This window comes from Cydia amplana, chromosome 19, assembly GCF_948474715.1.
Source record: "Cydia amplana chromosome 19, ilCydAmpl1.1, whole genome shotgun sequence".
NCBI lineage: Eukaryota > Metazoa > Arthropoda > Insecta > Lepidoptera > Tortricidae > Cydia > Cydia amplana.
The window spans coordinates 3,732,607-3,796,584 of record NC_086087.1 but is presented as its reverse complement, the minus strand read 5'-3'; the positions used below and the strand labels follow the sequence as shown (position 1 = coordinate 3,796,584).

General features: G+C 40.6%; 2 protein-coding genes across 2 annotated transcripts in view; one reads left to right on the top strand and one right to left on the bottom strand.

The window, feature by feature from the left end:
• LOC134657111 (protein suppressor of white apricot) overlaps positions 1 to 7,049 on the bottom strand; it is a 22,496-nt gene extending 15,447 nt beyond the window's left edge. The window contains exons 1-6 of the mRNA XM_063512664.1: positions 6,807 to 7,049; positions 6,094 to 6,263; positions 4,446 to 4,609; positions 3,416 to 3,632; positions 1,864 to 1,925; positions 874 to 1,084 (exon numbers count right to left, since the gene is read on the bottom strand). Of these exons, the coding sequence (XP_063368734.1) occupies positions 874 to 1,084; positions 1,864 to 1,925; positions 3,416 to 3,632; positions 4,446 to 4,609; positions 6,094 to 6,263; positions 6,807 to 7,000 (1,018 nt within the window). The 5' untranslated portion in view covers positions 7,001 to 7,049. The remainder of the gene's footprint in view (positions 1 to 873; positions 1,085 to 1,863; positions 1,926 to 3,415; positions 3,633 to 4,445; positions 4,610 to 6,093; positions 6,264 to 6,806) is intronic.
• Positions 7,050 to 16,287: 9,238 nt separating this feature from the next.
• On the top strand, positions 16,288 to 55,764 carry LOC134657281 (eukaryotic translation initiation factor 4E transporter-like). Its single transcript, XM_063512863.1, has 24 exons — positions 16,288 to 16,799; positions 22,835 to 23,006; positions 24,135 to 24,213; positions 24,614 to 24,842; positions 26,476 to 26,599; positions 27,836 to 27,928; positions 28,780 to 28,848; positions 30,697 to 30,796; positions 31,786 to 31,953; positions 32,597 to 32,704; positions 33,679 to 33,790; positions 35,548 to 35,676; positions 38,899 to 39,011; positions 39,631 to 39,714; positions 41,310 to 41,438; positions 43,486 to 43,594; positions 45,800 to 45,921; positions 47,888 to 47,990; positions 49,566 to 49,726; positions 50,810 to 50,914; positions 52,242 to 52,319; positions 52,534 to 52,596; positions 53,467 to 53,581; positions 55,584 to 55,764. The coding sequence occupies exons 1-24, from the start codon at positions 16,520 to 16,522 to the stop codon at positions 55,760 to 55,762; spliced, it is 3,024 nt and encodes a 1,007-aa protein (XP_063368933.1). The 5' UTR covers positions 16,288 to 16,519; the 3' UTR covers positions 55,763 to 55,764.
• Positions 55,765 to 63,978: the final 8,214 nt, after the last annotated feature.

The window sequence follows — 63,978 nt, the reverse complement described above, 5'->3', positions numbered from 1 at the left end:
AAAATTAATGCCAAGAAAGATAAAATTACCCAGTATGTTCACAACTTCAAGGGCATACTGGGTAATTTTATCTTTCTTGGCATTAATTTTTTTTTAATTCCATTCAAAGATCTAACGATAGTAAATGTTACCATACTGAATTGGCCTATCTATCAGCTTAGCACACAAAAAAAATCAAGCAACTACCGCAATAATTCACGTCACCATAAATAAAAATCTCATCGTACTCGGCGATAGGTGAAAAATTAAAAAAAATCATAACTCCGAAAATACGAAAAATCGCGGAACATACATGGGGGTGATTCAGATAGCCCTCTAGGTCCTCTACCTCCCAGCTTCAGTATATCACTACTTCTTGGGACACCTTGTATATTATTTTTAGATACACTCTGGCACATCGATTTTGTCAGTAGAAAAAGATGGCAAATTTAAAAAATGTAGCCGCGAAGGGTTGTGCTCCCGTAGAAAATTAGAATTTCGCGCCTTTTTCTGCTGACAAGTTGGGTGTGTTTGAGTCTAGTTTTAGTACATTGGTAAATACCCTGGAAAGTTGACAATGGATGGACAGTTTCAGGGCTGATCCGTTGGACGTATTTTCGCTTAGCTTTTTGAACGACATCCATGTATATTATTCAAATATAAACTTAAACGCTGTGTACACGACTATTCGCAGCGCCTTTTGGCAAAATTAGCGTCCAAAGAATTACTTGTCAATATAAAATGTATGTTTCAGGTATACAAATGTAGTGCATAATTGCTACTTCAATCAACTTTAATACTTTTTGTACCGATGCTGACTGAAATAGCAAGACACGTTCGTTCGTTTCCGTGAAAATACGAAGGAAAATAATTATGCACTACATCTGTAGTTACCGTGTTCCCTGGTGTACATGACTGGGGCCCTGGATATGACAGGCCTGGCTCTCGGGGGCAGCGGTTCAGTGCCCGGGGGAGCCACCTCCCCGGGGGCCAGCTCCGGAGTGTAGTTGTCATCCAGGGTCGCCTCTCCTCGCATCTTGGAGACCAGCATCGTGTAGTCACAGTCTGCGGACGGGCGGTAGTGGATGCTTGGTATGGATGGTGCCTGAGAGAGTTAATGTTGAACCACAGAATAAATCTAATACCTTTAAACGAGCAATTCTTGTTTATTTATATATTTATTTATTTATATATATATATATATTTCAGGGATCTCGGAAACGGCTCTAACGATTTCGATGAAATTTGCTATATGGGGGTTTTTGGGGGCGAAAAATCGATCTAGCTAGGTCTTATCTCTGGGAAAACGCGCATTTTCGAGTTTTTTTTATGTTTTCCGAGCGAAGCTCGGTCACCCAGATATTAATAGTAATATAGTTAGTTTTTTTTAGCTTTAGAAATAAGGTAAACAATTTTGACGTGTCTTTTTATTGAAAAACACGTTTTAAAAATAAATAATGGCAAATAACAATTATGAATCTAATACGATCATATATTCTTTTGCTTTCATAAGTATAAGTTACTGATTTTTAAAAAGCGTTTTTCAATTAAAAGACATGTCAAGATCGCTTACCTTCTTTCTAATGCTAAAAAACGAACTATAGGTACAGAAGATTCACTCTCTAACAAAACGCGTCTATTACGACAGATATGACCGCTAGGTGGCGCAAGCGCGAGCAGGCGTCCGTTCCGTAGCGGTGCGCGGCAACTACTATGGCTAGACACCAAAATTGGTGTGGGCCGCATGTACTTGTAGCGACGCGACGAAATCGCGGAGTGAGCCACGCCTGGTTGAACTAATAAATTAAATCCTACAAGAAGAATGTTTGAAAACTATAACATAACAGTAGGTTAAAGACGTTAAAGTCGATATTGTATACTTACAGATTCAATGACAGTTGACGCCAAGCTGGGATGCAGGTATTCATCAGTTTCAGGATGTTTTTCTGTAAAATGACAACTTGTTTCATTATTCATTAACATCACACTAAAGTTCACTTTCACGTTCAAACATTACATATTTATACAAAATATAATTAAATACATTAACTTGATTGATGTACAGTTTATTATTAAAATAAAAGTATGAGGGGACCCATGTTATGGAGGTACCTTGGTATGAACCGAGAATATCTCTGGAAAACTTTATAAATATCAAATACCTGCTTAACCCTTTAACCGCCAGAGTATGATATATAAGACATTACATATCCAGCTTATTTCGCCACAGTCTGATAAATAAGACAAAGATCTGAGCTCCCGTAACTATGGCAACCTTACTGTCGGTGGCGACACGAGCACGCTCGATCAAAAATTGCTGGCGGTTAAAAGGTTAATTAAAAGTCTTAAAACACTGTGAAACAATGCAAACATTTTATTGTAATTAAAGTTTTAATAGTTACGTGGCTTTTTTTTAAACCACTAGCGTAAGCAGTCACCGCAGCCAATGGACGCCTGCAACTCCAAAGGTGTTGGAAGTCGGTGGAGGAGGTGATGTCTTGATTCCTGTCTCACTAAGGGCCACTTGCACCATCCCCCTAACCCGGGGTTAGCCGGTTAAACCGCTAAGCGGTTAAGCGGCAAAACCGTTAATCTAGTATCAAATTGTACTGGTAACCATGGCACAGATTATATAATAGTTCTTACGAACAGATACTCATCTCTCAAAGAAAACGCAAATACCTACCGTTTTGATACCTACACAAAAATACAATGGAGTGACCTTCAACGCGCTGCTTCCCGCACCGCGCGCACCGGCACAACGCTAGGGCTGCCGACGCTTAGAATTTATTTTACAAATAAGTAGGTACCTACTTAAACTATATTATTATATTTTAAAGAAGAACTTATATTTTAGGTAGGTAACCTAAAATATAAGTTTTAATTGTCCAACTTGCATTAGAACTTGCCATATAAAATGACAAGTGACTGCGAAACATTTTAAAAGGTCATATCTCCCTGCAGTAACCGCAGTGTTTACGCCGTTTTATAAACTACTTATATTGAGAATGTCTATCTATACTATATTTTTCCTATCTATCGGAAGAGAAAAAACGGGTTTTTTTATTAATTTTGTTGTTTCTGCATTCATCGACACTACAAGCTGTGTTATTTGTTCGTGAAGAAGACATTTCTTTCGCATACAATTTGGCATATTCGAGCGCGCGGCGACGCGACGTGTGTGCGCGAGCGCGTGTGGCAACCAACTGGCTTGCTTTTCTAAATTTCTACCGTGAACGGGAACAGATTCGTAGGTATAAAACCGAGCTCGCGCGGCGAGTTCCATAGACCTGACCATGGTAACTCCAGGTTTAACCGGTAAACCCCGGGTTAGTGGAATGGTTCAAGTGGCTCTAAAGTCTCCATATTGCGCGGCAAGCTATCGAACATTGGCTCGCGAGGCAGCCGCGCGCAATCGATACCGAGCCGGCCTTACCTTCAACAACTTCCGGTGCCTTCTCCGGCCACTTCCCGGCCTTCACAAGCGCCACCAGGGCGAGGTAGTAAGGCCGCAGCGGCGCCCCCATGTCCAGGAACCGGAACTGCGGGTTGTCACCCTGCTTCGCCTTGATCAGGATCTCCATCTGGGCGCCCTGGGACGCGATGAAGTTCGCCGTCTTCTCAATTATTGTGTTCTGCTTGAGGGAGTCAGGCTAGGAAAAAGAATATGAAGGAAATGAAAAGAGAATTAAATATTAAAAACATTAGTATTTCAAATTTAACCGGGACTTAATAAATAAATACCTAACTAAAAATAAAAAAGCCTTTATTTCCAAATTTCCCATTTTTACATTAGAAGTTTCTGCGTATTGGTTAGTAAGTTTCATATAGCTAGTAGTTAGTGTTAAGTTTATGTATGTTATTTACTATTTGTTTATTTAATTTGGACCCCTCTTTGAGTGTAGGCCTCCACCAACTCTCTCCATTTTTGCCTGTCTTCCGCTTCGTTTAGCCAGTCTTTCCCTGCAGTTTCTTTTATATCATCTAGCCATCGTTTATATGGCTTTCCCACTTTCCTTTTGCCAATAGGGTCCATCTATTGTCTTTATACCGTGCGAAACCGGGACTTAATCGCGTATAATTAAGTTATAAAATTAGTAAATAGTAGAGTCTCTGCGTATCCCAAAGGAGTACTCATTTTAAAAAATTTGAACATATTCTATGTTGTACTGTATGCGGCGGTTCTATGCCAGGTCGGCTCTTTTTTTTTGCCCTGCCGTCTTTTTAATGTCGTCCGACCATCTGGGTCGTGGTTTTAATCATTTCAGCTTCCCAGTCGAAGTCTCCAGAACAGATATATTCTTTTTTTTTTTATAAAGTAACAATAAAGTACCTAACCTAAATAAAACTACCTACAAAACTAAAACTACTACTTAAAAAAAGGAAAACTAAAAACATATGTTGTTGTTCATTGGTTAATTATATAATTATGATTTTTCTTTTTATTTAATATTGAATATGCTTACCAATAGTATATCAGGAGCAAACAGAGCCCTGTATGACGGGGTCGGTATGAAAGGCTCATCAACTTCTATAGGCGTAGTTGGGGCCGGGGCTGCTGCTGGAGTGGTGTCATAGTTGAACCCGACTTGTCCATAACCAGCAGCGTGGAGACGCTTCAGTTCTTCCTCTGTTGAAAATAGAGAATTGGTCATTAAGGCTTGTCAATAAATGAGGAGTGTCTTTTCAAAAGGGTTTATTTTTTCTGGGAATCTATTTCTAAATTGGACCTTAAGTTTTCTTGAGCAAGGTTCTCTCTAGAAGTACCGCTAAGAAAAAAATAAACCCTTTTGAAAAGACACTCCTCAAATCACGTCATATTAAATAAGAGTGAGGAGTAGCACCTTAAGTTTGGTTATTCGATTCAATTTCAATTTATTAATTTAATAAAGATAACAGTGATGTTATTTTTGTTAGTACATTATTCAAAATTATTATTATACTGACCATATAATTATTCTACCACTTTTTCCTAATCAGATCACAATATAAATATACCCTCAAAATGATCTCCTTTATTTTTGTTACACCTGTATATCAAGACACATAAAGATACACTAGTAGCATACACATTACACAACGTGGTCACAAATTTGACAGCTTAAATATATGGCAAGGTACTATGATTTTTAAACATGTTACAATTAGGTTGCTGATAACTTTTTCGTTACTGATCAATAGGAAATATTATTATTATTATTATATAATTATAGGCGAGCAGCTATTGAGCTGATGAGCCTATGTCACACAGTGTCCAGTGTTATATAGTTCAAAGTTTGTATAGTTATATCACTTCACTAGTAATCATCAGTCTAACTTATTGCTTAAAAGCCAATTGTCCAATCTGTTTTTAAACACATTGACCGAGGGGGCAGTCACAACACTATCCGGTAAACGGTTCCAAGCCGCCACGACACGGTTGGACAAGGAATGATATGCAGCTTTAGTAGTAGTGGGAGTGCGAACAATTTGTAGGCTGTGACCTCGGGTCTCGCGGCTGACAGTTCTCTTATTGATTATTTTGTGGATGTCAGGGAGGTTGTAACAGTGGGTGATAATCTTAAAACACTCGATGAGGTCTCCTCTCACTCTCCTAGCTTTGAGTGTGGGCAGCTTCAGTACCTTTAGCCTTTCTTCATAAGGCAAGCGTTTCAGCTTAAAAGGAATCTTGGTGGCTCTTCGCTGCGCACTTTCTAGAAGGTCAATGTCTTTGACGAAATAAGGATTCCATACTTACGCGAAATATTACGCGAAAGTCTGCGTAGGGGGCGCCACATCAACAACAAGTAAACAATCTAAGGGTCTACCGCAAACGAGAGAGTCGACATTTTGTTATCTAACCTCTCTATCACTCTTGCATATTCGAGCAATAAAGAGGCAGATAGCTGATTTTCGATTTCGCGTTCCCCGGTAGGCACTTGTAAGCAAACCACCTTGATGTATCAATGTCATATTTGATTGTCTGTCAAAACTTGTCAAAGGTACAGTATGTATAAGTTACTCTATGGTATACTTAAGTCACTAGTGCTGCACTCTGGCGGCAAAACATTGCAGTAATACTCCCTATGACAACAAGTTTTTTGTCAATAACAGCACACACAATCTAATAATCACCTTTATACATTTCCTCCTCATCCTCATCAGTATGCAGCGCTCGGTAGCGTTCCTCATCGCACAGCTGCTCCACATCCTGCTCGTTCCGAGTGAGCTCGACGCGCCAGTCGAAGCCGCCCGGCGGCGCCTCCAGCGAGGCCACGTCATGCAGCGCGCCTCGGGCGTCATACCTGTCCACATTGAGATACAAGTTATGAGGGGTTTAAATTGATATGCGGTTCTTTTATTACTAGGGATAGTAGGGGTGTTCTTGTTTTTTTTTTTTTTTTATACTAAAAATATATTTTAACAAGGCTTACCTACCTAAGGTAGCAGGCAGCTTTTAATAATCAGCAAGTAAATTATGATATTTATTTACAGAGCCCATAGAGCACCGTTTCAGACACAATTATCGGTACCGGCTGTATGTACTACCAAAACCTATCAAGGATTCAGGATAACAACAAAAACAATGTCATAACCTCAAAACTTTTTCATAACTGTCCGTTGGGTAATATACGTACGCAATTATACCTGTGCAAGTAATACATACCGCTGAAGAATGTCACCATAACATTATGCGACGCGGCAGCCGCCCGCTGCGAGTTCTTCAACCAGCCAGCTTCAAAATCCTCTGCGAAAATCTTAAAGATCTTCCAATATTAAGTATTTTCCAACACATTGCAATCGCTTTATAGTTTTTAGCCACAGTTATAGTAAAAAACAGATCGAACCTGTCGATTTTCAACGTTTCATCCCCCATCCACGGTATGAGGTGTTTGCCTTGATCAATGTGCAGGGCTTTTTCATCGTCCCTGAACAATTTGCACGAGTAGCCGAACACGAAAAGCTCTTCTTTCTTCTCCTTGAACTCACTTTTCCGTAATATACCGGAATCACTGACACTACCAGTCCACTTTATCGACATTTTGTAAATTTATTTCACATTTAGATTTTAGAAAACGCTTGAACTCAAGTCGACATTTGGCAGGCACTAGGGCGTTTTTTAGCAATAACCTACATAACGAACAAAACAGCAAAAAAACTAATAAATAGCACTTGAAACGGTCATGTGTGAGCTACAGTAAGTGAATATTAATTTAACGATAAACGAAATTAAAAGAAAAACAAATTATGGAAATTAATTTTAAAATGCTTTTATCAAAGCTTTTATTAAAAGCTTATTAAAAGCCATCTTTCAAAACGTCTCAATTATGTCACATTTTCAATGTTGCCAAGTCTAATGTCTAATATACTGAGTCAACCAAATCTTGTCAGTAAATAGGAATAAAAAAAACTATACTCATCCTTTTCTTTTGGGTGCTAGTACTAGTGTTAGACAAAGATAGTATGATCCTTTCTGTCTATGTTTGAAATCAAACAGACCTTTGACACACTATAATTAGCACTCGCTCCATACTCGCTCGGAACTCGGAAATATAATTGTAAAAAGAGAATTTACAAAAAAAAGACATGAATTGAATTTCATGCTCAAGGCAGCTATTTAATACAAAATAAATAATTTAAAAGAGCATTGAAAGCTTCAGCGTAATAATATTAAGCATAATTAAGATTTTTGAGATTATCAACATGCTGCATTTAATTATATTTTACAAATAATTTGTGTTGTTAGATTGTATTTTTAGTACTTAAGTTATTTACTTGATTTATTTAATTCATAAAAAAGATCTTTCCATTGATTTCAATTTTATACTTCAAAGAAAGGAATAGGCCGTTTTCAATCAAAAAAACTAAACAATGGCAACTGGATATACACCAACCAATTTAAGAATACCACGCATCAGCATGGTAGCAAAGCTCAATCGTAGTTATACAATTTCGTTGCGCAATAAAGGTCTCAAAAGGCATATGGCGGACGTTTTATATATTTTTGCATCTAAAACTGATAAATTCTTTTAGTTATGAGTATCTTGTGACCGCTAGAGCGTATTTGTTAAATTTAGCTGATAAACGTTAGTTTTTAATGTGTAAATAAGTTTATTGTACCTAAGGTCTTGTAAATATTGATAGTATTTTCGTGCGTGGACGTGTTGTTCCGTATTGTTTAGTGAAAAACGAAAAGTCTGTGATATAAACATTATATTAGGTGATAGATTAATTTCCGGAACACTTTGTAAATATTGTACAGTTATTTTAGAATTTTAGTAGTTTAACTGAGAGAAGACTGAGAAGCAAGTGAGATTACCGAGCGATGTCAGCTGTGGGCCTGTTGTCTTTGAAAGAGAATCCTACCGACGAAAGCCCCAAGGATGGCTCCAACGAGGAAGGTAAATATTTTGCAACTCATTCCATCATTTCCCGTCACAAAATCACCTTAATCCTGCTTTATTTTAGTTATTTTTGCATCACACCCCAGATTTGTTTTTATTCCATATTTTTTGCAATACACATCAAAAATGAATAAGAATACAGTTTAGGAATTCCAGTAAACCAAGTTGTCTGTTTGATGTGTATCATATATTGTTTCTATTATCTTATTAGCATATAGGAAGTCATCTGCAAGTAGGTCAATCTGCAAAAAGTGGCACCACATAACTGTTGTTTTATTCTTATTATAATTTTAGATTTGAGGCTTCTAGAGCTTACTATCGTCTAGTTCTTGGACACTGAATAGTTATTAGTTACCTGCTATGCCTTTTCATTTATAGTTTGTTGTGTTGGCAATGTAACTGCATTGCATCAATATGGTGGGTTTGCCATAATTAAACTAGAGTTTAATTTGCAATCACTTTAATTTAAAAAATAGTGTTAAGAATTGCAAATCTGAAGTTTACAGCATATTCGAAACAAAATCTGATCTGATATAAAAATAACAGTTATCTGATATAAAAATAATAGGAATATCAATAAATCTCACTTTGTTTAAAATTAACCGAATTGCTTGAGGCTTTTCTGTAACATTTAAACAAAGTCACGATATTTTATCGCTAACCCTAAATTAACAAATTAAAATATAAATCAATGAATTCTGCCCGTATAATCTACAACTATATAAGTTACAAGCCCATATTCAAAGAGTTGGTATCGGGTAGAGATGCAGGCAAAAAACTATAGAATAATTATAGAAGTCTGACTTGTGCTTGTGTGCAGGAATTGTGCCATGATCAACTTAACAGCAGAAATTGCTTAGCAGGCCAGGTGTTAAAAATAATCTTGACGCGACTTTATTGTTAAGAGTATAAGAGTGTGTTAAGGTAATTTTCAACAACTCGCCTGCTTAGCAACTTCTCCTGACTGTACAGCGCGCATGTTGACAACGTCTAGTGCTGCAATGGCACACAAGAGGTTTTGCATATAGAATTTTATTTTACAATATCAAAACTTTTACGACCGGTCTGGCCTAGTGGGTAGGGACCCTGCCTGTGAAGCCGCGGTCCTGAGTTCGAATCCCAGTAAGGGCATTTATTTGTGTGATGAGCACTGATATTTGTTCCTGAGTCATGGTTGTGTTCTATGTATTTAAATATTTGTATATTATATATATCGTTGTATGAGTACCCACAACACAAGCTTTCTTGAGCTTACCGTGGGGCTTAGTCAATTTGTGTAATAATGTCCTATAATATTTATTTATTTACTTATTTATTTTGATAACCAATAACAACTTTGTTTTCAACAGCGCAAAATTGGCGTTTAAAGATGTGGGGGAGATATATGTACACTGACTTAATATAAAAGAAATAGACACACAAAGCAGAACAAAAACGTCAAGAAATGTGGATCCCAATGACGTTTCGCACCATTTGCATTGATGATAAAAACGCTTACGTAAATTTTGAGTCAAGATAAATGTTTCGTACAGAAAAGAGCTTAATGTCGTAAGCATTAAGTGTCAAATTTGCAAACATAAGTACCAACACTGTTAAAAAATTTAGTCCGATGGCACTAAACGTAACGTATTTACGTCAAACAACGTCAAACGAGAATAATGAACGAATGGAGTCACTTTGGTACATTTTAATATGTATTACTGTACAGGAAAATATTAAAATTTAAGTAATAAATAAAACAAATTTAATTTAATCGGGAGCTCAAATAAAATTAATTCGTGGTTCAAATTCAAACAAATTAAATTTTTAATTCGTAAGTATACGTCTTTAAATACTAATTTCCTTGAAATAAATTCTACTTATTAAATAACTGTGTATTTAAGATCTACATTTACTCATAGCACGGGTGCACGGGGACATTTAGATACTGATTGGATTTTTTTTATAAAGTCTACCTATACTTTATAAAAAAAAAAATCCTGTGGTTGTCACTGTGTTCCAACAGGTTTAGCATTTACAGTTAGTCGATATAAGCCCTTATTGGTGGTGTATATGTCGGAAACAGGGAAATGGGCCAAACACACAAATGCCGTTTTTAAATAGCAGTCCACTTTGCACGTCGCATAGGTTTTCTTGGAAATCTTCAATTTAAACATAATATTATTTCTTATGAATTCCATATAAAAATATAAAAAAATATTGACCTCACATCGACTCAATAGAATTTTGTTCCTTGACATCCCTTCTTTGGTACTAACAAATTAATTTATTCAAAACCATAAAATTACCACCAGATTACATAAATTATGTAATGCTATCCAAAGAACTAACCGAAAGAAATACATTCCATCCTTTTTCCTTGTTTTATCATTGTTATATTTACATATTTTAACGGCACATTTCGTAATTGTTGACAACTTCACATTTGAGCGTTTCAAACAAGACTAAACGAAAAAGTAATGCATGATCTGTTTTGACATCACTTTTGTGGGGCCATTTTTGGCGGCTGATTGGGTATCCAGTTCTTTATACTATATCAATGTATATGTATAAAGAAGGGATAACTTTCAGTGAAATGTGTCAAATAAGTGTCAGTCATATGGACTGTTTTACGAAGTCAAAATTGTACCGATAGCTTTTTGCTACGATATATATTTTGTCACTGAATGCAGCAGATTATACTTGACCTCTTGTCACTTGTCCAGCAATCTACGATCAAGCATTTCTATACATGTGTTTTAAACCTTATTTGAAGAGAGTATTTTAAATTTAGCTGTTTGTTTTACTTTTGTATTGTAGCTTGTGACTTGGGGTGGGGGGGATGTGTAGTAGGTTAGTCCTGCCAGCCCAGCTCCTTTCTCGGAGATCTGAGATCCAAGATTTATTTCCCTGTATGGAGCCGCTGTCTCTTCTGTCTCCATGCACCATAGGGAACTGTGTTTGTTTTACTACTTGTTGATGTTCTTTATCCTTGTCGAGTTGCAAAAATCCTAAACCGTTTATCTAAATTGTGTTAAAATTAATATTTTCAAAACAAACCCGATAACACACTTCAGGTGACTACACAAGTGCAAACAAACCCTTTGAAAACTTTCTTGAAAATTTGCATTCGGTAAAAAGATATACCAGCAGCGGTATCATGGTCGAGTTTTTGTCACTTGTCATATCATGCGTCACTTTCACACTTACATACTTGTTAGAGTGTGACAGGTATGGTGGCAAATGATAGACAGCATTCCATAGTAGCCCTGCAGATCATGTATGGCCAGATTTTATCGTATAGTCTTTAAGACAATAAGGAATCAAAAATAAGTTATAATCGATTTGCAGTTTTTATTACAGTGTTAGTTACGTATACAAGTAATAATACTACACTAGTTCGAAGGTTAAACCTGCATACTCTACTCTTACTAAGGATAAGGACATTAAGAATAGCATTGATGTAAGCTGAACACATGTATATATACATATAGCTCATCAAAGGGGAGCCCGTGACCTTCAATCTCCATTGCACCCCAATAGAGGGGATCGAGTTACGTAACGTCGATATGAAATGTACCCACTCGAGTTCTATGCCTCGTAATATACCAATATCTGGGTGACCGAAAAACATAAAAACTCGAAAATGCGCGATATCCCAGAGATAAGAGATTTTTCGCCCCCAAAAACCCCCATATACCAAATTTCATCGAAATCGTTAGAGCCGTTTCCGGTATCCCAGAAATATATAAATATAAATACATACATACATATATACATATATTATGCTCGTTTAAAGCTATAAGATTGTCGATACTGTTATAGTTAGACCAAGCTAAGTCGGCAGCGATTTTGATATCCCAGTCTGTGAAAGTATTATTTAAACGTCATCATGTGAAAGAAGTTTGACGTTTAAAATGACCCTTCTCAGTCTGGGCTATCAAAATCGCTGCCAACTTAGCTTGGTCTAACTCTGACTATTATTATATCTTATTAAAACCAAAACCAGATAAGGTATAGAATCAATACGTTCTTTAGTGCAAACGCAACTTGACTTGACTTTGTTTTTAGAGCGATATCTATTTTTAGGGTTCCGTAGCCAAATGGCAAAAAACGGAACCCTTATAGATTCGTCATGTCTGTCTGTCTGTCTGTCCGTCTGTCCGTGTATGTCACAGTCACTTTTCTCCGAAACTATAAGAACTATACTGTTGAAACTTGGTAAGTAGATGTATTCTGTGAACCGCATTAAGATTTTCACACAAAAATAGAAAAAAAAAAACAATAAATTTTTGGGGTTCCCTATACTTAGAACTGAAACTCAAAAATTTTTTTTTCATCAAACCTATACGTGTGGGGTATCTATTGGATAGGTCTTCAAAAATGATATTGAGGTTTCTAATATCATTTTTTTTTCTAAACTGAATAGTTTGCGCGAGAGACACTTCCAAAGTGGTAAAATGTGTGGCCCCCCCCCCCCCCCTGTAACTTCTAAAATAACAGAATGATAAAACTAAAAAAAATATATGATGTACATTACCGTACCACCGAAAATTGGTTTGAACGAGATCTAGTAAGTAGTTTTTTTTTAATACGTCATAAATCGCCTAAATACGGAACCCTTCATGGGCGAGTCCGACTCGCACTTGGCCGCTTTTTTTACAATTTATTTTTATCTTAGCACTTCTTTTTTTATTTAGAATCTACCAATTTCGATACCAACAGTATAACTTATCTCAAATTGTCCTATGACCTTCTACAACCTTTAACCTTCTTCTCTTTTAGTATGATTTTCATCAAAATCGGATAAGCAATTATCATACTGCCAATAAGTAAGTGACACTTAGGTACAGGCACCTGCAATAATATATTACTCTTCGAAGGCTGCAGAAATATGTGACGCGCTCTTATGGGTCTACAAATAAGATCGTGTCAGATATTTTTACGACCTTCGTTGTGTAACATATCATTGCAGGTGTGTACTACACAAACATACCCTCTTCGCGAATTCCTTTTGACTTTGCCGCAATCGGTTTAAAAACAAGTGTGGCATTCATAACGCGTTGTTATCGTGGGTGTAGTAATTTGCAACATAGTTTCTTATCCGTGCCAGACCTACATCAACACGTAAATAATCGTAGCAGCCACGTAACATACTGACGACTGCCGGGCTATGACATAAAGTTATATCTACATATGAGTTTAATAACGACATAATACCTTTTTGACTTTCGGATGCAGTATTAGGGCACTTTTAAGCCATGTTAAATCGAAAAGTTATAATTATGTATCTACATAAGAATTCCATAATGACATAATACCTTTTTGAGTTGCGGCCAGTGGTATAGGCGTAATAAGAAATCGAAGTCAGTGGAAAATGAATCTTATGTCAATACTTGTAAAGTTTTTTTTACTTTGTGCACGTATTATAATATCGCGTAGTTTTATTCCTACTTGCATGTAATAAAATAAATTGGTAGGTACCTACCTAGGCAATAAAATAATATAGTAATGCGTGTTAGATTTTAACTACTAACAGCCTGTGATGGTAAACTGTTACAGAAGCCAATGGATGATTGTGAAGTTGTAATTGTAAATTTACTAAAAAAAAACACGCGAGTTTAACCGTAAAACTAGCTTAAAGCGTGTGGAGTGTACTATGGGTACTAGATGACAATACAGGTATGTACTATAATATACAATACAAACAAATGTCATTTATGTATAAAAATTTAGACGCAAAAACTCAACCCAACTAAAAACACGGCAGTTTGTCACTGTCATTGCGAATTTAAAATTAAAATAGCAGCGTGCTAGCGAAGTATTCGCTGTTTCTGTTTCGCTTGCATTCTGCATTCTGGCCAGGCGGCCTAGCTAAGGTGACAATCGCTATCGCTTCGACAACGAAACGCTTTGTGTCTCTCTATCACTCCCATATTAGTGCGACAGTGACAGTTGAGTTTCGATCGCTACGGAGCGTAAGCGATTGGCATGTTGGTTCTGCGTCACGTAAAAACTACGTTGTTTACGCTTGTCTGTTCACGGCAGATCGATAATTCACCAAAAGAGCGTCCACTTAAGAGGAAAGGGAACAGCCGCTTCTCCATACAAACGTAGTCCTCATTTTCCTCCCTGGGTATTGATGTTGTAGAAAATAGTTTTACACATTTTAATGTATATTGACCTTCGTTTGGTTTTTGAAGATTTTTATTATTATAAGAGATGGGGATGGGGAGCTTTAAAAAAATTATGGAATTTGTTTTTCGCACCTAATTCTTATAATAACCATAAAATAGAAACATTCAAACGAAGGGGCATACCTATAGTTGGTAAACATCTAATTATCCGTAATGTCAATATTCAGAGAGGTAAACGGGGTAAACGTTTGTATGGAGAACCGGTCGTCTCCTTTCTCTTAATAAGTATATATCCGATTTATTTCTTTTTTGGAGTCGAGTGGAAGTAGGTACATAATCTTAAGTCTTACGACATGTATTCAAGGTAGACGTAGTTTCACTTGCCTATAGGTATAATCTGTCATTATACACATTATATTGAACAATCTTATATATTCCATAACAAAAACTGCTTAATAAGTGACTCATCACAATTATCACCTTTAATATTTCATCAAATATCTCAAATTCAAGATTCAAGGCCTTTGCGTGCCTATCGCGCATATTCGGTGATAGCCGATATGCTTGTTTTGATCTGGTGCAATCATTGACGTATAATATCTAAGGACGGGCTAATGGGGCACTAAACATCGTACTAGTTCAGCGGTGCTACCCACGAATTCCAGCCAATCGTGCAGTCTAACGCGACTAGTTGCGACCAATAGCGCGCGTAATGCGAACTCGTCAACCAATCGCGCGCGTGATGCGAACTCGTCAACCAATCGCGTTGTAGCGATTTCACACCGCTGTACTGTCCCCTGTCATGCCTCATTATTATTGCCCGTAAAGCCAGTCCCTAGATATCTATGTCAATGGGTGCAATCAGTGCAATGGAGTGTTGATTTCGTGCGTGTTATCGAGAACGTCACGCATGATTAAACAAATATCACTAGGTACACCTTATAAAACAAAGTCCCCCGCCGCGTCTGTCTGTTTATGTGTATGTATGTATGTTCGCGATAAATTCGAAAACACCTGAACGGATTTTCATGCGGTTTTCACCTATCAATAGGCCCGAGATATTTGTTAGAATGATATATCGATATTCATCTCTCATTCTCTAGTATAGCTGTGTCCCTACTTACGTATGTAAAACTTACAAGACTTGTAACTCTTGTAAGTACACTTAGTGTGTGTGTGGTGTGTGTGTGTGTACACATAGAGTGATTCTCGAGGAAGGTTTAGGTGTATAATTTGATAAGGTTTTATGTAACCCGTGCGAAGCCGGGGCGAGTCACTATTATCATATAAAACACATAAATACACACACGATATCGCGTCATGCTACGCAAATATGGGAGAAATGACGCTTTGGAGTTGACTTTTCGTAATGATTTGTGATTTTATTAATATGGCATATAAGATAAGAAACTAAAACACCTAACTACTCTTAAATTGAATTTTACGACTTTCTCAGCTATCGTTGTATATCCCAATGTATACTAAAGAAGCAATTATTTCAGTCAAAGTCATAAAATTACCACCGCTCGAACGTGGTCAAATACACAGGAACACTAACCAATAACATACTTTATTTTCTTTGCAATAAGGTTTACGAATGATCAATTTATTGCGCTAACTATGCTGCCCTTAGCAACTAGACATGAAGGCAAGATTGTAACAAACAACTACGAAACCAGTTTATTTTTCCTAAATACGGGTACGTCTATACTTTTATTACAAAATGGCGGGTAGTTTCAGCTATTCCTCTATTCGTCGTCCGCTCGGCTTCAGTCTCTGAGACGAATTCGTGCGCTTCGCGACTCCCGCCTCCGAATTTTTGACTATTTTCCATCTTCCCGGGACACCTACGTAGTGACGTTAAACGTGCTTATACGTAACGCGTACATTCTGTCTCTTAGACACCGTAGTCTAAGCGTTTTTAATTTTTAATCGTATTGTTTTTATTTCAATTTTATTCTAAGTTAAGTTAGTTTTAAGTTTAGTCCGCCATCTTGTGACGCTTTCAAAATAACGATCAAAACGCGCGTCGGTCGTAAGATGGTCAGTAAGGAGCCGCCATTGCAGCCAGTGGAAATTAAGAGTAAGAGGAGAAGGCGTAGAGCGCGCAACCGAGCTGGGAAGAGGCGTTCTAGGAAGACTACAGTTGCCGTCGCGGCCGTGGCGACGTTGCCTTCGGAGAAATACTCTAGCCCCGTGAAGTGTGCTGTTCACGCGTTCCTTATGAGATACCAGAGTGCGCTGAGGAAGGTGCCGGCACATCTGCCGCCGCGGGTCCACGCCGGGCCGCCTTCGAAGAGGGTTAAACGCGTTTCTTGGAGTAAGTTACCTTCGTTTGTCTCAGCGTCATATCGGATGTGACGGCAACACTTCTATAAAGCGACGCTGTACGTAGCGTACAACGTCAACCGGACACCAAAGCTTAACTTTATAACTTTTAACCGATTGATGAAGAGTGAGAATAATGTTTTTATGTATTTGGTAGTTTTGGCACGTTTTATGATATCTTTATGTCCGAGTTAAATTTTTAGTGTTCTGTCATATCCTCACAAAAAATATAGCTAAGGCTAGCAAGGCACTCTTCCTTGAGTTATGTAATTATGTAAAATAACGTTCTTTAGCTATGATCTATGCTATGTTATATTACCCTTTTGTGTACCTATGCCGCACTAATATTGTTTATTTAATATGGAATTGCATTACTGAGCTATAGACAGACAGACAGACAAAAGGTGTAGGATGGAATTTGAGTGACGTGGCGCAGTATTTAACAAGTACTTATAACCTTTGCATTTCTAAGAGAAAATGTCTGTCTTCGATACCGCGAGCAAAATTCGTCTTCGAAATGTCGGAAGTAATTTATAGTAAAGGTAAATAACATTTTGGGTATAAATCGTGAAAGTTTGTATTTGTGTTAAGTAAAAGTGTAGTGACCTGGCGATCTTTGCAATCGCTTCATAAAGCTTAGCGAAGTTTACTCTGACCCATCATAACCAACGTTAGCCAAACTTCCAAGCGATCAAGGTGACTCAAGTTAGATACAATTTCCTATCCGCCAGCGATTGTCTAACTTTTTATAACCTTCGTTTCTGGCCGCTTATTCTCATTGCCACGGCTATCGGAGACGAGTCGAGTTTTTAGCTAAACCAGAGTACCTACATTTCCACAAATGGTCTCGCCGGAAGACCAGCGCTGACTTTCGGGTTAGCATTATGCTGAGGCGAGACCATTTCGTGGTAAACTATAATTTCTGTTTAAAATATACTTTTTGTAATAAGTTTGTATTAAATGTAGTTTAGTTTGCCATGAATAAACGAATTCTTATTCTTATTCTAAAATAAAATAAGGCAAATCATTATGTATGCCACACTTCGTCAAAATGCGTGCATTAGTTTAGTTGCGATAAGGTAACAGACGAATAGATACTAAAAATACCGGACAAGTGCGAGTCGGACTCGCCCACCGAGGGTTCCGTACTTTATAGTATTTGTTGTTATAGCGGCAACAGAAATACATCATCTGTGAAAATTTGAACTGTCTAGCTATCACGGTTCATGAGATACAGCCTGGTAACAGACGGACAGTGGAGTTAGTAATAGGGTCCCGTTTTTACCCTTTGGGTACGGAACCCTAAAAAGCTGTCTAAGTCGTGTATTCTACGCCTTCAAAAAAAAAAGTATAGCCTTTTTCAAAATTACACTATTATTGGATTGGACATGGAAAAGTACACAACTTCTATACTTGGCAAATAAACATTTTTTTTGCTTGTACACTTTTGGCCTGAGATGTCTATACCTGCTATATTGTTTGTACTGCTACTGGTTCGTTTAGAGTCCTCGCCTCGCTCGAATGTTCGTGAGCATTAAGAATGTAAAATTGGAACGGTAGTTTTGTTTTGTCTGGCGTCTAGTGGCGGAATTGCATAAAGTGCATTTTGAACTGTGATTCATTCCGGTTTGAAATTGGTGTTCTTAACGAATCACGTTTTGCTGAGGTTAAGGTTTGTTATGTTTGTTATCATGACAAAGATTTTTGTTTTTCGGAGCAAATCTACTTAGGTATGTCTATGTTACTACAGTTGCCGTCAGATATATCGGAGCGGCCAAGGTGTTCACAATATCTGAACAAGCACTCTAACGCCTTGACAATAGAGGCGTGCTCAGATATTTGTGAACACCTTACATTAGTTATATAATTAATGATTCCCATATTTTACTGTTCAATTACTTTTATACCATTGTAAAAAGTATGTTTTTAAAGCTAAAGACTGGAACTATTTTAACTAAGATCATAGAGAAATATAGTAAGACAAGAGTGCTCACTCCATACATCAGTTAGACTATTAATTTCAGTGGCTACATCTAGCATCGAGTAGCGGAACTATAAGTACTGCTACTTGACAATAAATGTAGCACCGACCGGAAAGTCTTATCTCAACAGCGTAAGACTTTCCGGTCGTTGCTACATCTATTGTCAAGTAGCAGTACTGATAGTTCCGCTACTCGATGCTAGATGCTAATAGTCTTTTTGGTACTAAAACTGATGTATGGAGTGAGCAATCAATGTATTTTTTTCTCTATGCTAAGAGGCATGTTTTGTTATTGAAATACAAAATACAAATACAATACAAGAAATACAAAACACCGCTAAACTTGTTTCTGGTATCGATAACAATTCGAGCTCTCTGTGGCCAACTAGCACGGGAAACGGTGCAAGATAACAATACGAAGACAATCATTTCACTATGATTGTGTGTGCGCGTTTCCGTGATATTTGTGCGTCGCTAATTATTGGCTGGGTACAGTCAGACTAGTCAAGAGTCACTAATTAAATGTCACAATTTAACACCCAATGAAAAATCGCTTGCCACTAGTATTCATTTTACTTATCGGGGCTTGAAACCGTCACGGCGCCCAATATTCGTCTTTTTATTTCGATATTATTCTATTTACAAAGTATGTTATTCTATTTATACATAAAAATGCATAAAAGTTCATGTCAATCACCTTTCACCTTACCTTTTTACATAAATCAATATATTATGTATAAACAATTATTGAATTACAGTAGGGTCAATGAATATAATTTCTTTTTTTACCATATTTAATTAATTATGTAAATTAATAAATAATTGCTTTCTTCATGTGAAAAGGTCGACAAGAAAACAATAGTGATAAAAGTAAACTAATAAATTCACCTTTGTGTAAGGTAATCATAAATGATAGAAGATGAAAATAATAACTAAATGCCGCAGAGTCCTTTCAATGTTTTTTAAACTTATACAAACCTATTCAATGTTTGGTTAACACTCACTATAGCCCCTTTGATACTGCACGCAGTTGTATGGGAACCTTGCACTTTGTGACTATGCGCTGAAACTTGGCACAGTTGATCCTTAGGTGGTCTTGAGTTGATAGAAACCGGGAGACAACGAGAGCTAACTCACATTTAGTGGGGGGGGGGGGGAAGGGGGTGAATTTCGACGCTGCCGCGCTTCAATTGAAGCCACATTTCTCTAAAGCTATATCACATGCCCTAATACCTAATTAGGGCATGTGATATATCATTTTCAAATAAATTGAGGATGAGGAATCTATTTTTAGAACAAAAACAATGCACTTTCTAACTAAAAAAAATGAATAAAGTAGAAAAGACTAAAAAAAGTATATATGTTTTTTTATAATTACCAATTTTTTTTTAAAGTATAATCGAAATCCCAAAAAAAAATATAGTCGTAAAGCTACACTTATCTAGTTTACAAAAATATATAGTTTATTATATAAATCTGTTGAAACATGGGAGATAAAAAATAATATTCAGCGTGGGTTAGGGTGATCTCAAATATCTCAATGCATGATCGTCCGTGAAGTAGGGCTTAGGTACTGTTTTAAACACACGAATGGTGAATATAATTATTATTGTTTTAGATCTGTTAGTGTGATCTGCCACTTGCATCATCCCACTAACCCGGAATTAACCGGTTAAACCTGGAGTTACCATGGTTACCAGTACAATTCGATACTGTGTTAACGGTTTACCCGCTTAACCCCGGGGTCAGTGGGATAGTGCAAGTGGCGCGTAGTATTTTAAATTAAACAACGCAATGTACATTTGGCAAAATGCCGGGACAACGCGAGGAAGATGATGATGACGATCCACTGCACATACAGAGGTCTGAACATTTAAGCTGCCTGTTTTTCCAATTGAACCAGCCGCGGCACTGTTTTATGCATTTGCAGTACATATTTGCACCTGACAATTTCTAAACCTGCTTCTGCAGCAACAGGCAAGTACATCCATATAGGCTCCCGGTTGTTGTTGACCTTCGTGCAACCCCAAGTAGACGGACAGGGTACCTGGATTTTGAGCTTATGCCAACTGACCCCATGCACCCCTTGATATAATATGGCTTTTAAAAATGCTGATATAAATTAGCTTTGGTCTGTGGGATGTGTTCTATCTGCCGGTCTTTCTTAGTATACTGTTATTTACGGCACTCATTTACTGAAGTACACTATTCTCTTTCCTTTACCATTGAACAAAGATACCGAGTTAAACCCGTCTTTTCTTAATTTTCTATCACCAAATATACCATTTATACCTAAGGCGGTGGCGATATCATGACAGCACACATACTGATTATGTTTTCCTGTTCCTATATGCACCCACAGTTCCTCAAGCTAAGGTACATTATGCACATGTGCATTTGTGCAACTGTCAGTACCACCACATCACATACGTATCCACAGTACGTATTATGAGTGTCGTAAAGCCTCGATCGACAGCACCAGATGCATGCACCATGACGCGAGTGTCATTTTATAAGATAGGTCAGATTTTCTGCTTTTTGAAACAAATTATAATAGGATCTCCAAGCTTAAACCAGAAGATTGTGGGTCATAATTGTTATCTGATTTACTATGTGTGTTGTTTTTGCCTGTTTGTTTCCCAAAGGTTTAAATAAATAAATAAATAAATTTCAGATCAGCATCGTATACTTCAGTAAATGAGTGCCGTAAATAACAGTACCTATACTAAGAAAGACCGGCAGATAGAAGACATCCCACAGACCAAAGCTACTTTAGATCAGCATTTTTAAAAGCCATATTATATCAAGGGGTGCTTCCACCCCCCTTTTCACTCCCTTAAAGGATGACTTCTGGGTTAAAAACTACCCTATGTCCTTCCCCGGGACTCGAAACTTCAACTAAATCGGTTCAGCAGTTTAAGTGTGAAGAGGTAACAGACAGACAGACACACTTTCGAATTTATAATATTAGTATGGATTAGTGCCTATACGTATATACCTAGGCACTAGATTCTGACCACAAAATTATAATTGCCCCAAAAAAATAGTAACGCTGACAGAAATTTCGCAACAAAAAGTATTACAGAGCAAATTAAAATTAGGGGTCAACTAAGGCACATTTACACTCCCATAATCTCGTCAAAAGAATGAAGCATTTATAATAAAGCTCTAGTTTATTACAAACCACCCCTCAACGGTCAAAACGAAGGGCTGAAGCTATTTGCATCAGTATTTGTTCCTGAACCGGTCACCTTCATAGTTGACAACGAAAAGTTTTTAGTCACTGACAGTTAGTATAAAGATACGACGTTTTCGGCCAAGCTAATTGTCACAATAGGGCGGAATGACCGTACAATGTATGTCGGTTGGAGTATATGTATAGGATTAGTAAGATACGAGTACATATGCGTTTTGGTTTGATTACGAGTATGTTGGGTAATTTAGGTATTGTCCTGAAAAAGTTATCTTTTATTGAAAACATTTAAGTACGGTTTAGATTTACTGCCCCACAAAATATCGACCATCGAGACCAACTGCTCCTGATCGGCCATAGGGTCGGTTGCACCAAACTGTTAAGTCATCGTTAAAGAGTTCGCTAAATTTTATTGTATGGAAAGTTTCATAGTAAACCGCCGCGGCGCGCCGGGTGACGTTGATCAGTCTGTCAAGTGCGGATGGTGCAACTGGCACTTAGGCTATTAACGGCGACGTGTCGGTGGTTTGATCTGCTATGGCGAGCAGGAGAGACACATTTAAAAATGTAAATATTGCAAAATACTATAATAGGTACTAATGTATACAGACTTAATAAAACACGATCTGTAATCTGCACTGAAGACGAATGTCGACAATCGGCACACAATAAAATTCATCTGTCGCGGTAAACTGTGGCTGATAGAGATATCAACATGTGAATCGTTTCTATGGACTTCTTGAGAAGGCTTTACCTTGCTCAAAGGGTCCTGAAAGCATACTTTGATAATACCGATGGTCCATTACTCTTTTTTGTGTTTCCGCGTACCATAACATTCTTCTTTTGTGACCAGGTCACGACGAGAGCGGGTCGATGAGCGGCGGCGGCGACCCGGCGGTGCTCGCCGTCGGGCCGGCGCGGCGGCCGCTCACCTACACCCGGGAACAACTGTTACGGCTGAGGCACTCGCCGCTCGTCAAGAAGGGGCTCGACGTGCCGCTCGCGGGCTGCGACGCGCTCGCGCTGTGAGTACTATTACTATAGCTTACACAGGCGTTGCCGGCGCGGCGGCCGCTCACCTACACCCGGGAACAACTGTTACGGCTGCGGCACTCGCCGCTTGTGAAGAAGGGGCTCGACGTGCCGCTCGCGGGCTGCGACGCGCTCGCGCTGTGAGTACTATTACTATAGCTTACACGGGCGTTGCCGGCGCGGCGGCCGCTCACCTACACCCGGGAACAACTGTTGCGGCTGCGGCACTCGCCGCTCGTTAAGAAGGGGCTCGACGTGCCGCTCGCGGGCTGCGACGCGCTCGCACTGTGAGTACTATTACTATAGCTTACACAGGCGTTGCCGGCGCGGCGGCCGCTCACCTACACCCGGGAACAACTGTTACGGCTACGGCACTCGCCGCTCGTCAAGAAGGGGCTCGACGTGCCGCTCGCGGGCTGCGACGCGCTCGCGCTGTGAGTACTATTACTATAGCTTACACAGGCGTTGCCGGCGCGGCGGCCGCTCACCTACACCCGGGAACAACTGTTACGGCTACGGCACTCGCCGCTCGTCAAGAAGGGGCTCGACGTGCCGCTCGCGGGCTGCGACGCGCTCGCGCTGTGAGTACTGTAGTACTGTGCCCAAGTCACATTGTTATGATCCAGGACCACTGCAAGAGACCATCGCAAGGGTGGGGTTCTGGCTGAAGAGTGTTGTATTCCGGCAGTTCTGTAACTTCGGCTATACTTATTCACCTGTAAGTAGTTCCGTGCTCCTAATATGTAGGACTAGCCAGCGCTAGCACATAATTCTGTCAGATTATGGGAGTTCACAGATAAGTATTTCTATGTATATAAGTATGTATTTATCTATATAAGTATCTATATCGTCGCCTAGCACCCATAGTACAAGCTTTGCTTAGTTTGGGGCTACGTTGATCTGTGTAAGATGTCCCCTAATATTCATATCCAAGTAGTAAGAACGTGTAGAATTGTAGATAGACTGAATAAAAGTGCAGCAATAGTTCAGGACATCAGGACGCATAAAACTGTTGTTCTTAAATAAGGCAGTGAAATGGCAACCCCATAACACAAATAATACATACCTTGTGTAAATAAAGTTGAGTATGAGCATGAAATTAACATTGTTTTCCATTTCAGGGTGTTGAAAAAGAGGTCCGACTCCCCTAACGAAGATGACCGAGGTGCCAGAGGCGATGCACCAGCCGAAAACCACAAGGTATGTGTCGTATAGAAATAATAAATATACGAGTATAATATGTTACATTTATTTTGATACCATTTTGGTGACACTCAAGCATACAGGCTACCAGACGTATTAAGATTACATTAATATGGATTGCAACTTCAGGGACCCCACTCGTTCTCCTCCCCAGGACAATAAATACATTTGAGAAAGCCTCCCCGGTGTCAGAGATTATTACACAGATGAAGTGTTCAAGGTTATTGTATAAAGCCCTGTTTAGACTGTTCAAGAACTTGCATGCAATATTCGACCAAATACCGTAATCTAACGAAAATCGAATGCAAGTTCTTGAACCGTCTAAATGGGGCTTTAATACGTAACAAATATAGCATTTAAAGCTTCAGACAAAAGTCTGATATCTCAATTTTTCCAGGGAGTGTACGGCCGCGAGCGCGAGCGAGAGCGTCGTTCCGCCGACCCTCGCGAGCGCGTCCGTAAGGAGAGCGAGCCGAGCAGCGGCATAGTGCTGTCTCCCCAACGGCGATCCTTTACGAGTGGCTGTGGGGCGCCTGCTGCCGCTGCGGCACCTCCGCCGCACGTGGCTAGGACGAGGCCGGAGTCCCCGCTGTGCCCCGCGCCCGCGCAAGCCAAGCCTGAACCAGGTATAGTGTTCACATAGTGCTGTCTCCCCAACGGCGATCCTTCACGAGTGGCTGTGGGGCGCCTGCTGCCGCTGCGGCCTCACCTCCGCATGTGGCTAGGACGAGGCCGGAGTCCCCGCTGTGCCCCGCGCCCGCTCAAGCCAAGCCTGAACCAGGTATAGTGTTAACATAGTGCTGTCTCCCCAACGGCGATCCTTCACGAGTGACTGTGGGGCGCCTGCTGCCGCTGCGGCACCTCCGCCGCACGAGGCTAGGACGAGGCCGGAGTCCCCGCTGTGCTCCGCGCCCGCGCAAGCCAAGCCTGAACCAGGTATAGTGTTAACATAGTGCTGTCTCCCCAACGGCGATCCTTCACGAGCGGCTGTGGGGCGCCTGCTGCCGCTGCGGCCCCGCCTCCGCATGTCGCTAGGACGAGGCCGGAGTCCCCGCTGTGCCCCGCGCCCGCTCAAGCCAAGCCTGAACCAGGTATAGTGTTAACATAGTGCTGTCTCCCCAACGGCGATCCTTCACGAGTGGCTGTGGGGCGCCTGCTGCCGCTGCGGCCCCGCCTCCGCATGTGGCTAGGACGAGGCCGGAGTCCCCGCTGTGCCCCGCGCCGGCGCAAGCCAAGCCTGAACCAGGTATAGTGTTAACATAGTGCTGTCTCCCCAACGGCGATCCTTCACGAGTGGCTGTGGGGCGCCTGCTGCCGTTGCGGCCCCGCCTCCGCATGTGGCTAGGACGAGGCCGGAGTCCCCGCTGTGCCCCGCGCCGGCGCAAGCCAAGCCTGAACCAGGTATAGTGTTAACATAGTGCTGTCTCCCCAACGGCGATCCTTCACGAGTGGCTGTGGGGCGCCTGCTGCCGCTGCGGCCCCGCCTCCGCATGTGGCTAGGACGAGGCCGGAGTCCCCGCTGTGCCCCGCGCCGGCGCAAGCCAAGCCTGAACCAGGTATAGTGTTAACATAGTGCTGTCTCCCCAACGGCGATCCTTCACGAGTGGCTGTGGGGCGCCTGCTGCCGCTGCGGCCCCGCCTCCGCATGTGGCTAGGACGAGGCCGGAGTCCCCGCTGTGCCCCGCGCCGGCGCAAGCCAAGCCTGAACCAGGTATAGTGTTAACATAGTGCTGTCTCCCCAACGGCGATCCTTCACGAGTGGCTGTGGGGCGCCTGCTGCCGCTGCGGCCCCGCCTCCGCATGTGGCTAGGACGAGGCCGGAGTCCCCGCTGTGCCCCGCGCCCGCGCAAGCCAAGCCTGAAGCCTGAACCAGGTAGATACCATTACCAGTTCACAATTACCAATTTCATTTTCTTCTCAGGTGGAGGAATTCATGGATTAGTTCATGTTATTCCACTGTGTCCACTGTGGGTCTTTTCATGTTTGCTTAGAATTATATAAGTATGGCCTTTTCAATTCTTCGTAACGAATTATTATTGCGAATGAACTAAATGATGTATAAAAGGCCTATATAAACGTAAACTCGGCAAATACAGGTGATGCATGCCTCAAGGCTCGGTATGACATTGTATTAGTATTGCCAACATTTTTCCATATTGGCTATCGTTCTTATCCCACTTAGACAGAGGTGTAACATATTACTTGATTATAACTTTAACACTGGATATTGTAAATATTAACGCTATGTTTTTTTTACAGCGGGTCGTCGTATCGGCTCCGGGCGAATCATGGTGCGAGACGTACCGCATTCCGGCTGGGAGGAGGGAGAGTACCGGCCTAGCGAACCCTACCGGCCTCGCGAACACCGGCCCAACGGCGATAGGTACGATCAGTAAGTACCAGTAGGGAGGCTAGGGAGCGTGTTACACGTGACTCGGGCTCTACTACCGGCCCAGCGAACCCTACCGGCCTCGCGAACACCGGCCCAACGGCGATAGGTACGAGTAAGTACCAGTAGGGAGGCTAGGGAGCGTGTTACACGTGACTCGGGCTGTACTACCGGCCCAGCGAACCCTACCGGCCTCGCGAACACCGGCCCAACGGCGATAGGTACGAGTAAGTACCAGTAGGGAGGCTAGGGAGCGTGTTACACGTGACTCGGGCTGTACTACCGGCCCAGCGAACCCTACCGGCCTCGCGAACACCGGCCCAACGGCGATAGGTACGAGTAAGTACCAGTAGGGAGGCTAGGGAGCGTGTTACACGTGACTCGGGCTGTACTACCGGCCCAGCGAACCCTACCGGCCTCGCGAACACCGGCCCAACGGCGGTAGGTACGAGTAAGTACCAGTAGGGAGGCTAGGGAGCGTGTTACACGTGACTCGGGCTGTACTACCGGCCCAGCGAACCCTACCGGCCTCGCGAACACCGGCCCAACGGCGATAGGTACGAGTAAGTACCAGTAGGGAGGCTAGGGAGCGTGTTACACGTGACTCGGGCTGTACTACCGGCCCAGCGAACCCTACCGGCCTCGCGAACACCGGCCCAACGGCGGTAGGTACGAGTAAGTACCAGTAGGGAGGCTAGAAACGTTCACGAACCATGGTGCGGGACGTACCACATTCGGGTCGGTTCGGAGTATATATATTTATTTAATCATTTGACCGCTAAAGACGTCAATAAAGGCGCGCGGCTACAGACCAATATCAACCTTCATGCATTCCGACAAGGTTCACGATGACGCGCCACACACGATCCGCGTGGCGTTTAAAGGATTCAGGAAGATGTACTGTAACGCCTCGTGAACGTCAGCTGCGGTTACGTTGGGTGCTCAATATATGTCACGTCACTACATAGTATATAACAAAGTCGCTTCCCGCTGTCTGTATGCTTAGATCTTTAAAACTACGGAACGGATTTTGATGCGGGTTTTTTTAATAGATAGAGTAATTCAAGAGGAAGGTTAATGTATAATTTGTTAACCCGTGCAAAGCTGCGGCGGGTCGCTAGTCGTTTATAAACCTATTCTTTTAATTATGAACCTACTATTATTTTTACAGCTTTAAAATAATCCAACCTAAAAAATTACAACAATTATTAGATATTTTTTATGTTGCAGGTTCGAGCGACGTTCGTTTACTCGTGACTCCTACTCCTCTGACATTAAGAGGGAAAGGGAAGACCGATTCAACAACGAAAAACAGAGAGAGAGGTAAGAACGTTCAACGTTGTTAAAGTAATTTTATGCTATTCGGTTTTTGGTTCCAATCGATGACACTTAAAGCTTACCTGTTTAAAAAATAATAAAAAGTAGGCATTCATGCTCCGGGCCTAAGGCCTTAACCAATTGGTTTTATAACAAAGCTCATTTTGATAACTAAATCGTGTTCGATTATAGTCTGTGCATTTTCAAGAAATGGTTTCTTCTAAACAAAGATAATCCAGGTATAGTTCATACTTTTATAACGTTTATTTATGGCCTGACGTTTCGAACGTGACGTTACGTTCGTGGTTACAGGCAGACTGGCGAGGAATTGTATCAACATCTTGCTACGAGTTTTGCGAACTACCCGCACTTGATCATGATTATTCTTGATTGAAACTATAGTTGCAATGAAATCACGCCATCAGTTTTCGTTAATTTTGGTTTTTGCGCGGTCTGATTTTAAAGACGTTTCAGATCATAAAATCTTAGTGTCATTCTATGGAACTTGCTAACTATGTACTCAAACCGCCATATTGAAATTGGCTCTGAGTGATGATTTCAATATGGCGGTTTGTTTACATAGTTAGCAATAGCAGGCGTGGCTCACTCCGCGATTTCGTCGCTTTGCTACAGGTAGCTAAAAGTACATCCGTTCCACACCACTTTTGGTGGCTAGCCATAAGCCGCGCGTGGCGCTGTCGCCACCTAGCGGCCATATCTGTGCTGATAGTAACAGACGCGTTTTGTTAGAGAGTGAGTCTTCTGTACCTAGTACTATTATTTATTCTGTGGCAATAGCAAGTTCCAACACTTTATGTTCAAATATTTTTTTGTAACTTATGTTGTTCGTTTCACAGGGAAGACAACCGCAGATCAGGTGGTCGCTATTCTCAACGACGTTTTGAGAAAGAAGATGAACCAGAGTGGTGAGTAAATTTACATTTTCACCTCAGCAGCTCGAACAAGGGTACTTTGGTTCTTAAAAACAGTGAGCAAAATGCGATTTTGCTCACTGAGTGAGACAAAATGACATTCAAGTGACCTTTATAGTCAAATGTCATTTCAACATGCGGGGTCTAATAAAAGTTCGAAATACTTGGGTTCTATTATCTCTGCCCCTTTCACACTGTTAGCAAAAAGAAACAGACGAAAAAAAGTTAAAACGACATTCAACAGTATATTCACGGTTTATAATAGACCCCCGAAAAACTTCAGACCGCATCGTTCCAAACCACGTACGAGTATGAATTCTTAATAATTAATAAATAAAAATAAAGTTTAAGATTTGATAAAAACTGATAAAATACTATATTTTAGGTATTTTATTGTACAATTAAAATAACGAACTCAAAAAATACACAGATCATCACGCAAAATTAATTATTTTACTTTTAAGAATTTCTACCATAGTTGACAAATAGTACGTATCCGCAATTCGGACCGTATCTTACAAAGATTTTTTTTACAAAAAAAGTTTTCGATTGAAGTGTACAGTTAATGTTTGTTATTTCTATATTATTTTAATGGAATTTATTATTACGTTTTGTTTTTGTGTTCCATTGCGGTAATTAAACTTAATTGTTTGTATATCTTAAGAAAACATGAGTGCAGGTATTAAGTGATGAACAAGGATTACATTTTTCAAGTTGTCTAATAGGTATGTTCTCACTGCGCTGAGGTGAAAAATGTTGTGTACTACACGAGATCAAAGTTATTTACATCTCGTGTGCTTTTGAGTCCCTTACTACGCTCAAGATTCTAAATTAGATTCACTCGCTACGCTCGTGAATCTATTATAGAATCTTTCGCTTGCACGGGACTCAAAATAAGCACTCGAAGAAATATCAAACTTTGATCACTTGTTGTACAAATAACTATTTAAGGACTGCGTGAAACGCGACATGGTCGCTTTTGACATCGATAGGGACACTTGGGTGGAGCTCGCGTCCGATCGCGATGGATGGAGGGGTGCCATCGTGAAAGGTCGCGACATTCACGACAACGCATGGTTCCAAGACCTGACGGCACAGACAATCCAACCTCTAGACATAGCATAGTCGCGCTACCCCCTCTGCCACACATACGGTAGCGTTATTCCATCTTCGAGTCAATCCCGTGCCGTAATTGGTCCGTGTCTTTGAACGGACCAATCACGGCACGGGATTCGCTCACCTCGTCCCCCCGCACCCCCGTATTTATGGCAGCATCGGTTTCATGAAATAATTGTCATTGCCTATGTAGATTGTCAGTGCCTGACGGTACTGCCGACATGGCTCCCTACTTCAGCTGTCACAGATGCGGTCGCAAATGCCGGTCCCGCATTGGCTTATACAGCCCCGAGAGACGTTGTTCCTCGCTTATAGACGCTGCATAAATCATCTGTCAAAATGTTAAAGGCCTGATGATGATGATAGCAGAGGTTCCCAAACTTTTATGTACAGCTTTTACATGTTTTAACTTTTTCCTTTTAACCTTTTCAACGCTTTTCGTCCCATGCTAAAATGTGGCTTATACGCCAAATGGTTGCAATATGAAGAGCGAAAATAAACCTTTTATCTGTCAGCAGGAAAATTGCTTTGACAGCGTCCGTCATAGCCTTTTTAGTGGCTGTTGGCGTCATGGGCACGACAGCACTCGACCACTTTAGTGGCTCTTGGCGTTGAAAAGGTTAAATTGCACGCAGCTCTCGAACCTAGAGCCGGCAAAGTGTAATTGTATGAATGAATTTATTTGCAAGAGACATGGTTATACAGATGTAATGTTTATGTGTGCAGGTTTAGTGGAGGGCCGACATCTCAACACGACACCATCGAACTCCGCGGTTTCGACGAGCCGACCAAAAAGAACGGCTCCACGAGCGGCAAAGAGACTGAGGTACATAAATATTGTATAATTATACAACAGTAGAAGACTCGTATATATCGGTGTGACGTGTGACGAAATTGTAAAAAGACCGGGACAGATTGGATGGAAAAGGCATATAGAGACCTGGTGGTCTAGCCAAGGTGACGATCGCTTGCGCTTTCCCATCATCGTATCGCTTTGTGTCTCTTTATTACTCTTCCATTTAATATTAGTGCGACAGTGACAGTTACGTTTCGATTGCTACGGAGCGTAAGCGATTGGCACTTTGGCTACGCGGCCTGTGGCGAAAAATGAAGGAGGCCTTTACTCTGTAGAGGGGTCCTTAATAATTATTTAAAATGTTTGCATGCAAAATAAAGTTAGTTTTATTAATAACATTATAATTGTAATGTTACTGAAGTTTAATTAAGGAAGAAACAAGGTTTAATTATGAATACATAATTATACAATACAAGTAGAAGTCTCGTATATACGCTAGTTAAAAATTTGTTCACTGCATTAACCTTTTGAACGCTTTATATCAAACAAAAACGTCACTCACACGCCAAGGTCACGGCGCAAGCGAGCTAATGTAAACCTTACTTGAAAGTGTGAAGGTTACTTTTACAGCGTACACCAACACCTATAGGTGTTCATGGCGCTGTGGGCACGATTAGTGACGATGGCTTTGTATGTTATTGGCGTTGAAAAGGTTAATGGCGTTATTCATAAACGGCTGCTAACTCAATCAGTTGATGACCATCGTTTGTCCCTATCTGTCGTTATGCCATAGAGAAGGACAAACGACGATCATCAGCTGATTAACTTAGCAGACGTTAAGATCGGTTTTCCTAGGATAGCGTGCCGTCATATAGCGGCCGTCTCCATACTAAATAATACGGCTAAATATGGATGTCGTAGTATTTGTATGGAGACGGCCGCTATATGACGGCACCGCTTTCGGAGGAAACCAAAGCTTTAAAGAATAACGCCGTAAATGTCTATTCCTTTGTCTACAGAAATGGAACAACAACAGCGGTGCCAGATCGCCCGGCACCGAGCGAAGCGAGCGTAACGAGCGAAACGAGCGAAGCGAGCGCCCCGAGCGAGGCGAGCGACTCGAGCGGTGGCGGAGCGAGTCCACGTCTGAACCTGCACCGATCGAAGACTCCAATGACACTAGCAATGTGAGTTTAAAGTCACACTGATTGTGTATTCGAATGCCGCTCCGGTATGATAGTGGATCGTTATAATTTATAATACAGATCCCATCAAAAACATTAATGTAAAAAGGCGCAAGTCTCGCAACGCTTTTACTACAAAAAAGTTTTGAGATGTAATGTGAAACCAAGTCGGTTATTTTAATCAGTGCCAGGGGGTGTTAAAACCGTATCAATAAGATATCTTTAATTTGTAATACGTATAATGACTTGGCCATCGCACGGCTGCATAATGACAAAAGGATCATCGTCACCTATTAAAAATAATACTAATTGAACATAACGTTCACGGCGTAAACGTTCGTATTTGTCATGTTACTTCAGTCAACCTCAGTACTTTTTGTACCGAGACTGACTGAAATAGCAAGACGCGTCCGTACGTTTCCGTGAAAATACGATGGCAAATAGTTATGCACTACATCTGTATATATGTGTGACGCTCATACACCGGAGCGGCGTGCGAATTCGCTTCAGTGATAACCGCCTAATACTCGCTCGTTGCCATGGTTACGTCTTGGATCGTTTTAAAGCGGTTTTAAAGCGTTTAAATTGACCAAAAAAACACTTGCCTTTATACTGAGCTTGTTTGTAACTTGATATTTGTCACCAGGATAAGGACTCGGGGGTGGAGTCGAAGGCCGAGGAACCGGCGGGCGCGCAGCCCGACTTCAACCTGGACGAGTTCCTCAAGCTGGATTCCATACCCGACGTGTTGACGGTACGTTTTACGTCCAAATTGCTTAGAAATTCCCTTGACACGCTCTTATTCTCTAAACAATAAAGTCGCGTCAAGATCATTTTGAACACCTCGCTCGCTTAGCAACTTCTGCTGCTGACTGTAGTAATGTGGTATCTCTGCTTAAGATCGGTTTTCCTAGGATAGCGGTGCCGTCATATAGCGGCCGTCTCCGTACTAAATAATACGGCTAAATATGGATGTCGTAGTATTTGTATGGAGACGGCCGCTATATGACGGCACCGCTTTCGGAGGAAACCAAAGCTTTAGCATTGGTTTAAGGGTCCCCGGCAAACTCGGTTCTCCATACAAACGAACTTACGTTCTCATTTTAAAAATAATAGTTTGCTCTGAAGTTTTGTAATTAGAATAGGATAAGGTATATTTAGGTCTGTAATTAGTTTATGTAGCTTCAGATACCATAGTTAAAAAAATACAGCGAATTTAAGTTTTTCATACAAAACTTGTTTTAGCTTGATTTCGTTTATTTTATAGACTCGATTTCATGTCATTTTATGTGCAAAGTTTCATTACAATCCAACACGTAGTTTTCAAATGAGAACGAAACTCCGTTTGTATGGGAAGGTGAAATTCGGCCGAGCTTGCTGCTCTGCTGCGGACTCTTAAGCTTTGGTTTCGTCCGAAAGTGGTGCCGTCATATAGCGGCCGTCTCCATACAAATACTACAACATCCATATTTAGCCGTATTATTTAGCATGGAGACGGCCGCTATATGACGGCACCGCTATCCTAGGAAAACCGAGCTTTAGGGCCACTTGCACCATTCACTAACCCGGGGTTAACCGGTTAAACCTGGAGTTAGCACGGTTACTAATACAATATGACACTGGGTTAACGGTTTAACCGGTTAACCCCGAGTTAGTGGGATGGTGCAATCGGCGCTTAATGTCGTTGAGAGTGTGGAACTGGTTTACTTATATACGGTGTGTTTTTAGAATGGTGGCGCTGAGAGCGAAGGCGGCAGCAGATTTAGCCGCTGGTTCCGTCGCGAAAGTCCCACCAATGACTCGCGCCATTATGAGAGGCTACTGACTAACATGGTCGACGGTAAGTTGTTTCTATTTTTCTAACTCTTTATGTACTTATAGTTTGTCAAAGGAATGTAATTTCAAACATAGAGAGAATCATACTATCTTTCTCTTACACTAGTACTAGCACCCAAAAGAAAAGGATGAGTGTAAGTTTCCTGGTTCTTAGTGTTCTTACTGACTGACAAATTGGTTAGACCAACTATATCTGCATCCCGTTCCACCACTGCACTTTATGGTTTAGGGTTTGTGTTGCACTTAGGGCCAATTTCTTTGTCCAATGTGTATTGCGTCTCACATCTTACTTAATGAGAGAGTGAGACGCAATGACATTGGACAAATAAATTGGACAGGTGGAATACCACCCGTAGTTATGTAGGTTGTTGTATATTGTAATTTTTTTTAAATTCATGAACTGATAATTGAGAACGAGGCCTTCCTGAACTACGGTATGCGCCTTTCGGTAGTTCGCTCTACGTATTGGCAATCGCAAATCAATAGCAATTAGGAATTGCCGGTATCGGCAGCGGCGCGTTGGTAAAATCTGCAAATGTTATTGAAGAAAAATCGATTGACTACAGTGTCAGACAAATCTCATTAGGAAAAATTCAGGTGGCAGTTTTGAATGATTCACGGTTAGTTTCACCGTGATTACCTTTTGTATTATTGTTGACGACCGGTCTGGCCTAGTGGGTAGTGACCCTGCCTGTGAAGCCGATGGCCCTGGGTTCGAATCCCAGTAAGGGCACTTATTTGTGTGACGAACACAATTATTTGTTCCTGAGCCATGGGTGTGTTTTATGTATTTATCTATATAAGTATGTATATCGTCGCCTAGCACTCATAGTACAAGCTTTGCTTAGTTTGAGACTAGGTTGGTACATGGTAATGTACATCATATATTTTTTAGTTTTATCATTCTCTTATTTTAGAAGTTACAGGGGGGGGGGGGGGGGACACACATTTTACCACTTTGGAAGTGTCTCTCGCGCAAACTATTCAGTTTAGAAAAAAATGATATTAGAAACCTCAATATCATTTTTGAAGACCTATCCATAGATACCCCACACGTATGGGTTTGATGAAAAAAACATTTTTGAGTTTCAGTTCAAAGTATGGGGAACCCCAAAAATTTATTGTTTTTTTTCTATTTTTGTGTGAAAATCTTAATGCGGTTCACAGAATACATCTACTTACCAAGTTTCAACAGTATAGTTCTTATAGTTTTGGAGAAAAGTGGCTGTGACATACGGACGGACAGACAGACAGACATGACGAATCTATAAGGGTTCCGTTTTTTGCCATTTGGCTACGGAACCCTAAAAACCGGCCAAGTGCGAGTCGGACTCGCGCACGGAGGGTTCCGCACCATCAACAAAAAATAGAGCAAAACAAGCAAAAAAACGGTCACCCATCCAAGTACTGACCCCGCCCGACGTTGCTTAACTTCGGTCAAAAATCACGTTTGTTGTATGGGAGCCCCACTTAAATCTTTATTTTATTCTGTTTTTAGTATTTGTTGTTATAGCGGCAACAGAAATACATCATCTGTGAAAATTTCAACTGTCTAGCTATCACGGTTCGTGAGATACAGCCTGGTGACAGACGGACGGACGGACGGACAGCGGAGTCTTAGTAATACGGTCCCGTTTTTACCCTTTGGGTACGGAACCCTAAAAAATATATATTTTCGAGCTTTCCTGGTAATCACGGTTCATATCGGTATAAGTCTAGTGGATTACAGGGTGGGTTTTAAACATTGTTACCTTTTCTCAGACCTAGATAATCCGGCGCGTCCACCAGCGAGCGAGCCGAGCCACATGTTCGCGCCGATATCCCCCGCCGCGCCGCCCTCGCTGCTGGACCTGCTGCGCCGAGCTAATGCCAACTCCGACCCGAGGCCTGGTATGTACACGTTATATTCTTAAGCTTTGGATTCCTCCGAAAACGGTGCCGTCATATAGCGGCCGCAAAAGACGGCCGTCTTTACGGTGGCGACATGTGGAAAGTACCACGGCGTCATAACACACCGTCATCCACCAAGGTCAAAGCGGCAAATTTGAAAAATGTAGGTGCGATGGGGTAACGTCCCATAGAAAATTTGAATTTCGCGCCTTTTCCTACTGACAAGATTTGCTTGATCATCTATAATTTACTTGGAGAATGAAATATCATCAGAAGAGGAAAATAATCGTAGTACGGAATCATTTATTCAAATCTCGTGTCATTTATTCAAAATGGCGTCACCGCTATCTAATAAAACGTTCACGAAACTATCGACACCGTCATGACGGCCGTCATCTTACGTTACGTTGACAATTAACGTAACGTAACGCCGTCTAGGAAACCGCGCCATCTTGTTTACATAGACAACGTTCTAGTGACGTCAGTCAACGCTATATAGCGGCCGTAATATGACGGCACCGTTTTCGGAGGAATACAAAGCTTTAGAGTTATATCCTCTAAGAAGAATCCAAACGGAGTAGCCATTAACAGGCTTTCCCCTCTGTCGAAAATAGGCGGCCAATGGTCATACACAATGTATGGACTGACGTTTATCTGACATGACTATTTTTACGTTAGGCCTACTGTCCACGGAAGCGTAGCTGCATAGACGCGTATTCGTCACTGTACGCTTGCTTGCAGCCTACATACAAAACCGCACAACTCTGTCCACGGAGCGGCTGACGCGACTTTGCCTCTCCGTGGACAGAGTTGTGCAGTTTTGTATGTAGGCTGCAAGCACCGACAATCCAACCTCTAGACTGAGCTTAGGCCAATTCTTTCATGAAACCGATGCTGCCAAAAATACGGGGGTGCGGGGGGACGAGGTGCGCGAATCCCGTGCCGTGATTGGTCCGTTCAAAGACACGGACCAATCACGGCACGGGATTGACTCGAAGATGGAGTAACGCTACCGTATGTGTGGCAGAGGGGGTAGCGCGACTATGCTATGTCTAGAGGTTGGATTGTCTGTGGCTGCAAGCAAGCGTAGACCAAGCGTACAATGACGAATACGCGTCTATGCAGCTACGCTTCCGTGGACAGTAGGCCTTACGCATACATTTGACGTGCCCCTCCCCCGCAAAAATCGGCAGACTGTTTTGTACAGAAAATTACAGTCAAGGCGTCTCCGTTTGATTATATCCTCCAAGGTTATATTACTTACGAGTATGCTTATAGTTCGTTTTTTTAGCATTAGAAAAGGTAAACAATCATGATGTGTCTTTTAATTGAAAAACACATTTTAAAAATAAGTTACGGCAAATATGTAACAATTATGAATCTAATACGATCATTTATGTTCTTCAGCTTTCATAAGTAATATTTACTGATTTTTAAAAAGCGTTTTTCAATTAAAAGACATGTCAAGATCGCTTACCTTCTTTCAAGTTCTTTCTAATGCTAAAAAAACGAACTATAGGGCCGGACAGCGTGGCTAAGACTTGGAAGATATTTTCACTAGAGCACAAGCTGCTAGGTCCTAATTGCTACACTCTGCTAGGTCCTAATAGCTACACTCTGCTGCACTAACGGCGTTCTGAGCAATTTTTTACGGTGATAAACACATGACTATTATTGATCGTTTTTGAAGATAACAGATTCGACCACGATAGGTATTTCCACTGCCCTTTTGACTGGCCAGGAGCGAGCGCGTTCCGAATGCGCTTGTTGGTTTGCTGTGGACTTAGCGTGCTCGTTCGGTAGGTAGGTTTTTAGGGTTCCGTAGCCAAATGGCAAAAAACGGAACCCTTATAGATTCGTCATGTCTGTCTGTCTGTCTGTCTGTCCGTCTGTCTGTCCGTCCGTATGTCACAGCCACTTTTCTCCGAAACTATAAGAACTATACTGTAGAAACTTGGTAAGTAGATGTATTCTGTGAACCGCATTAAGATTTTCACACAAAAATAGAAAAAAAAACAATAAATTTTTGGGGTTCCCCATACTTCGAACTGAAACTCAAAAATTTTTTTTTCATCAAACCCATACGTGGGGTATCTATGGATAGGTCTTCAAAAATGATATTGAGGTTTCTAATATCATTTTTTTCTAAACTGAATAGTTTGCGCGAGAGACACTTCCAAAGTGGTAAAATGTGTGTCCCCCCCCCCTGTAACTTCTAAAATAAGAGAATGATAAAACTAAAAAAAATATATGATGTACATTACCATGTAAACTTCCACCAAAAATTGGTTTGAACGAGATCTAGTAAGTAGTTTTTTTTTATACGTCATAAATCGCCTAAATACGGAACCCTTCATGGGCGAGTCCGACTCGCACTTGGCCGCTTTTTTAAACGTGCGATCGTTGTATGTGCCGTGACAGGCGTGGCTCACTCCGCGATTTCGTCGCGTCGCTACAAGTATTATAAATGCGATGCGGCCCACACCATTTTCGGTGTCTAGCCATAGTAGTTACCGCGCGGCTATTGAACGGACGCCTGCTCGCTCTTGCGCCACCTAGCGCTCATATCTGTCGTAATAGACGCGTTTTGTTAGAGAGTGAACCTTCTGTATCTAGTACTATTATTTATTCGTGGTGGCTACATCGTTCCGCTTTGTATCATTCGGTGGATAACTTCAAATCCAGAATTTTCGGCCGAGCCATCCGAAACCAGCTGAGCTCACTGTTAGAATACTTGCTAACTCTTACTTGATAAATATCTTGATAATATAATATTTAAAACCTTCGCGTTTTGAAGGTAATTGAATAAATTTCGCGTTAGACCCGTCTATAAATGTGAGTTAATATCTTGATAGTAATTTGGAACACGAAAAACGATTTCTTGAGATAAAACTTATTTATTATAACATTTATAACTTGATAGGTGTGCACATTTATAGAATAGCGAACGTGAATCATATATTGAGAATGAATAGGTACTTATTGACTAATTATGAAACCTTTATATAAACAAAATGCTGATGGGGCAATTGAACAATATGATGCATGTGCAATTTACTTGTACACTCAGCAGCAGAAGTTGCTAAGCGGGCCAGGTGTTCAAAATTACCTTGACACGCTCTTATTATCTTAACAATAAAGTCGCGTCAAGATATTTTGAACACCTGGCCCGCTTAGCAACTTCTGCTGCTGACTGTACACTCACTTGATGTAATGTTGCAGAGATGAACAACGTCGGCGGCAAGATCCACAGCCTGGAGGAGCTGGAGGCGCGCCTGCGGCCGCCGCAGCCCGCGCCGCACTCCGACCACGACCTGTCCGCCTTCAAGCGACTAGTCAGTATATAAGCGATTATTTTCCTCTTCTGATGATATTTCATCCTCCAAGTAAATTATAGATGGTCAAGCAAATCTTGTCAGTAGAAAAAGGCGCGAAATTCAAATTTTTTTTGCGACGATATCCCTTCGCGCCTACATTTTTCAAATTTGCCGCTTTGACCTTGGTGGCTGACGGTGTGTTATGACGCCGTGGTACTTTCCACATGTCGACACCGTAAAGACGGCCGTCTTTTGCTGCCGCTATATGACGGCACCGCTTTCGGAGGAATCCAAAGCTTTACTCATTTATAGCAAACGTCCACGGATAAGAGTCCAAGGATCATTATAATGCTTACACTTGGCAATGAAACTCCACGCCAATAAGCATGTGCCGCCTGCAATTCATGCGCGGTAACCACCTCGGTTGCCATCAACCTCTATCATATGGCCTAAATTGTAAACTTAACACTGTAAATTCATGCCAATAGGGAGTATTACTGCAATGTTTTCCCGCCAGGGTGCAGCACTAGCGACTTAAGTATATCATAGAGTAACTTATACACACTACCTTAAGCGATTGGCGTGTTGTCTACGGGGCCTGTTTTATCATAAGTTATATGTGGTAATTTGTATACAGCTGGCGCAGGTGTCGGGCGGGCACGCCGTGCCGGCCGCCGAGCAGCAGCAACGGCCACCGCCTCAGCCCATGAGCCTGTTGCAGGTAATATCAAACAACTATAATAGATAAAACTCAGCATTGCTCCGAGCAATTATTAGGGTTGGCACCATTTGACGTCCTTTTGTACATAGGTACAACATAATGTTGTTGTAAGCAAACATATGGATACCTGGTGTCTGAAATAAATATATTCATTTCATTTCATTTGCGTGCACGACCCTGTGGTCGTGCACGCAATCTAACCGCCAGAGACCCTTATCTGTATAAGTGTAAGGCCTGAGTGGACGCTCCGGTTGGGCGTGCAGCGGGGCGGGGCGTGCGGTGTGAATGTTAAACAAATGCAAGCGTAAAGGAGCGGCCTTAGTGCACGCTGCTCAAATCACGCGTGAGCCCGACGCCACGCTGCACGCCCCGCCGAACGCTCCGCTTCGAGCGTCCACTCAGGCCTTACACTAAAGCTTTGGATTCCTTCGAAAACGGTGCCGTCATATTACGGCCGCTATATAGCGTTGACTGACGTCACTAGAACGTTGTCTATATGTAAACAAGATGGCGCGGTTTCCTAGACGGCGTTACGTTACGTTGATTGTCAACGTAAAGCTTTGGATTCCTCCGAAAACGGTGCCGTCATATTACGGCCGCTATATAGCGTTGACTGACGTCACTAGAACGTTGTCTATGTAAACAAGATGGCGCGGTTTCCTAGACGGCGTTACGTTACGTTGATTGTCAACGTAACGTAAGATGACGGCCGTCATGACCTTGTCGATAGTTTCGCGAACGTTTTATTAGATAGCGGTGACGCTATTTTGAATAAATGACACGAGATTTGAATAAATGATTCCGTACTACGATTATTTCCCTCTTCTGATGATATTTCATCCTCCAAGTAAATTATAGATGATCAAGCAAATCTTGTCAGTAGGAAAAGGCGCGAAATTCAAATTTTCTATGGGACGTTATCCCATCGCGCCTACATTTTTCAAATTTGCCGCTTTGACCTTGGTGGATGACGGTGTGTTATGACGCCGTGGTACTTTCCACATGTCGCCACCGTAAAGACGGCCGTCTTTTGCTGCCGCTATATGACGGCCGTCATATGACGGCACCGTTTTCGGAGGAATCCAAAGCTTAACGTAAGATGACGGCCGTCATGACCTTGTCGATAGTTTCGTGAACGTTTTATTAGATAGCGGTGACGCCATTTTTAATAAATGACACGAGATTTGAATAAAAATTCCGTACTACGATTATTTTCCTCTTCTGATGATATTTCATCCTCCAAGTAAATTATAGATGATCAAGCAAATCTTGTCAGTAGGAAAAGGCGCGAAATTCAAATTTTCTATGGGACGTTATCCCATCGCGCCTACATTTTTCAAATTTGCCGCTTTGACCTTGGTGGATGACGGTGTGTTATGACGCCGTGGTACTTTCCACATGTCGCCACCGTAAAGACGGCCGTCTTTTGCGGCCGCTATATGACGGCCGTCATATAACGGCACCGTTTTCGGAGGAATCCAAAGCTTTAGGGTCTCTGGAGGTTAGATTTTGTGTTTGTAAATTAAATTTGAAATAATTGAATGAAAACCGTAATGCAAAAATCATTTAATGATTTGTAATCATTTAACTTACAGATGCTGAACAAGAGCATGGAACAACAACAACAACAACAGCAACATCAGCAGCAACAAAAAGCGCCGCCGGCGCAGCCGCACATCCCGCAGGAGCTGCTATACAAACTGCTGCAAGTGCAACAGGTATGGGTGTCATTCCATCTGTCCAATGTGTATTGCGTCTCACATGCTGAACAAGAGCATGGAACAACAACAACAACAACAACAACAACAGCAACAAAAAGCGCCGCCGCACATCCCGCAGGAGCTGCTATACAAACTGCTGCAAGTGCAACAGGTATGGGTGCCATTCCGTCTGATAAGCAATAATGTGTCAACCCACATTCATTTTGCAATAAGATGCCAACTCAAAAAATTGACGCTTAAAGTTGACATTTTATTGCAAAATTAATGTGGGTTCACACATTTTTGCTAAACAGCATCATCTGTCCAATATCTTTGTCCAATGTGTATTACGTCTCACATTATGCTTAATGAGATAGTGAGACGCAATGACATTGGACAAAGAAATTGGACAGGTGGAATACCACCCTATGATACTATTCGAAAAACGTTGATTTGATATGAAATTAGCAATAAGCCATTCCAGCCGAGTCAAATATAGTGTTTTTATTAACATCAAGAATATTTACTTTACTTAATACCTTTGCGTTTTTCTCGAAATATTATGATATATTAAAATAAGTCAAATGTCAGCGTTAAATTACAAGAAATACCATTTAAAGTCAAATGTAGTATTTTATACAATCGTGATATAATAGAGAGCATTTCAGTCGAGTACCGTGTTAAGGCCACGAAGCTTGCTGAGTGGCCTTATTGGGTACGAGATTGCAAAGCTTCATTATATCACTATTGTATACAATACTTTCTCTACAAGTTAGCAAAAATAATACTTTTAACTACCTAGTAAAATCATACAGGTAAACAAACAAAAAGTAAGCTAAGATACGCGAGCAGCCGCGATACTTTTATACTCGTACGCGCCCGGCCGCGGGTTATACTAACATTAACTTGTCTCCATTTCTAATCACTAGCTCTGACTGTGACTTTCTGCAAAATGTGGACCTGGGACTATCTGCAAAATGCGAACCTGGGTTCTCTGAAACTGTGACTAAAATTCGTGAGTTCAACCGTAAAATAGGGAGTATTACTGTAATGTTTTGCCGCCAGAGTGCAGCATTAGCGACTTAAGTATACCATAGAGTAACTTATACATACTGTACCTTAAACTGTTTTTTTGACAAGTTTTCACAAACAATCAAATATCAACATTGATATATCAAGGCGGTTTGTTTACAAAGGGCCTACCGGGACACGCGAAATCGAAACTCAGCTACCTACCACTTTATCGCTCGAATATGCAAGAGTGATATACTGCCTCCTTAAGCCAATTAGCTAGTATCTCAAATCAAAATTTAATGCAAATATATACTTTAAATTCTTTATCTTATAATTCAATTTTCAACTATTTTTGTTTTTGAGATACCGCTAATTGGCTTAAGGGGGCAGTATAGAGGTTAGATAACAAAATTTCGACTCTCTCGTTTGCGGTAGACACTTAAGCTTTGGATTCCTCCGAAAACGGTGCCGTCATATTACGGCCGCTATATAGCGTTGACTGACGTCACTAGAACGTTGTCTATGTAAACAAGATGGCGCGGTTTCCTAGACGTTACGTTGATTGTCGACGTAACGTAAGATGACGGCCGTCGTGACGGTGTCGATAGTTTCGTGAACGTTTTATTAGATAGCGGTGACGCCATTTTGAATAAATGACACGAGATTTGAATAAATGATTCCGTATTACGATTATTTTCCTCTTTTGATGATATTTTATCCTCCAAGTAAATTATAGATGATCAAGCAAATCTTGTCAGTAGGAAAAGGCGCGAAATTCAAATTTTCTATGGGCCGTTATCCCATCGCGCCTACGTTTTTCAAATTTGCCGCTTTGACCTTGGTGGATAACGGTGTGTTATGACGCCGTGGTACTTTCCACATGTCGCCACCGTAAAGACGGCCGTCTTTTGCGGCCGTCTTTTGCGGCCGCTATATGACGGCCGTCATATGACGGCACCGTTTTCGGAGGAATCCAAAGCTTTAGATTGTGACTTATAGTGGGAGTGGCGCCCCCTAGGCAGAGTTTAGCTCAATATTTGTATATTTTTGTCGGTAGCATCAGCAACAACAGCAGAGCGAGATGCTGCCCCCCGCCCCCGCGCCCGGCCCCTCCCCCGCCGACCGCGAGCTGCTACAGCGACCCGAGGCGCAGGCCATCATACACGGTATGCACTATAGTTCGTTTTTAGGGTTCCGTAGCCAAATGGCAAGAAACGGAACCCTTATGGCTTCGTCATGTCTGTCTGTCCGTCCGTCCGTATGTCAAAATCCCCTAAATACGGAACCCTTCATGGGCGAGTCCGACTCGCACTTGGCCGCTTTTTTAGCATTAGAAAGAAGGTAAGCGATCTTGACATGACTTAATTGAAAAACGCTTTTTAAAAATCGGTAACTATTACTTACGAAAGCAGAAGAATATAAATGATCGTATTCGATTCATAATTGTTACATATTTGCCGGGACTTGTTAGGGTTCCGTAGCCAAATGGCAAAAAACGGAACCCTTATAGATTCGTCATGTCTGTCTGTCTGTCCGTCTGTCCGTCTGTCTGTCCGTCCGTATGTCACAGCCACTTTTCTCCGAAACTATAAGAACTATACTGTTGAAACTTGGTAAGTAGATGTATTCTGTGAACCGCATTAAGATTTACACACAAAAATAGAAAAAAAACAATAAATTTTTGGGGTTCCCCATACTTCGAACTGAAACTCAAAAAATTTTTTTTCATCTAACCCATACGTGTGGGGTATCTATGGATAGGTCTTCAAAAATGATATTGAGGTTTCTAATATCATTTTTTTCTAAACTGAATAGTTTGCGCGAGAGACACTTCCAAAGTGGTAAAATGTGTGTCCCCCCCCCTGTAACTTCTAAAATAAGAGAATGATAAAACTAAAAAAAATATATGATGTACATTACCATGTAAACTTCCACCGAAAATTGGTTTGAACGAGATCTAGCAAGTAGTTTTTTTTTAATACGTCATAAATCGCCTAAATACGGAACCCTTCATGGGCGAGTCCGACTCGCACTTGGCCGCTTTTTTTTAAAACGTGTTTTTCAATTAAAAGACACATCAAGATTGTTTACCTTTTTTCTAATGCTAAAAAAAAGAAGTATAACAGCTGGGCCACTGCGCGACCGGCGACGGCGGCAAACATAGCTTGGAGCGAGACACAGAGATCGGACCTTTCGTTGTCACCTATAGTTGACGCTGCCTCCGTCGCCGGTCGCGCAAAGTCGTGGCTAAGCAGTAAAGCAGCTGGCTGTACCCGTCAACATCGCCCCTCCTGCACAACAATGCTCCACGTGATGTGTTGACAGCGACAGAAAACAGAATAGAGGTATGGCGCCATCGCTCGGAAAGATGGCACCATACCTTTGGCCTATACTCGAGTAGATGGCGACACTTTTTGATATACTTGGTCAAGCAAATCTTGTCAATAAAAAAAGGCGGCAAATTTGAAAAGTCGCGGGTTAGCAACACTATATTTGAATTGTTCGAAAATCGCGTGCCATTTATATCTTATCTGTGGAACTGTTTTGTTTACATTTCATCGTTGTTCGATGTACATTGCTGCTATTTGTTCGTTTACTAGGGATACCATACTTCAGTTTGCTTTACATTGCTACTGACATATCCGGCTTGACAGACTATATTTAGCAAATCTAAATAACACATATCAGTGAAAGAATAAGGATCAAAGTCAAATGGCGTTCTAATAGTTTTAATCTTCTGTCGAAAGATGGCAGTAAATTTACTGTGCTTACAAAATTTACTTTGACATTACGCCTCTATTTAAATTCTTTTTGGCGACAATCAAACCTTTGCTTCGTGCAATCTTTTCGAGCGATGGCGCCATAACCTTTGGCCTACTGTCGAGTAGACGGCGTTTATTTCAGTATTTAACAAATTAACACATAACAGTGAAAGAATAAGGATCAAAATCAAATGGCGTTCTAACAGTTTTAATCTTCTGTCGAAAGATGGCAGTAAATTTACTGTGGCTACATAATTTACCATGACAGTAAAGGCTGATTTAGACGGCGCGCGAACTCGCATGCGATTTTAGTTACTTTGCGGACTGTTGGTTACGTCCAATTCAACCGACCGATCAAAACCCGCAATGTAATGAAACTCGCATGCGAGTTCTCGCACCGTCTAAATAGGCCCTAACTTTCTATATACACTGTATTCTCTTCGCTAAAGCTTTGGTTTCCTCCGAAAGCGGTGCCGTCATATAGCGGCCGTCTCCATACGAATACTACGACATCCATATTTAGCCGTATTATTTAGTATGGAGACGGCCGCTATATGACGGCACCGCTATCCTAGGAAAACCGATCTTAACCGTATTGCTTGGTTGTAGGTCTGAAAGCGGGCGAAATAACGGTGCAACACCTGATGCAGCAGTTAGGGAATCCAGGCCTGCAGTCCCGGCACCGCGAGGTGCTGCTCACTATATTACGGCTTCATCAGCAGCAGAGACAGGTAAAGCCCTAACATAACTTATATCAGTTATATGATAGTATTAATTATTTCTTCCTGATTGACGTGGAGGCGCGCGCAACTTTGCATTCGCTCTAAAGCTTTGGATTCCTCGGAAAGCGGTGCCATCATATAGCGGACGCTAAAGCTTTGGTTTCCTCCGAAAGCGGTGCCGTCATATAGCGGCCGTCTCCATACAAATACTACGACATCTATATTTAGCCGTATTATTTAGTATGGAGACGGCCGCTATATGACGGCACCGCTATCCTAGGAAAACCGATCTTAAAAGACGGCGTCTTTACGTTGACGACATGTGGAAAGTTCCACGGCGTCAACTTACCATCAGCCACCAAGGTCAAACGAAACGTATCCGTACGTAAACGTACGTAGAAGAGAAAATGGACGACCTTGATTTAGCTTTAATAATTTACTTGGAGGATGAAATATCATCAGAAGATGAAAATAATCGTATTCCTAGTGCGGAAGATCATTTATTCAAATCTCGTGGTACACTAAAATCGCAAATGCACCTTCATTTGCGATTTTAGTCAGAGTCGAGGACTACTTGACAGACAAACATGCATGGTCCAAACCAGAAACTAACTAATAAAAAGTAGTAGCAATTAAAAACATTGTATTATGTATAGAGTTATAGGTGACACAGCTCAGGTAAGCAGGAAAGCACATCAAATATTATATGTTGGTAATTAATAATAATCAATCAGATTTATATAATATGTTTTCCCATTTCTTTTAATAACTTTATTTTCTTTTCCTTTTGTAAGAATTTGATATGTTTTCTGAAAGAGCTACGATTTTGTATGATTCCATGTACATATGTATATTTTCTAAATCAAATTTCTATTACACCTTATGTGTATAATTGCATGAATTCTATAGTAATTTAAATTGTATTTTTTCCCTTATTTTCTCGTAATGCATGTTAATTATAAGATGTAATTATTTTTGAAAAGATGTGTCCCGCCGAGTTTGTTGCCGGTCCCATATTGGGATACCCTCCTCCAATTGAGGGGGGATTTAAATCTTCTCGGGGCAGAGGTGTAGGGTTGGAGCCGGTCTACCTAGCTTTATTTGACGTTCATAAGCGCATTGTAATTATGCCTACTTGAATAAACTATCTTTTATCTTATCTTATCTTATCTTAGTGCAAATGGCTTCACCGCTATCTAATAAAATGTTCATGAAACTATCGACACCGTCATGACGACCGTCTTGCAAATGGCGGCACCGCTTTTTGGCGTTACGTTGTCAATCACCGCCCTCTAGGAAATCGCGCCATTTGGTTTACATAGACAACGTTCTAGTGACGTCATTCACCGCTATATTACGGCCGCTATATGACGGCACCGCTTTCGGAGGAAACCAAAGCTTAATCGCGTGTACATATATAAAATGAGGATGAATATTAGAATAAAAGTGGTAAGAACTCAATAATGCTGCTCGCGACTTTGCACTTCACAAGAAAAATTACGCGAGAGTCACGGAACGTACGCTCCGAGCCTACAGGTATGCGATCGACCTGTCGTCGACCGCCATTAATTTGTTATAACCGATGTTATAACAACCTCGGCGTCTTGCGTGCACGATCGGCGCGTGCGTTACGTGGCTGAGGCGTTTGGTTTAGAACGCACAGCGATTAATTTTCTTGCGATTTCAGAACCGTAAAAACTAATATACGGCATGCTACGTGGGTCAATCAACTATTTCTTGTTGTTATTCTGTCCCATCAGCGAGGAGACAATAGCAGCAAAGATTGTTAGAAGAACTGCTGTACCATGTTCTACTGACATGCTCAGTAGATGTCCCATTATGGAGAGGTCTTATAACTACCATAAAATGCAAAACCTAGAATTTTAAGAGTGACTCAGGAGACCGTAACCATAGCAATGTGTGACAAGAAAAAGTTGATTAACCCACATAAGCCTAAGCCTAATTATGTTTACAGCAGCAAATGGGTGGGTCTCCGTTGCCGGGCGTGGGCGCGGCGCCGCACTTGGTGGTGCCGCCGCTGCACCAGCCGCTGCGCCTGTCGCCGCTGCCGCATCCAAGTACGTACAGTTGTGTGTGAACCCTGAACCACATAGGGTCATTGCGCTAGTTTCCGTCCATGCCCTAGTTTTCGTCCACTTGACGGATTGGCAAATAATATATTTCGTTTTTAATTAGGTTCTTGCGTAATATATTTTTTATGTAGATAGATATATTGTTGTGTACATTAAGGATTGCGATAAGTCCAAATTTGTGCAGCAATGTAGGTTTATAATCAAATTTCGTCAAGTGGACGAAAACTAACGCACCTACCCTACTCGATTCACGTAAAAACAGTACCGCGCATCCGCGACTGCTTGTAACAGTAGGCGGTAGCGTTTAATGTGAATTCTACATACTCATCAAAGATAATTTAATTTTAAGTTAATTTTGTAGTTTATAAGTATAGTTTGCTTTTTTTTAAATTCACTCAATATATTTTCTCTCTCTGCACCAATTGAAGGTATCTGTTTGGCCCCATAGTTGACTGGTAGAGAATGCCATTTGGCATTAAGTCCGCCATTTGTACATTGTTGTATATATTTTGTGCAATAAAGTTTAAATAAAAAAAAAATTGATTTCCACAAATGTCATTTGGACCCCTTTATTTAAAAGTATGGCAAAAATTCGTAATTGAAATAATGTTTTGAGAAAAAGCTCAATAAATGGATAAGTCAATAATATTTTCTCTGTTAAATTATTTTTTTGATATAAGTATTCCGTTATATGCTTATTGGTGATAATCAAAATCTGAATTGGTCTATTAACAACCTGATAATGAATATAACTAACCCCGGACGCAGCGTTTTGCGTGTCCCCCATAATGCCGACCAGCCCAAACACGCTGGCCGTGCACCACCCAGGTACCACGTGTTTTTGGTGTCCGTGTGTTCTACATGTTTAGATTGCGAAAAGTTTCCAAAAAGTTTAGGAAATTTCAGGGAATGTATTGGTGTTGTATTGTCGTTGTTGTTTGACGGTCAAGGAATTTGATTGCTTTGCCATTTCGTACGTCACAAAGACAATCCGTAGCGCTTTTGATAATCATTAGCACTGTGACAAGGTACGAAATTGCAGATATACTTAAACACACCCAACTTGTCAATAGAAAAAGGCGTAAAACTCAAATTATCTATGGGACATCAACCCTTCGCGACATTTTTTTTTAAATTTGCCACCTTTTTCAGTAGAATAAGTAAGTGGTTGTGCAAAAGTGTACATCATAAATCCTTGACTGTACACCGCTTAGAAGTCTGTTCTGTGATGTGCCCGTTTCTTAGCAGCTCGTATGTAAGTTATTAATGTTGCCAGAAAGAGGTGATCCTTTCTAAAGTTCATTTTTTTTAGCATTAGAAAGAACTTGCAAGAAGGTAAGCGATCTTGACATGTCTTTTAATTGAACGCTTTTTAAAAATCAAAAACTATTACTTATGAAAGCGGAAGAATATAAATGATCGTATTAGATTCATAATTGTTACATATTTGCCGTAACTTATTTTTAAAATGTGTGTTTTCAATTAAAAGACACATCAAGATTGTTTACCTTATTTCTAATGCTAAAAAAATACGAAGTATAATAAGAATTTTGCATACAGGCGTGCCAGCCCGCATTCCGTCCCCGCGCGAACTCGCCGCCCACACGCAGTGCATCATGCAGAGCGCTCTCATCAAGAAGAAACTAGAGGAACAGCGAGAAAACTACCGCCGCCGCCACGACCCGCCCAAGGGCACTCCCATCTCGTTCACACCCACATCCGTGAGTATACGGCCCTCTCACTCCACCCGTGTCACTAACAGTGCATCACAGAGCGCCCTCATCAAGAAGAAGCTAGAGGAACAGCGGGAGAACTACCGCCGCCGCCACGACCCGCCCAAGGGCACTCCCATCTCGTTCACACCCACATCTGTGAGTATACGGCCCTCTCACTCCACCCGTGTCACTAACAGTGCATCACAGAGCGCCCTCATCAAGAAGAAGCTAGAGGAACAGCGCGAGAACTACCGCCGCCGCCACGACCCGCCCAAGGGCACTCCCATCTCGTTCACACCCACATCTGTGAGTATACGGCCCTCTCACTCCACCCGTGTCACTAACAGTGCATCACAGAGCGCCCTCATCAAGAAGAAGCTAGAGGAACAGCGCGAGAACTACCGCCGCCGCCACGACCCGCCCAAGGGCACTCCCATCTCGTTCACACCCACATCTGTGAGTATACGGCCCTCTCACTCCACCCGTGTCACTAACAGTGCATCACAGAGCGCCCTCATCAAGAAGAAGCTAGAGGAACAGCGAGAGAACTACCGCCGCCGCCACGACCCGCCCAAGGGCACTCCCATCTCGTTCACACCCACATCCGTGAGTATACAGCCCTCTCACTCTACCTCACCGAGTGGCCATGTTTGTTTTCGTGAAATTAGTTACGGAACTAATGGGAGTCGTTTTTAGGGTTTTCTGGGGTTGCACTTTACATTGTTTTAAGATTGCGTCCATAAACTTTATAATGAATATATGTGTTAGTTTTTTTTAGTTCTCTCCTATTTCGTACCTATTTGAAAATAAATCTGAAGAAATGAAGCGCGATCGGTTTAGTAAGTTCAAAGTTTAAAACGGCGGTCACTTCTAAACTTTACAAAACATGTGACGACAGCTGATAATGTTTTTTTCTAATGCAAATTTCTTATATTTGTTGTAGAATGTAGAGCAAAAACTGTTTCCAAAATTTCGATTTTTAGACCCCCCAACCCCACACTGTTTCATAGGACAGAGACCCCCCTCCCCCTGTTGCTGTGACGTAATTATGTGGATGTACCCATATACTGATGTAAACTTTTGGTGCAGGTATTACGTAAAATGACCGCGGACAAGGAGTCGGACGCCCCGAGCCCCAAGCAGCAGCAGTGGGCGCAGCCGCCCAAGATGCCGCAGGGGCGGCCCATCGTCAAGGTACCTACTGATAACAGTGACAAAAGATACAGATAAAATATAAAAGATAGTGTATTCAAGTAGGCATAATAGGGATGATGAATTTTATAACAAAATCTAGTAAAATAGCAAACGAGCAATTTATCACAATAATGTGGATATTAAAATAAAATATTGAAAAATTACAAAAATACAGGACCTGAAAGTTTCAAAATTTAAGTTTTTTTTAACTTCCAAAAACGATAAAAGTAAGGGTACCATTCGATTCCTTACATTTCATCCAAAAAAATATTGTATAGCAACTATATACATAAACGCAATATTTCACCGACAAAAATACAAATACAAATAATTTATTGAGAAAAGTATAGTACAGTGGTTGCTCTTAAAGACTAAGAATTTATAAAGACAAGTGATTTACAAATGCCTGAACTAGGATTCCCTGTGTTTCAGGCAGCGAAGGACAATATTAACTATTTATTAATTATTCACTTAATTATAAACTATAAGTAGTACACAATATAAGTCTTATTACCTAAACAAAAAGTAGGTTCTTAAGTATTAAATATCAGAATACAGTAGGCAGTAGGTAATCATTTTACGACTATTAGTAAGTTGTATCATCGTACGTCATTTTTTGAAAGGCGCGTCGTAGAGTATTCTTGCAACAAGCATAGCTAAGTGGGTATAAGTCTAGTGTTGCATTTGCAAATGCAATTTTCTTGTTTTGTCCATACTACAAGATGGGCGATGACGTCACGGCCTCTGGCCGTTTTGTATAGGGCGTTTCGCGAGTGAAGTGCGACTGTCGGCCTTTGATTACAATTTCTGACTTTTGTGTTACTTTAATGCAATGGGTCCCATATAGACATTTGATCCTAAAAACAAACCCGATCGATTGATACCATAAAAAAAAATTAGTCATGTAGCCTATTACAATGCGCTTATGAACGTCAAATAAAGCTACACCGGCTCCAACCCTACACCTCTGCCCCGAGAAGATTTAAACCCCCCCTCAATTGGAGGAGGGTATCCTAATATGGGACCGGTAACAAACTCGGCGGAACACATCTTTAAAAAAAATTACATCTTTTGAATATACCCGTTAGAATCCGTTTAAATAGTTTTATTTCATGAGTAACTATCGCGGTAACCGAAGACAATATCATATTATCACAATTCAATTCATGATATGACTTACATCATCGCGGTTTGTTTACAAAGGGCCTCCCGGGAAATATGGTTTACGAAAGGCGCTAGTGCTTCACTCTGGCGGCTGAACACTGCAGTAATACTATATTGAAACACGTAATTTATAGAACTTCAAATACAATCGTTATTATCACAGGGCAACCAGAGCGGAGCAGCGCCACCTATGGGATACGCGCCGTCACCGGCAGACTACCAACATCATTATCAACAGCAGGTAATTTCAATGTTGCATTTAAGGTTAGAAAGAGACAAATGTCAAAATAACAATACGGAGAAACGATTACCAACGTCGTTTTAGATGCGACAGACGTTTACAGATAACGCCCTTAGACCGTACAACAACCGCCCGTTAGGTGAAGCAATTTGCGGGCCGAGCGGGACGAGGACCGTAACAAGTCGAGCATAAAATCAATGTTTATCGTTTACAGCAAATGTCTGGCAGCGTACGTCAGTTTCTGCATCCGCAACAGAGGCAGCAAGTACCCAATGCGGTGAGTTTCTGTATTTTCATAATTATAATATTATGTTTGTGTACTCACGTGTATTAAATATGTGTCACGTCGACTTGAAAATACGGGTGTTTTGGCAAACATGATAATGATGGACGCTGTTTTCGGCGTGATATTGACAGAGTAAAGCGTCTCTTAAAAGGGAAGTATAGCACGTGATCGTCCGTACAAAAAGAGAAAACGTTTTTCCACTTCTAAATATTTTCCATTCTCCGTGATATTTTAGTATGTTATTGACACAATGAAAAACTAGGTTTAAAGGTTTCCCTTTTTTCATAATTTGCAATACATTTTTTATGATATTCTGTGTATTTTATGAGTTCATTATTTTAATCGTACAATAAATTACGTAAAATATAGTGTTTTTATCAGTTTTTATCAAATCTTAAATTTTATTTTCTTTAATTATTAAGAATCCATACTCGTATGTATTTTGGAACGATGCGTTCTGACGTTTTTCGGGGGTCTATTATAAACCGTCAATGTACCGTTGAATGTAGTTTGAACTTTTTTGTCTCTTTCTTTTTGCTAAAGACGTGAAAGGGATAATAGAATCCAAGTATTTCGAACTTGTATTAGAGCCCGCATGTTGAAATGACATTTGAATATTAAGGTCACTTGAATGTCATTTTGTCTCACTCAGTGAGCAAAATGCGATTTTGCTCACTGTTTTTAAATAGCAAAGTACCCTTGTTCGAGCTGCTGAGGTCAAAAAGTACCTTTTGTCATTATCTATACTTCCCTCTTAACATCGAGTGGTGTCAATTAAGTGAAGCGGCATATCGTTCTCACGTCCTTAACCGCGTCCACCATATGCTCTTGCCACGGTGCTAATTAATGTTATGATTGCAGCTAAACAATATGAACAATATGAACATGAACAATATGAATAACATGACTCGCGGCATCGCCGGGGGCACCACTCTGCACCAATTGCTAGTCCAGTCTCATCAGAGGAGTCTCAACGGTAACTATCATATTTGTGACGCGAGCAATACTTTACAGTTTATGAATATGGTCATTTTCTTATCGTTGTCCCGGATTTTTGCCATGATTCCCTAAAGCTTTGGATTCCTCCGAAAGCGGTGCCGTCATATAGCGGTCGCAAAAGACGGCCGTCTTTACGGTGACGACATGTGGAAAGTACCACGGCGTCATAACACACCGTCAGCCAACAAGGTGAAAGCGGCAAATTTGAAAAATGTAGGCGCGATGGGATATCGTCCCATAGAAAATTTGAATTTCGCGCCTTTTTCTACTGACAAGATTTGCTTGACCATCTATAATTTACTTGGAGGATGAAATATCATCAGAAGAGGAAAATAATCGTAGTACGGAAGATCATTTATACAAATCTCGTGTCATTTATTCAAAATGGCTTCACCACTATCTAATAAAACGTTCACGAAACTATCGACACCGTCATGGCGGCCGTCATCCAAATGACGGCACCGCTTTTTTACGTTACGTTGACAATCAACGCCGTCTAGGAAACCGCGCCATCTTGTTTACATAGACAACGTTCTAGTGACGTCATTCCCCGCTATATGACGGCACCGCTTTCGGAGGAATCCAAAGCTTAGATACCCCAAAAATTTTAAATATCTGCGTCAATTTTAAACGTATAAAGGCGTAATATTAAAGAAAAAAACTGGTAGTTTTAAGTTTAGTCTCTCCGCGATGTGTTTCTTCCCAGGAAAACGTGTTAAATTACTTTTTTTAGCACAATTTTAAAAAAATGACCACTTAAAAAATATTGAATGAAATACAGTGTTGTCAACCTTATTTTAAATGTCATCTCTAACAAATAAGTGAACCATAGACATGTTTTTTTTTAATTTCATTCATTCATTCATTCTTTTCCCGCCCGTCTTTGCTACTTCTTGAATTAAAAATATTTGTTTAATTTACAATTTTATTTCAAAGTAAGTGCTTGGTCGTAGAAAAAGTATTGTATGCAACGTTGTTTAACTGAGTCAAAAAATACTCGTGGCGTCTTTATTAACAATTTTCGGCTTCTCAAATTGTTACTCACGCCACTCGCCTTTTTTGACCCCTCTTAAACAACGGTTGCATAATAGTACATTATTGTCGAGGTTCGGAAGTAGCTACTTGCGGGCTGAGGATTCGTTTTAAACGGACGACCTTGGGAGTCCGTTTAATTGAATCCGAAGCCAGCAAGTAGCCTTCCAGCCGAGTCATATATAGTGCTTTTCTCAAAAATGGTGCAAGAAATAGAAATATTTTACAGAAGCAACGTTCTAATTTTCACAGAAAAAAGTACAACCATTAAAAAGATTTGCTTGCCGCCTTTAAAAAAAAAGAAGTGTATTTTTCTGCTGAAAATACGCCAACCTATTTGAGACAACTAAATAGTCGCGGTACCAACATTAAGCCTGTAACCGACTATCGCACCGCACCGCGACCTTCGTCGCACCCATAAGTGAGAGCGAGAAAGAGATATCTGTTTCTCGCTCTCACTTATGGGTGCGACGCTCCAAGGTCGCGGTGCGGTGCGATAGTCTGTTATAGGCTTTATAATAATTTGGCTGTTTAAGGGACCTATGCCTTCATTTGATATGGCCATTTAAAGTTTTAAAAAGTTTGGAACTCGTTAAATAATGGAATTTGTATGCAACATTGCAGTCCCGAAATCGAGACTGCAATGTTTTTAACTTTTTAATTTTTTGAATGACCATAAACTACGCACTTCGCGACCTATTTTTTAACCGGCAACGTCGACTTTGACGTCCATTTTTGAGAAAAATACCATTAGAGTTAAACCAAGAAAAGTCTGCAGCGATTTTGATAGCCCACGCAGTGCAAGTGTTATTTACACGTCATAAATGTATAGAAGTGTGACGTTTAAAATGACACTTGCACTGCGTGGGCCATGAAAATCGCTGCAGACTTTTCTCGGTCTGACTTTATTTATTTGTATTTCAAACTAATATGAGCCGTTTTAACAGAACTAGGCGGCGTGGGCGGCACGGGCGGCGGCGACAACCAGCTCGCTCGTTGGTTCTCCCCCGAACTCCTCGCTCGCGCCTCGGCCGGCAAGTTGCCCTCCGTGCACGTGCCCAACGCGCTCTCGCTCGAGGACCTCGAGCGGCACCACCACTCGCCAGCACCGCCGCTGCGCAACTGAACACACTACACTATAGTTGGAAGCCGAGGCGACGGCGAAGTTCAGACATGTTGAGGCTAAAAATTTAAAAGTAAGATTCAGACAGAGCTAACACTGTGGAAAGTGCCACCATAAACGTCAAATTCCTATATTAGAGTTGGACCAAGCGAACTTGGCGTAATGACAAGGGGTAGTGTCATCATTAGAGTTGTGTCGTTGTCGACAACGCTCTCCATTTACTGTGGCAAATATTCTCGAGCGAAGTTCACGTACTAACCGGAGAACGCTCTTGAAAACGGCGCAATTTTAATCATTAATGTCAAATTTCTATGGACATGTGACGTTAATCTAATGACACTTGTTCATTTTCTTCTGTTCAAGTTTGTGCAAAGTTAGTTTGGACGGACTCTATGGCGTTTATAGTGTAAATTTCACACTTTGGAAATTAAAAAATCTCCGCAAAGTTACCTTGAACCGACTATAGTTTGAGCAACTATTCTGTATTAGAGAAAGACACAAAAAATAGGCGTGAACGGTCATAGATATTTCCAGTTGGGACGTTAAAACAGAATATATCTATGTTTGTTGGTCATGATAGTTGCACAGACTATAATTAACAAAACAGTAGCGACATCTGGAGTATGAAACGTAATCCAATCTTGATACCACGTGCATGTATAGTGGTCATTATATTCTACATGAGACAAAACTCATTTGTAATCTGCTATTGGAACTGAGTTATTTATCGGCCGAAACTCATTATTGTTGATGTGAAGGACACGAGGTGAAACGTAATTTAAGGTACTATTTCAATCGATTCATCAACTCTAATTTCACACCCGATATAAATGGTATTAGTTTGATTAATCGAAATATATATAAAAAAAAGTAGTCTTATACTGCATAGTTTACTTGCTCAAGCATCTTATTTAGAGATTTTAGAGTATTTGGACTGACACAATTGAGATAGTACCCTAATGTAATGTAAATTAAATTATTTGTGACTAACTTAACGTATTTGTAAACTGGTTCCTTTTATGTCATCCCCGGTCGCTGCCAGTCATTCATTATTGACAGATTGTTCTAACACTCGGCCATCCTGACATTCGGGTTGACCCTGCATGCTTTTTTGTATTGCCTTTTTATTGTATCATATCTTATCTTAAAGTACTTACAGGTCTTACAGAGATCACCAATAGCATTCTTTTTTTGATTGTGTATGAAAGTCGAAGATAAATTGTTGCTCAGAGTTCGACAGCTGATGTAGATGGCTCGACGTGACGTACGGGACTGTCAAACGTAAATTTTGACAATCCAGTGATCACAAAACATGGCACAGTACAAAGCCGTCTATTTAAGTTGTCAAACTTGACACGTTTTTTTCTTGGACTTGACATATCTTCAATCAATAACTCTTTGCCTATTGCATGAAAAGCTGGTATTTTCATGCTACGGATTTGATAAAGAAATACGTCTTACGAAATAAAAGTATTTTTCATCCATGATACACTAACTCCCAGTTTATGTATTGACGAATTTGACGTATGGCGTATTACAACCAGTATCACCAGTATTTTTATAAATACAGACATTAGTTAGTACATACTTTGCCGGAACTTAAATTGATAAATACATATATGTCAAATAATGTAACTAAGTGCTATGACCAAAATCTCGTTGGCAATTTTTGTACCGATATTTTGACACAAAATGGCAGCTAGTATCAAAATACTTGTGAAATGGACTACTGAAATCTGGGTGGATGCGAAAATTCGAATTGTCCTGTCAATATAAATTTCAGGTTAGGAAAATAATCTCATCAGTCATCATTTTAGTGAAAGGAAAATAATGTTGAACTTTTGACAGTCTGTAACTGTAATGGTCAAATTATGTGATTGATGCCTGAAATGTTATACAATTATTGACGATATTGTAGAACATGTTTCCTGTTAAAATACCGACGTCTGTTACATTTATAGAACTTTTGTCTACATGATAAACTGTTAATAAAAAGCTATGGTAGAAAATAATTTTATTTGAATATATATTTACCTACATTTTCTTCCATTTTTGAAATATTTATAGAGAAAGATAAAATATTTATAAAGTTGATTCATGTAGACCCGAGTTTTTAAATTGATGGACTAAGTATGTGTTAAACAAGACAATACTTGCCACTTAAAATTACAAAAAAAATATACAGTTACCGTTACGGCTTAAAAAAAGTATTCTATAAGACATGCATTGAATTTCTACATAATTAAGTATGTTTTTAAAACAGTGTCGGTTGTTAGGGCAGAGACGGTCAATAAATATTGTCAATACGTTATGTCGTTCCAATATGTAACCACTACTTGTTGTCTGCCCTTTTTTGCAACGCAACTGACTAGAAAATCATGTAATAGAATAAAGATTTTGTCTCTTTCTTGCAAACGTAAATTTCAAGGAGGGAAAGAGACAAATGATTGTCATGGAATGGTAGTTGTAGTCCGAGGTAGCAGCTGAGGGGTTAACTTTTTGATGTATTTCTTTGTATAGTGAGTTTACTCGTAGATTCTGGTATCGTATGATGTATTATTTAGCCCCGTGTCAGCTCCCTTATTTTGACTATTATTATTGATGGACGCAGTCAATAATACTGATGATGTTTTAAGAATAAGCTAGAAAAGCCGTCATTTAGATCACATGTAACCTAGCCTATTAATATGACGATATATTTCATCATTATTATTGAGCGTTTAGCTCTGACGTTATCTGTATTTAAAATGGGAGATATACTTAGATATGTAAAAATATAGTGTCACCCGATATATGACGAAAATAAATAATGAGATAATCTAGAAAATGTATGCCACTGACAAGCGAATTGATTGAAAAACTAAATAATTGAAATGGGTGATTATTTAGTTTTTTATGTGCTTGATTTTTTCGAACCGGCGGTGACAGAGAGTATCACGGGAAAAAATGGATAGTTGACAAATGCGAATGAACTGTTTCAGTGAACGGAACGAGTGAATGATAACGAGTGAACGGAAATATAGTGTGCAGAATAATATATATTGTATAATGTTTATGTATGTCTACGGTTGTGTTTGTTAGCATTTTTGTTACTACGTCATTTATGAGAGGAAAAGATTTTCGTTTACGATGCATGTCGTGTGTTCATTTCTTTGAGAACATTTTTGTAAAGGATTTTGGAGCGTCCCTGAATGTAAAAGACTAGCATTTTTGAGTTTTGGGAGTGCACGAACTACGGATAGTATATTTTTTTAAACGTTTTACGTGACGTTTTAGCGATTTGTGGAGTTTTTTTTTGCAATTTATCCCAATCAAGTATTTTAGTGTGACCTTGACAATCCTCCCGAATTTGTAAACGTTAAAAGTTTAAATTATACATCCAAAAATTAATTTAAAGTTTAGATTTTAATTTTACTGCTGTACAAACTTCTCCAAGCTTCATACTCAAAAATGGTTTAGGGTTTTAGACTTAGTGTAAGGCCTGAGTGGACGCTCGAAGCGGAGCGTTCGGCGGGGCGTGCAGCGTAGCGTCGGGCTCACAAGTGATGTGAGCAGCGTGCACTAAGGCCGCTCCTATACGTTTGCATTTGTTTAACATGCACGCCGCACGCCCCGCCCCGCTGCACGCCCAACTCGAGCGTCCACTCAGGCCTTACACTTAGGACGAGTGGATTGTCAAGATCGACCCCAATTGATTGGTCATTTTTTCGAACAAAACGAGACCTGAGCACGTCAATTAGGTACTTAGGTCATACTGAAAATTCCTGGACTGACCACTTAGAAAAAATAAGTTTTCTCATATATCAGACTCCAGAAACATTCAGTATGACCCACGTATCATTTCAAGACCCTGGATCATACCGTCCCAGTGTCAAGTAAATTGTCTCAACAAAGCAATATTGCGTATACATCGCCTTGTGTGTACCGGTGTAAATATGTCCCCATTTGACCGACTTGCTCTGATGGGGAGCTCAGATTTGGATTAGTGTAGCAGGTTTCAGATGTATTATGGACTGTGTGAAGCAATCATGGACTGGTTACAAAGACCGCGCAGGCGCATTAGATGCGACGAGCGATTTTGGTAGTGAAGAATAGTGGCGAAATTTCTGTTTGGGTCGCGTCCCGTGGTGCGGTCGCTTACGTATTACAACTTAAAGAAATGTCTCCTGTAAGCTTTAAATTATTGATTAAAGAAAATTTGAAAGTTTGTGTTTGTTTTATTTCACTGCGTGAGCTCGTATCTGGCACGGATTCATGGTTAAGAAAAGGAAAGTTTTACTGTTACAGCATAGAGAAATAAGTAAGACAAGAGTGCTCACTCCATACATCAGTTCAGACTATTAATTTCAGTATCTACATCTAGCATCGAGTAGCGGAACTATCAGTACTGCTACTTGACAATAGATGTAGCACCGACCGGAAAGTCTTATCTCAACAGCTCCGGTCGGTGCTACATCTATTGTCAAGTAGCAGTACTGATAGTTCCGCTACTCGATGCTAGATGCTAATAGTCTTTTTGGTACTAAAACTGATGTATGGAGTGAGCACTCTTATGTGTTACAGGTAAAAGGTTTGCAACATAAAAACAACAATGTATTGTAACTATGCAGTACATAGACAGTTATAATTTAAAAAGCCCGAAAAAAAATTAGGAGTTCAGAAACTCATTTATAGGATCGTTAAAAATTAATCTGCATAACAAAGGATTGTTAAGTTTGATGAAGTGGGCAGTAGTACAGTCGCCATCAGATATATCGCCTATCGGAGCGGCTAAGGCTCTCACAAATATCTGAACACGCCTCTATTGTCAGGGCGTTAGAGTGCGTGTTCAGATATTGTGAACACCTTGGCCGCTCCGATATATCTGATGGCGACTGTACAGAACAGAATCTTCCAAGTCAAAAATGTCGCAGGTGAAGCGGTTGAGACCAAAGAGTAAAGTTTAAGTATATTAGGTAGTTGAGACGTTCAACCTAAATGCAACCTAAGTCTTGTCTGTGGTCTTGTGAATATGCAAAAACGATTGATTTTTACCCACACACAGATTTGGAGGTCTCTAAATAAAGTGCAGCCAAGAAAATGCAACATTGATTGAAAGCGACACAGGCCATGTGACAAGACACTGTTTCAGGGTATTCAAGTTCCCGTAACACAAACTAGATGGCGTTAGTAGTATTGAAATAAAGTCGAGGTGAATCTCTTGCTTGCAAACGTTTGAACCTTGGACTGAGTTGGTGTCGAAACTTAGCTTTTCTCACAATAGCAAAGTTCTTACGAGCTCCGATGCAGAACAGAGTTCGTCTAGTGAAAAACAAAAATCATAATTTATTGTCCTCTCACTATTGCACTTCTGCTGTATTCATCAATTCTTACCAGGGATGTTGCGGATGCCGATTTTTTGACATCCGCGGATGCGGATGCGGATTTTTAAAGGCTCACATCCGCGGATGCGGATGTCAAGATAACCTATGACTAGATTACCTAGCATCAGTAGAGATATGGTGCTTCTTACTCTTCCTCGTACTTTGTCAGTATTAACAGCCATAATTAATCGCTCTATTTTGACCGGTGAAGTGCCATCATTGTGGAAATCTGCCATAGTTACACCTCTGCCAAAGGTGGATAACCCTACTGAGCTCAAAGATCTTCGGCCTATAAGTATTTTACCTTTTCTTTCGAAAATATTAGAAAAAGCTGTTTATGAGCAGTTATATAAGTATGTAGAAAACAATAATATACTACCTCAATTACAGTCAGGATTTCGTAGGGGTATGGGGACTGTAACTGCCCTTATTGACGTTCTTGACAATATTATTTATGGCCTAGACTCAGGTAAGGGTACTTGCTTAGTGTTGTTGGATTTTTCTCGTGCGTTCGACTGCATAAATATTGACTTGCTTCTATCTAAGTTAATTTATTACGGTGTAGACTTAGGGTCACTCTCGTGGTTTAGAAGTTACCTTGGTGGGCGTATGCAGTCAGTTAAAATTGCTAAAAACGATGGCACTTTGTTGGTGTCTGACTCTAGACCCCTAAATCGCGGAGTCCCACAAGGCTCCATTCTTGGACCCTTACTTTTTATTATATATAGCGCTGACATCGTTAACATTATTAAGCATTGTCAATATCACTTGTATGCGGATGATGTTCAGATGTACTACTCGGCCCGTCCTTGTGACTTTACTGATTCAGTTAATAAAATTAATGAAGACCTCGAAAGTATCTCCGCTTGGGCTGAACAAAACAGTCTGTTGCTAAACCCTATTAAGTCAAAGTTTATGATTTTGGGTAGTAAAACTCAAATTTCTCGAATCTTAGATGGTAGCCCTCAACTAAATATTAGAGGCTCATTAATAGAGCGAGTAGAGGAGGCCAGAAACCTGGGTATAATAATAGACAACCAGTTAAGGTTTGAAAAACACATAGCAGAGCTAGCCAAATCATGTTTCTATAGATTGAAAGTATTGTATCAAGTAAGAAACCTTCTAGATGAAAAAGTTCGCTTGACATTATGCGAATCGCTCATATTGTCTAAGTTAAACTACGGCGATCTGGTGTACGGGCCTCGTCTGCAACAAAAAATACAACGAGTTCAAAACGCGTGTTATCGATATTGCTACAAAGTTCCTCCAAGGAGCCATATCACACCGTTTTTGAACAAATCTTCGACTCTGAATATGGCATCACGTAGACATTTACATCTTGCTTGTCTTCTCTTTGGCGTTATAAATTGCAAGTCACCCGAATATCTTTATTCTAAAATAAATATTTCTTCTTTTCACAATCGACACGCCACAAGATATACTCGACGTTGCATTTTAGAAGTACACCCTCATAGGACGATTGCCTTTACCGGTTGTTTCCGTTATCTCGCGACCAAATGCTGGAATGATATCCCTCCGCCTTTAAGACAGCTTAAATCCAAAAAAACATTTAAAAATCACTTTAAAAAAATTCTTCTTGAAAAACAAACCGCTGGGATTCCATTCGGCTATTTGGTTGCAGATTTTAGGATATAACATGGTGGGGCTGGTGTCACACAACTAGGAGGCTTACACACAGTACACACGGGTCAATTTTTACCAATTTTTACCTATTATCTAAGTATTTTATCAAAAATTATCACACGACATGCACAAATACTCACACTTACACTGTACGATTGTTTCCGACGTACGTAAATATATTCTTTGTTGTGACCTGGGTCCCGGCAGAAAATCAGTGCTTTGCTCGAAAGAGCGAAGCGTATCACTGAGCCGTGACCCTTTTGTCCTGCTGCAACGCACACAGTTTGTACCTACCTACCTACTTTTATTAAATCTTACTTTTGTACCTACTCATTTCTATGTTATTTTCTTTGTTAGTGTAATTATTATTATTTTTTTTTTTCCTTTTCTTCTGTTATGATGATTGTGTGTAAATTTATATTGTGTGTCATTGCAGCTGTCAAATAAATGATTTATCTATCTATCTATCAGTCTAGCACTTACGCCGATGCTAAGACGTTCCTGTACCGACCTGTTCCACATCCGCATCCGCATTGAACTCCGCATCGATTTTATGCGGATGCGGATGTTGAAAATAATGCGGAAGTTCCGCGGTTACGGATGCGGATATTCGCAACATCCCTGATTCTTACAAACCCAAATACGATTAGCTTGTGTTGTATAGGTACCTATTCTCATTTATCTCCGCCGGGAACAGAGAACAGCCCTAGTAGCACGGTCGAATTTTTATCGTTTGTCACCATGCCTGTCACGTTCTAACAAGTATGTAAGTGCGAAAGCGACGGGCATAGTGATAGTCGATAAAAATGGAACCGTGCTGAGCCCGCAGGTGTGTTATCAAATCAATCATTTCCAATTTATGCATGGCAGCGATCACGTGGGGCGGGGACAAATTTGAAATACACCTTTTTATCACAGTTGATAGCAAAAGTTTGTTAAAAGTAGCTTTTACTATAAGTTTAGATCCTTTATTCGGTTAACGACATTTTCGGGTCACGGCAGATTCGTGTTAGGGCAGAAATCGGACAGTCGCGACACTCGCGACCAAAAACTATAGTAATACAACAACAATAAAATATTTATTAATTCCCCTCATCTCCGTTTCACTGGAAAGGCAGCCTTACGTCGGTCTGTGTTCTGTATGCATTTGCACACAGTGAAAGTAGAGAAGGATAAAAGATTAAGTCGTGTACTGAGAAACTTTCTAAAGAC

Excerpts from the sequence above, each read along its gene's own strand:
- LOC134657281 (XM_063512863.1), top strand. The coding sequence starts at position 16,520 with ATGGTCAGTAAGGAGCCGCCATTGCAGCCAGTGGAAATTAAGAGTAAG. Across the intron at positions 16,800-22,834 it reads GGTTAAACGCGTTTCTTGGA|GTCACGACGAGAGCGGGTCG; the intron begins GTAAGTTACCTT and ends TTTTGTGACCAG. Across the intron at positions 31,954-32,596 it reads ACTCCAATGACACTAGCAAT|GATAAGGACTCGGGGGTGGA; the intron begins GTGAGTTTAAAG and ends ATTTGTCACCAG.